This window comes from Neodiprion virginianus, chromosome 7, assembly GCF_021901495.1.
Source record: "Neodiprion virginianus isolate iyNeoVirg1 chromosome 7, iyNeoVirg1.1, whole genome shotgun sequence".
Taxonomy (NCBI): domain Eukaryota; kingdom Metazoa; phylum Arthropoda; class Insecta; order Hymenoptera; family Diprionidae; genus Neodiprion; species Neodiprion virginianus.
Genome location: NC_060883.1, coordinates 13,982,318 through 14,054,406, shown reverse-complemented (window position 1 = coordinate 14,054,406; position 72,089 = coordinate 13,982,318). Strand labels below are relative to the sequence as shown.

The 72,089-nt window shown below is 38.4% G+C and overlaps 2 protein-coding genes across 6 annotated transcripts; one reads left to right on the top strand and one right to left on the bottom strand.

Moving 5' to 3' along the window:
• Positions 1-22,752: 22,752 nt before the first annotated feature.
• On the top strand, positions 22,753-23,408 carry LOC124309442 (protein ANTAGONIST OF LIKE HETEROCHROMATIN PROTEIN 1-like). Its single transcript, XM_046773106.1, has 2 exons — positions 22,753-23,184; positions 23,355-23,408. Exons 1-2 carry the CDS (start codon positions 22,753-22,755, stop codon positions 23,406-23,408), a joined length of 486 nt encoding a protein of 161 aa, XP_046629062.1.
• Positions 23,409-40,101: 16,693 nt separating this feature from the next.
• LOC124308841 (uncharacterized) lies at positions 40,102-44,734 on the bottom strand. Of its 5 annotated transcripts, none has more exons than XM_046771980.1 (5): positions 44,667-44,734; positions 44,377-44,503; positions 43,893-44,019; positions 43,605-43,786; positions 40,102-40,266 (listed from the first exon to the last, which is right to left on the bottom strand). In XM_046771980.1, the coding sequence occupies exons 2-5, from the start codon at positions 44,395-44,397 to the stop codon at positions 40,249-40,251; spliced, it is 348 nt and encodes a 115-aa protein (XP_046627936.1). In that variant the 5' UTR covers positions 44,398-44,503; positions 44,667-44,734; the 3' UTR covers positions 40,102-40,248. The 5 variants fall into 5 exon arrangements, with proteins under 5 accessions (XP_046627936.1, XP_046627939.1, XP_046627935.1 ...); XM_046771983.1 differs by lacking the exon at positions 40,102-40,266 and adding an exon at positions 41,599-41,884; XM_046771979.1 differs by lacking the exon at positions 40,102-40,266 and adding an exon at positions 41,599-41,700.
• Between the last annotated feature and the right edge of the window lie 27,355 nt (positions 44,735-72,089).

The window sequence follows — 72,089 nt, the reverse complement described above, 5'->3', positions numbered from 1 at the left end:
CTATAATCCACAAGATTTCTAACTAAATTCACAACTAATTGAATGTACTGATACCGAGTTCCGCCAAAAATTTCTATGTCGAGTTGTATTGCTTGTGTTCTCTTGCTGTACTACAGAAGTGCCTGAAAATAAATATATTTTCTTATATAGATGAATAGTTCTTTAATCATTTAACTCAAGTTATTTAATTACAAGAATGTCAATCAATTCAAATAATTGTAATTGAAACAATTTATACATATAATATGTCATCATACCTCCACTGTCTTCAGATGAAAACAAAGTTGGCACCGCATTTAAGTACTAAACCTCGACCTGACGATCGGAAACATTTTTCATCGAAATGATCACCACACAACCAACTCTTCCCAGTTGGAAGAAAATCTGTCAACTTCATTGCAGCTACCCACTTCTTCAGCAATTTTGGATTGTCCAAGGGAAATCTGTTATAGAATGATTGACAGGTTGGAATACAAATCTGACAAGATGAATATTAAACTTATACATTTTTATCATGTATTTGCACAATTCCTCACTTGCGGAATGATCGTTTTTCATCATGTCCTTCCACTGCGTGACAGTAAACACAAACCGATTTGTATTCTCCAAATAATGTTGGAATACTTCCGATGCGAAGACATCTATTATTTGTACCTTATTGAAAGCATTTTCCTTCGAAATGATCTGAGCATAATAAGGAATGATTTTTTGGTACAAACTTTGACCCTAGTCCCATGTTCTGCAGTCAAGATTGCAACATATCTTTATCTTTCAAGAGAAACCTTTATAAGAAATACATATGATATTGATTTAAACAAATAAATAATAAACGAAATACAAGAAAGGAATTATATAACCCATGAGACATGAACGTAAGTATATATATGGCTTGTATACTTACTTATGATATGTTCTAGAGTCATTCCCTTTTTTGGAACCACAAAAAGCACACGCCGATACCATTTTTGATTTTAGGATAAATTCTGATTATTTAAACAACAAAATGATCCTCATTACAAGCCATAACAACAACATTAGACGCCAACAGTAGATGACGCCATATTAGCATATTTTACTGTATCAAAGATGGCGGTTTGGTTTTCAAATCGTCACAAGTCGTCCTATTTAATGCACTATCTTACCAGTGTAACCCACCGACGCCGCGACGTGCAATTACCATAAGAAAGCACACATGCTCGTATCATAGCCTCTAAGATTCATATCGATTTAGATTTAGTTACTATTTTGGTGTGTAATGGTCTCGCACCGACAATCGTTCATGTATCATTTTCATTTCTTTACTTTATATCTTCAATTTCAACTCACACATAGACCATATGGGTCTACAATCGAAATTCACGGAGCTCAGGTTCACGAACTCTCACTGACCAAACGTAAAGAACGTGAGAAAAGACAAGACGAGCAGTTCACAACGTATCATTCTTAGAATTCAAATATGCATTCTTACTATTAATTATCTTGTCAATATTGCACCAATTGGCCTCTTCAAGACCAATATCTTCCAGATCTCCCACTATTGAAGATCGTTTTCGAACCAGACACTTCTGGTTTGCAACCGAAATCACTTCAGCCATCGAAAGAAACAGAACCAATTTAGACTTCAGACCATTGCACACCTCGGAATCAAAAACGTCATAGATCATTCTGTCATAGAGCACTCATATTCAGAAGCTTCGAACTTTAGTACAACTAACCAAGTGAATAACACTAAAATCCTATATCTCGAAAATCAGTCAACGAATATATTACTGTTAATAAATGTGTATTTTAAATTAAAGTGTATGTAGAGCGAATTATTTCAATCACGCATAGTGACAGCTGGCACGAGCCACAACAAAATTCGAAACCAAGACAGGCTGCACGAGAAACTGTATCAAAATCTAAATACCACGAGGTTTGTAAATCAACTTAAGGCTGAAAATCACGCAGTGAAGAAAGGATTTCTTGTGATTTTCTCACCAGAACGTAACAGATCTAATAACGAGAAAAAAAAATCAAAAATAGTAATCGTCGAGAAATTTTCGATTTTGTCCAAAAATCTAAAAAAAGAAAAAAAAAACTATAAAAATAGATTTGAATAATTTTTTTGTATTTTTTTTCGATAAGTATATTTAAAAACGAAAATTTCTAAACAAAAACGTTCCAATAAGTCAAACTTTGAAAAAGTTATAGCTACTTAACCCTTAATTGGCACTCTTCCGCGCTCGAACGTAATTGGCACAGTGGGTCTGCTGGACCCGAGCGTGTTTAAACGTACATTCCTCAGCCTGTATTAGATATTTTTACTTGAAAATTTTTTCCGTACTACTTTTTGATATCCTTTTTAAGATGTCATTGGTTTTGTAACGATTAACTACTTTTAAATATGTTAAAAAAAATCTTGAAAAAAAAAAAAGAAAAAAATGGGTTTTTTCACTTAAAAATTCATAAGTCATGTAAATTTTAATATTAAGAGCTAAAAATTTAGGGTAATACTCTTGAGATACTAGGCTTTAAGAAAAAAATTAGTATTGTAGCCGAACTTTAGAAAAAGGTATTTATTTGGAACATTGAATATCGATTTTTTTAGGTATTCATTAAGTACACAATTTCCAATGTTTGAAGCTAATTTATTTAATTTTATTCAATTATTTATAAAAAAATACACACAAAGTAACTTATGAATATATAAAATTGAACTTAACAAAAAGTTAGGCACGAAATTCATTCATCAAATTTACATTTGCGGCACAAAGGCGATCGGTGATCGTTGCACATGGCCACATGGCAAACGGCACAAGCGAGGCTAGTTTTGCGATCTTTTTTTTCTGAGCAAGTAGTGTATATATGCCGGTTCTAATCCAAAGATGGCGGCGCTCCCCCCTAGCTCCCCCCTAGCTCCCCCCTAGCCCCCCCCCCCCCCCCGACTCACGGCGCACGCTCTCCCAGCCCCCCCCCCCCCCCCCCCGCGGTCATTTTTGGCGGCTATTTTCATAGGATTTGACACACACACACACACACACACTTACACACAAAAAAATAATTCCTGTCGAGACTTGTTTGACGCCGGAAAGCCGCACATAAATCAGATAGGGTAAATACCCGCCAGATCTATTGAAAAAATTCCAGGAAATGACCCCTGTAGGAAGGTTTAAAATGACGTTTTCAATGCTTTTAACAATTTTTTTATTGAAATCAATTACATTTAGTTTTCTTATTGTATTCTCAATTATCTTATTCTAAATTTTAACGAGTAAAATTATACATATTATTTTCAATATCCATATTAATTAAACATATTGTTATTCCAAAATTAACTTGTACCAATTTTTAACAGTACCACTGATCGGATTATATTCAACAATGCGATCATGCCAGATCACGCAGTAGGCAGAAGTGTGTGGTGGAAACGTAGTGCTACAGTCAAATTCCAATCGAATGTCCACAGGTCCAGTTTTTAATGTTTCGTTCAGCTTGGAGCAATCGATGACGATAAGGGGAGCTTGGTTTATAAATTCACGCCTCGATAGCAAAGGCTCGGCTTCTTTGTTATAGTAGCTCATTTGAAACCGAACATACATATCATAGAGAATGGCGGGGGATGTGCAGGCTCGGACTTGCTCGCTATCAAGAGTCGTAAAACCCCAAAACTGTGTGTACACATACCATCCGGTGAAGAGCGGGCAAGATAAGATTTTTCTTACACCAAACACTGTTCGCTACCTGCTTTTCGTTGACCGATTTTTCACACCACATGGCCCACGCTGCTTAAAGACTCATAAAACTCAAAAACTACATTAGGCGGCGGTGGGTTCGTGGAGAGGGGGAGGGGGTGAAAACCTGTTCCAACACGCTTTAAGGCAAGATGCAGCTGCGGAACTGGGTGACTTCAAACTGGCAGATAAACCGCAAAAATTTAGGGATGGTGGGAGGGGGACTGTGGACCCCGTCGCCTCTGACGTCATTTTTTACATGAATTTCATCTTCTCTGCAGAGTCGGGAGGGTGATGAAGAGCGGGCAAGATAAGATTTTTCTGATACCAAACACTGTTCGCCACTCGCTTTTTCGTTGACCGATTTTTCCCAACACATGGCCCCACGCTGCTTAACGACTCATAAAACCCAAAAATTTAGGAATGGCGGGTCGGATAAAGGGCGGACCCAGTCGTCTCTGACGTCATTTTTCCCTCCGAGATGCGCAGAACGCAGTGCGCGCCGCATCTCTGACGTCATTTTACCCTCCGATATGCGCAGAACGCAGTGCGCATCGTTCCCAAATTCTTGCGATCTATCGGCCTATATACATATAAGCTCAACGCATCCGATGCAGACTAGTCAGTCTTACACGATACGTGCAAGTCAATAAAGTTATACAAAGTTCAGCTTATATCAACGTCATGGCAGTCGAAGCGTATATGGGACTTGCGGAGCAGATGGAGAGGACGTACAATTTGCTGAGAGAGCAACCACCCGGAGAAGAGAATGACGCCATCATCAATCATTGGACTGATATTGGAATTGCGAATATCCAAGTTCTGCGCGATATTTCCATGCAACGAGGAACAACCGTTGGTGCGAAAATACGGATCCAACATACGATCGCACTCCTGCAATCTTGGGTGACGAAGATCAAGCAGTTGCAGCAGCGCACAGTGGTGACGGGTGGAAATATCGGTACTCCTGCGGGTGTACAATGGGACGACGTGGATAGCGCTTTTGCCAGCCGAATCAGAACGGGGGTTGTCACAAATCTCCGTCATAAAAATTTGGACGCCTTTCTGGACGATGTGCAGCGCGTCGTCACCGAGAAGTTGGAGCTGATACTGCGCGAGGAGGGAAATGTGAAGGTTAACATCATATTATCGTGCAAATTCGAAAATGCCAAGCACGAAGAGATCTCCACTGAAGTTAAGAGTTTCAACACCTCCAACGTGGCGATTCTCCTCCCATCAAGCGATATAAATGGTTGGTTTATACGTGCACGGGATGATCTGCAGTCAAAGGTGGAAGATTTCGAGCAACGCGATTCCGGCTGGAGTATGATTGAGATCCTTAACCTCACTGTAAATATCAATCGCTATCAGCCTCTCGCCGCAGGGGCTTCAACATTCGTCGAGCTGCCCCAAGACATTCAACGGAAGAGAGCGGTGGTGAACGTGAGGAACGAGGACGAAAGATGTCTTCTCTGGTCCGTCATAGCAGCCCTCCACCCGGTCAACACCCACACTGAAAGGACTAGCCGTTATCATCGATATATTTCCGAGTTGGACTGTACAGGTATCAAATTCCCTGCTACTCTACATGATGTGAAAAAGCTTGAGAGATTAAATAATTTGCGCATCAATGTATATGGAATAGAATCTCAAACTTTTTCGCATCATGCAAAATCAAATAAAAGCGTCATCGTGCCAATTTATTTGAGTAAAAATTTGCATAGCGTAAACACTGACATGATCCATCTTCTAATGGTTGAGAGTAATCCGGAAGACGATATGACTGGCGAGTTTCCACCGAGATTCCATTTTGCTTGGATTAAAGATCTTTCCCGATTGGTGAGCAAACAATTGTCCGTTCATGAACACAAAATGTTTTTATGTGACAGATGTTTGTGCCACTTTAGCGTGAAACACGCCTACGACAATCATCGGCAAGATTGTATTATGCTAAATAAAGTACGCATGGAATTTCCCAAGTGTAAAGATTTAGTATTTTCCAACTTTCAAAACAAAGGCACCGTTCCGTTTGTCGTATACGCCGATCTCGAATGTATATTAATCCCTGAACCTGTAGATGAATTTGAAACTCGTAAGACTTGTGAAATTCAAAAGCATATCCCGCACAGTGTAGCGTACTATGTACATTGCGCGTACGATGAGACTTTATCGGAGTTCCACGGTAAACGCGGTGTCGATTGCATAGATTGGTTTATGAAACAGCTTAAAGATTTATCAATTCAAGTAGAGTCACGCATCAAAAACATAATTCCGATGAAGTCTCTTACCCAAGTGCAACGCGATCGTCACATGCGCGCAAAGAATTGTTATATTTGTGAAAAACCGTTTACGCCTGAGGAGAAAAAGTGTTACGATCACTGTCACTTCACGGGTAAATATCGTGGTCCTGCTCATAATCGGTGTAATTTGAATTTCAGAGAGTCGCACACAATTCCAATAGTTTTCCACAATTTGTCCGGTTACGATTCTCATTTTTTAATAAAATCCCTCGCGTCAACTTTTCCCGGTAAAATTACACTGCTACCCATAAATAAGGAAAAATATATATCCTTCACGAAACGCGTCGATGGAACAATGATGCACTTGAGATTCATCGATTCGTTCCGATTTATGGCTAGCAGCATCGATAAACTTTCCAAATATTTGACCGATACCGATAAACGCATAACACGTAAATTTTATAATAACCCGACTCAGTTCAGTTTGATGACCCGCAAAGGCGTTTTTCCCTATGAATACGTCGATTGTTGGGGGAAACTCGATGAACCGCGATTACCTGCAAAGAAGCATTTCTACTCGCACCTCTGCGATGCAAATATTTCAGACACCGATTACGAGCACGCGAAAACTGTTTGGAGGGAATTCCATTTAGAGTCATTGGGGGGCTACTCAGATTTATATTTAAAGACCGATGTTCTTTTGCTTGCCGATATTTTCGAAAATTTCCGCGCTAGCTGCTTCAAAACATACAATTTAGATCCGTTGCACTACTACACTGCACCGGGGCTTGCTTTTGACGCGATGCTTAAGCATACTAATGTAAATTTGCAACTTTTAGACAACCCTGAAATGGTGTTATTTATTGAAAGAGCCATTCGAGGCGGCGTAGCGCAATGTTCTAATCGACACGCTCGGGCCAATAATAGATTCATGGGAACAGATTTTGATCCAAACAAAGCGGAATCGTATCTCATGTATTTTGACGTGAATAACCTGTACGGTGCAGCTATGAGCGTGCATTTACCAATCGGTTCGTTCGAGTGGGAATATCAGCACATCGATATAACGAACCATCCGGACGATTCGCCGATCGGTTACTTTCTGGAGGTAGATTTGGACTACCCTGTAGAACTCCACGAGGATCACAAAGACTTACCTCTTTGTCCCGAACATTTTACTCCTCCAGGTAGTAAAAATGCCAAACTCGCGACCACCCTTCACCCCAAAACAAAGTATATATTGCACTATAGAAATTTGAAACAGTGTTTGAGTTTAGGATTGAAATTAACGAAAGTGCATAGAATTTTGAAGTTTGCGCAATCTCCATGGCTCGAGCCTTACATCACGCTCAATACAGACATGCGTAAGCAATCTAGGAATGAATTTGAGAAAAACTTTTACAAACTCATGAATAACGCTGTGTTCGGCAAGACTATGGAGAATGTGCGAAATCATAAAGATGTTAAATTGGTTACAAAATGGGAGGGAAAAGGTGGTGCGAGAACGCTTATTGCTCGAGCAAACTTTCACAGCTGCACCGTATTTGACAGTGATATGGTTATCATTGAAATGAATCGTGTCAAAGTTCACTTCACCAAACCTATTTACGTCGGCGCATCAATTCTAGATCTGTCAAAAATCTTTCTCTACGATTTCCACTATAATTATATTAAAACCAACTTTTCGAATAAACAGGCTAAATTGATGTATACCGACACAGACAGCCTTATTTATCAATTCAATGTGCCTAATATCTACGATATCATCAAACGTGATGTAGATACAATGTTTGACACCTCTGACTATCCGCCCGACAATGTGTATGGTATTCCCCTTAAAAACAAAAAACAACTAGGGCTAATGAAGGATGAAAATAATGGTAAAATTATGACAGAGTTTGTGGGACTGCGAGCAAAGCTGTACACATTTACTACGATGGGCGAGGATGGGGAAAAATATGACAGTGGCGTAAAAGTGAGTAAGCGTGCCAAGGGTGTAAGAAATTCATCGATAAATAGCATCACGTTTGATGATTATAAGCGCTGTCTGACGGCTTACCGAGAGTTGACTCTTCCACAGTGTTTAATACGCAGCAAAAAACACGAAGTAAGCACGATCGTACAAAAAAAATTGGCTCTGAGTTGGCAGGATGACAAGCGGCAATTGATACCTGGACAGACCGACACCGTACCTTGGGGGTTTGTCCCAGCCCCCCAATAGCTATAGGATAAACTTTAAACATAGAATTGATGTAAATATTTGATGTTTGACGCCTCGAACGATCCACCATCGGGCGGAAACGTTTCATGATCAATACGATATTTAATGGATTTGAAGTTTCAAAATGCGAATTCATATACTCAACAATTGTTTATTTATTTATTATTGATATATCAAGCAATTATTCATATTTATTCGTTTACCACGAGAAAAGTTTTCAGAAAATGAAAAAAAAATTTCAGGAAACGAAAAAACTTTTCAGAAAACGAAAAAAAGTTTTCAGAAAATGAAAAAAAGTTTTTCAAAAAATAAAACGTGTAATAATCGTATGGCAAAATTGCATATTATCATTATTATTATCACTATTATTATCATTATTATTATTATTATTATTTTCGTAGTACATGCGCGCACAAAGGAGATAAAATGTGGAAATATTTGTATATTCAAAATCTTTTATTGTAATTCGGAAAATACATACAAATTATGTTACATGTCTGTTTTATTTATCCAACTATTGTGCGAATTATCAAAACCCGACCACTTCACATAGAACAGATTCCCCCATTTGCGTAACACTTTCTCCACAAGGTAGCCGTCGGGATATTTCACTTTGGTGAGCTCTTCCTCGTAGAAGCCCCCCTCGATGGGATGATCTTGATAATCGGTAAGTTTGTAGGTGGGTGGATTGGTATTTTTCACCTCACTCACGATGAATATTTATGTCGTCCAATTGCGTGTATAGCCTTTTTCGAATACATTCTTGTACTTGCTGATTCGAACTCGATCGCCTACACTGAATTTCCGCGCTCGATCACTTCGTTTGATTTGCCGAGGCTTGTACACGCTACGATACAGCTGTTTTTCATTCTCCGTGCTAACATCCTGTAAGTTTTATTCGAATCGTGCGATGTTTGGTGTTGTTGTAGGACTTCATTAAATCATCCAAAATATTAATCCACTTGTGAAATCCTAGGAGAGTAAACCACATCCACATTTTATTTTTTCAATGTTCGACTAAAAACGTTCGCATATCGACGCCTTTATGTTGCTGAGTGTCAAATACATGTTGATATTGTGCTGCATCATGAGGGCTTTCAATTTGCTGTTGTGAAATTCTTTGCATTGATCAACGTATAGATGTGCAGGTATACGGCTCTGGGTTAGTACAGATTTCATAGCAGCAGCCGCATCTTTCTCCCCACCACGGATGAGGATGAAACAAAAATGTGACAACGGTGTTAAAGTGGGTAAGCGTGTCAAGGATGCGAAAACTGCAACGATAAATAACATCACGTTTAATGATTATAAGAACCGTCTGAGGGGCTTACCAAGAGTTGATCAACCCCACAGTGCTTAATACATAGTAAAAAAATGCGAGGTTAGCTCCAATGTACTGAAAAATTGATCATGAGTTGACAAGACGGTAATATGCAACCGATACCTGGGCAAACAGGCACCAGAACTTGGAGGGTGTGCTGCAACCCCGCAATAAACTAGCCGTAGGCTGGAACTGTGGGCATAGAACCGTTGTAAATATATGCGTTTGACATCCATGGCGATAGTTCATGAAGCAGAGACGTTTCGCCGGCAATACGATATTGAGCAGATCGAAGTTTTAAAATTCGAATACCGTGTAAATTCATGTATTCATCAATTATTTATTTATTCATTATTAATATATTGAACAATTATTCATATTTATTCGTTTACCACGAGAAAAATTTTCAGAAAATGGAAAAAAGTTTCCAGAAAACGAAAAAAAGTTTTCAGAAAATGAAAAAAAGTTTCCAGAAAACGAAAAAAAGTTTTCCGAAAACTTTTTTCCCATTTGATTAACACGTAAAAAAAGTTTTCAGAAAATGAAAAAAAGTTTCCAGAAAACGAAAAAAAGTTTTCAGAAAATGAAAAAAAGTTTTCCGAAAACTTTTTTCCCATTTGATTAACACGTAAAAAAAGTTTTCAGAAAATGAAAAAAAGTTTCCAGAAAACGAAGAAAAATTTCAGAAAACGAAGAAAAATTTCAGAAAATGAAAAAAAGTTCATCAAAAAATAAAATGAGCATTAATCGTATCGAAAAATTATAGATTATCATTATTATTATTATCATCATCATTATTATCATCATTTGAAGGCCTTTGATCACGGCAGGCGATGGTGGAGGTGCCCCCCTGCTACCAGGGTCCGGCACTATCGACGTCGAGGCCGCCTGCAGCCCCTCTCTTCCGCAGTCTAGGAGGACCGCGATCCTCGCCCCTTCCAAGGTCGTCGCAAGAGCCGTCATTGCTCGCGTAGTAATGACCCCTGGATTTAGAGTTCGCATGATTGAGCTACGCATACGACGTCCTGGCGCGGAGCTTCGGGGCGGCACAGCCAAAATATTAGTCCACTTGTGAAATGCTAGGACACAGCCGCCCCTGATGCTCCGCGCCAGGACGTCGTATGCGTAGCTCAATCATGCGAACTCTAAATCCAGGGGTCATTACTACGCGAGCAATGACGGCTCTTGCGACGACCTTGGAAGGGGCGAGGATCGCGGTCCTCCTAGACTGCGGAAGAGAGGGGCTGCAGGCGGCCTCGACGTCGATAGTGCCGGACCCTGGTAGCAGGGGGGCACCTCCACCATCGCCTGCCGTGATCAAAGGCCTTCAAATGATGATAATAATGATGATGATAATAATAATAATGATAATCTATAATTTTTCGATACGATTAATGCTCATTTTATTTTTTGATGAACTTTTTTTCATTTTCTGAAATTTTTCTTCGTTTTCTGAAATTTTTCTTCGTTTTCTGGAAACTTTTTTTCATTTTCTGAAAACTTTTTTTACGTGTTAATCAAATGGGAAAAAAGTTTTCGGAAAACTTTTTTTCATTTTCTGAAAACTTTTTTTCGTTTTCTGGAAACTTTTTTTCATTTTCTGAAAACTTTTTTTACGTGTTAATCAAATGGGAAAAAAGTTTTCGGAAAACTTTTTTTCGTTTTCTGGAAACTTTTTTTCATTTTCTGAAAACTTTTTTTCGTTTTCTGGAAACTTTTTTCCATTTTCTGAAAATTTTTCTCGTGGTAAACGAATAAATATGAATAATTGTTCAATATATTAATAATGAATAAATAAATAATTGATGAATACATGAATTTACACGGTATTCGAATTTTAAAACTTCGATCTGCTCAATATCGTATTGCCGGCGAAACGTCTCTGCTTCATGAACTATCGCCATGGATGTCAAACGCATATATTTACAACGGTTCTATGCCCACAGTTCCAGCCTACGGCTAGTTTATTGCGGGGTTGCAGCACACCCTCCAAGTTCTGGTGCCTGTTTGCCCAGGTATCGGTTGCATATTACCGTCTTGTCAACTCATGATCAATTTTTCAGTACATTGGAGCTAACCTCGCATTTTTTTACTATGTATTAAGCACTGTGGGGTTGATCAACTCTTGGTAAGCCCCTCAGACGGTTCTTATAATCATTAAACGTGATGTTATTTATCGTTGCAGTTTTCGCATCCTTGACACGCTTACCCACTTTAACACCGTTGTCACATTTTTGTTTCATCCTCATCCGTGGTGGGGAGAAAGATGCGGCTGCTGCTATGAAATCTGTACTAACCCAGAGCCGTATACCTGCACATCTATACGTTGATCAATGCAAAGAATTTCACAACAGCAAATTGAAAGCCCTCATGATGCAGCACAATATCAACATGTATTTGACACTCAGCAACATAAAGGCGTCGATATGCGAACGTTTTTAGTCGAACATTGAAAAAATAAAATGTGGATGTGGTTTACTCTCCTAGGATTTCACAAGTGGATTAATATTTTGGATGATTTAATGAAGTCCTACAACAACACCAAACATCGCACGATTCGAATAAAACTTACAGGATGTTAGCACGGAGAATGAAAAACAGCTGTATCGTAGCGTGTACAAGCCTCGGCAAATCAAACGAAGTGATCGAGCGCGGAAATTCAGTGTAGGCGATCGAGTTCGAATCAGCAAGTACAAGAATGTATTCGAAAAAGGCTATACACGCAATTGGACGACATAAATATTCATCGTGAGTGAGGTGAAAAATACCAATCCACCCACCTACAAACTTACCGATTATCAAGATCATCCCATCGAGGGGGGCTTCTACGAGGAAGAGCTCACCAAAGTGAAATATCCCGACGGCTACCTTGTGGAGAAAGTGTTACGCAAATGGGGGAATCTGTTCTATGTGAAGTGGTCGGGTTTTGATAATTCGCACAATAGTTGGATAAATAAAACAGACATGTAACATAATTTGTATGTATTTTCCGAATTACAATAAAAGATTTTGAATATACAAATATTTCCACATTTTATCTCCTTTGTGCGCGCATGTACTACGAAAATAATAATAATAATAATAATGATAATAATAGTGATAATAATAATGATAATATGCAATTTTGCCATACGATTATTACACGTTTTATTTTTTGAAAAACTTTTTTTCATTTTCTGAAAACTTTTTTTCGTTTTCTGAAAAGTTTTTTCGTTTCCTGAAATTTTTTTTTCATTTTCTGAAAACTTTTCTCGTGGTAAACGAATAAATATGAATAATTGCTTGATATATCAATAATAAATAAATAAACAATTGTTGAGTATATGAATTCGCATTTTGAAACTTCAAATCCATTAAATATCGTATTGATCATGAAACGTTTCCGCCCGATGGTGGATCGTTCGAGGCGTCAAACATCAAATATTTACATCAATTCTATGTTTAAAGTTTATCCTATAGCTATTGGGGGGCTGGGACAAACCCCCAAGGTACGGTGTCGGTCTGTCCAGGTATCAATTGCCGCTTGTCATCCTGCCAACTCAGAGCCAATTTTTTTTGTACGATCGTGCTTACTTCGTGTTTTTTGCTGCGTATTAAACACTGTGGAAGAGTCAACTCTCGGTAAGCCGTCAGACAGCGCTTATAATCATCAAACGTGATGCTATTTATCGATGAATTTCTTACACCCTTGGCACGCTTACTCACTTTTACGCCACTGTCATATTTTTCCCCATCCTCGCCCATCGTAGTAAATGTGTACAGCTTTGCTCGCAGTCCCACAAACTCTGTCATAATTTTACCATTATTTTCATCCTTCATTAGCCCTAGTTGTTTTTTGTTTTTAAGGGGAATACCATACACATTGTCGGGCGGATAGTCAGAGGTGTCAAACATTGTATCTACATCACGTTTGATGATATCGTAGATATTAGGCACATTGAATTGATAAATAAGGCTGTCTGTGTCGGTATACATCAATTTAGCCTGTTTATTCGAAAAGTTGGTTTTAATATAATTATAGTGGAAATCGTAGAGAAAGATTTTTGACAGATCTAGAATTGATGCGCCGACGTAAATAGGTTTGGTGAAGTGAACTTTGACACGATTCATTTCAATGATAACCATATCACTGTCAAATACGGTGCAGCTGTGAAAGTTTGCTCGAGCAATAAGCGTTCTCGCACCACCTTTTCCCTCCCATTTTGTAACCAATTTAACATCTTTATGATTTCGCACATTCTCCATAGTCTTGCCGAACACAGCGTTATTCATGAGTTTGTAAAAGTTTTTCTCAAATTCATTCCTAGATTGCTTACGCATGTCTGTATTGAGCGTGATGTAAGGCTCGAGCCATGGAGATTGCGCAAACTTCAAAATTCTATGCACTTTCGTTAATTTCAATCCTAAACTCAAACACTGTTTCAAATTTCTATAGTGCAATATATACTTTGTTTTGGGGTGAAGGGTGGTCGCGAGTTTGGCATTTTTACTACCTGGAGGAGTAAAATGTTCGGGACAAAGAGGTAAGTCTTTGTGATCCTCGTGGAGTTCTACAGGGTAGTCCAAATCTACCTCCAGAAAGTAACCGATCGGCGAATCGTCCGGATGGTTCGTTATATCGATGTGCTGATATTCCCACTCGAACGAACCGATTGGTAAATGCACGCTCATAGCTGCACCGTACAGGTTATTCACGTCAAAATACATGAGATACGATTCCGCTTTGTTTGGATCAAAATCTGTTCCCATGAATCTATTATTGGCCCGAGCGTGTCGATTAGAACATTGCGCTACGCCGCCTCGAATGGCTCTTTCAATAAATAACACCATTTCAGGGTTGTCTAAAAGTTGCAAATTTACATTAGTATGCTTAAGCATCGCGTCAAAAGCAAGCCCCGGTGCAGTGTAGTAGTGCAACGGATCTAAATTGTATGTTTTGAAGCAGCTAGCGCGGAAATTTTCGAAAATATCGGCAAGCAAAAGAACATCGGTCTTTAAATATAAATCTGAGTAGCCCCCCAATGACTCTAAATGGAATTCCCTCCAAACAGTTTTCGCGTGCTCGTAATCGGTGTCTGAAATATTTGCATCGCAGAGGTGCGAGTAGAAATGCTTCTTTGCAGGTAATCGCGGTTCATCGAGTTTCCCCCAACAATCGACGTATTCATAGGGAAAAACGCCTTTGCGGGTCATCAAACTGAACTGAGTCGGGTTATTATAAAATTTACGTGTTATGCGTTTATCGGTATCGGTCAAATATTTGGAAAGTTTATCGATGCTGCTAGCCATAAATCGGAACGAATCGATGAATCTCAAGTGCATCATTGTTCCATCGACGCGTTTCGTGAAGGATATATATTTTTCCTTATTTATGGGTAGCAGTGTAATTTTACCGGGAAAAGTTGACGCGAGGGATTTTATTAAAAAATGAGAATCGTAACCGGACAAATTGTGGAAAACTATTGGAATTGTGTGCGACTCTCTGAAATTCAAATTACACCGATTATGAGCAGGACCACGATATTTACCCGTGAAGTGACAGTGATCGTAACACTTTTTCTCCTCAGGCGTAAACGGTTTTTCACAAATATAACAATTCTTTGCGCGCATGTGACGATCGCGTTGCACTTGGGTAAGAGACTTCATCGGAATTATGTTTTTGATGCGTGACTCTACTTGAATTGATAAATCTTTAAGCTGTTTCATAAACCAATCTATGCAATCGACACCGCGTTTACCGTGGAACTCCGATAAAGTCTCATCGTACGCGCAATGTACATAGTACGCTACACTGTGCGGGATATGCTTTTGAATTTCACAAGTCTTACGAGTTTCAAATTCATCTACAGGTTCAGGGATTAATATACATTCGAGATCGGCGTATACGACAAACGGAACGGTGCCTTTGTTTTGAAAGTTGGAAAATACTAAATCTTTACACTTGGGAAATTCCATGCGTACTTTATTTAGCATAATACAATCTTGCCGATGATTGTCGTAGGCGTGTTTCACGCTAAAGTGGCACAAACATCTGTCACATAAAAACATTTTGTGTTCATGAACGGACAATTGTTTGCTCACCAATCGGGAAAGATCTTTAATCCAAGCAAAATGGAATCTCGGTGGAAACTCGCCAGTCATATCGTCTTCCGGATTACTCTCAACCATTAGAAGATGGATCATGTCAGTGTTTACGCTATGCAAATTTTTACTCAAATAAATTGGCACGATGACGCTTTTATTTGATTTTGCATGATGCGAAAAAGTTTGAGATTCTATTCCATATACATTGATGCGCAAATTATTTAATCTCTCAAGCTTTTTCACATCATGTAGAGTAGCAGGGAATTTGATACCTGTACAGTCCAACTCGGAAATATATCGATGATAACGGCTAGTCCTTTCAGTGTGGGTGTTGACCGGGTGGAGGGCTGCTATGACGGACCAGAGAAGACATCTTTCGTCCTCGTTCCTCACGTTCACCACCGCTCTCTTCCGTTGAATGTCTTGGGGCAGCTCGACGAATGTTGAAGCCCCTGCGGCGAGAGGCTGATAGCGATTGATATTTACAGTGAGGTTAAGGATCTCAATCATACTCCAGCCGGAATCGCGTTGCTCGAAATCTTCCACCTTTGACTGCAGATCATCCCGTGCACGTATAAACCAACCATTTATATCGCTTGATGGGAGGAGAATCGCCACGTTGGAGGTGTTGAAACTCTTAACTTCAGTGGAGATCTCTTCGTGCTTGGCATTTTCGAATTTGCACGATAATATGATGTTAACCTTCACATTTCCCTCCTCGCGCAGTATCAGCTCCAACTTCTCGGTGACGACGCGCTGCACATCGTCCAGAAAGGCGTCCAAATTTTTATGACGGAGATTTGTGACAACCCCCGTTCTGATTCGGCTGGCAAAAGCGCTATCCACGTCGTCCCATTGTACACCCGCAGGAGTACCGATATTTCCACCCGTCACCACTGTGCGCTGCTGCAACTGCTTGATCTTCGTCACCCAAGATTGCAGGAGTGCGATCGTATGTTGGATCCGTATTTTCGCACCAACGGTTGTTCCTCGTTGCATGGAAATATCGCGCAGAACTTGGATATTCGCAATTCCAATATCAGTCCAATGATTGATGATGGCGTCATTCTCTTCTCCGGGTGGTTGCTCTCTCAGCAAATTGTACGTCCTCTCCATCTGCTCCGCAAGTCCCATATACGCTTCGACTGCCATGACGTTGATATAAGCTGAACTTTGTATAACTTTATTGACTTGCACGTATCGTGTAAGACTGACTAGTCTGCATCGGATGCGTTGAGCTTATATGTATATAGGCCGATAGATCGCAAGAATTTGGGAACGATGCGCACTGCGTTCTGCGCATATCGGAGGGTAAAATGACGTCAGAGATGCGGCGCGCACTGCGTTCTGCGCATCTCGGAGGGAAAAATGACGTCAGAGACGACTGGGTCCGCCCTTTATCCGACCCGCCATTCCTAAATTTTTGGGTTTTATGAGTCGTTAAGCAGCGTGGGGCCATGTGTTGGGAAAAATCGGTCAACGAAAAAGCGAGTGGCGAACAGTGTTTGGTATCAGAAAAATCTTATCTTGCCCGCTCTTCATCACCCTCCCGACTCTGCAGAGAAGATGAAATTCATGTAAAAAATGACGTCAGAGGCGACGGGGTCCACAGTCCCCCTCCCACCATCCCTAAATTTTTGCGGTTTATCTGCCAGTTTGAAGTCACCCAGTTCCGCAGCTGCATCTTGCCTTAAAGCGTGTTGGAACAGGTTTTCACCCCCTCCCCCTCTCCACGAACCCACCGCCGCCTAATGTAGTTTTTGAGTTTTATGAGTCTTTAAGCAGCGTGGGCCATGTGGTGTGAAAAATCGGTCAACGAAAAGCAGGTAGCGAACAGTGTTTGGTGTAAGAAAAATCTTATCTTGCCCGCTCTTCACCGGATGGTATGTGTACACACAGTTTTGGGGTTTTACGACTCTTGATAGCGAGCAAGTCCGAGCCTGCACATCCCCCGCCATTCTCTATGATATGTATGTTCGGTTTCAAATGAGCTACTATAACAAAGAAGCCGAGCCTTTGCTATCGAGGCGTGAATTTATAAACCAAGCTCCCCTTATCGTCATCGATTGCTCCAAGCTGAACGAAACATTAAAAACTGGACCTGTGGACATTCGATTGGAATTTGACTGTAGCACTACGTTTCCACCACACACTTCTGCCTACTGCGTGATCTGGCATGATCGCATTGTTGAATATAATCCGATCAGTGGTACTGTTAAAAATTGGTACAAGTTAATTTTGGAATAACAATATGTTTAATTAATATGGATATTGAAAATAATATGTATAATTTTACTCGTTAAAATTTAGAATAAGATAATTGAGAATACAATAAGAAAACTAAATGTAATTGATTTCAATAAAAAAATTGTTAAAAGCATTGAAAACGTCATTTTAAACCTTCCTACAGGGGTCATTTCCTGGAATTTTTTCAATAGATCTGGCGGGTATTTACCCTATCTGATTTATGTGCGGCTTTCCGGCGTCAAACAAGTCTCGACAGGAATTATTTTTTTGTGTGTAAGTGTGTGTGTGTGTGTGTGTGTCAAATCCTATGAAAATAGCCGCCAAAAATGACCGCGGGGGGGGGGGGGGGGGCTGGGAGAGCGTGCGCCGTGAGTCGGGGGGGGGGGGGGGCTAGGGGGGAGCTAGGGGGGAGCTAGGGGGGAGCGCCGCCATCTTTGGATTAGAACCGGCATATATACACTACTTGAGCAGAAACCGCATCTTCTCTTTTTTTCTCTACAATTTCGATTGTGGTCTTCCACGAGATTTGCGTTGGCGATTTTGTAATCTTTCAGCAAGAGGTGTAGAATCGAGCGCATCTTCCTCTTCTTCTCTCAAACGCATTTGCTTTGTTGGAGGTGCATTTTCTAATTCCTCCTCGAGTTCATCTTCTTCTTCTGCATCCGTAGAATCAGTATCTCCTTCATGCTCGTAATCAGAACCATCACAACTTTCAGTTTCACTGTTCACCACCAATATTATCTTCGTCATACTGTGTTTCTACTAATTCGTCTCGCAAGAAACGTTGCCGTAAATTGTACGGCATCCATATGAAAAAAATGTAAGTCATAACATCAAAAAAAAATTATTTCATCAAATATGATACACTTACCTTATAGATTGATGAAAAAAACTGAAATACAGTATAAAAAAATTTTTGTAAAAAACCGTTTTTCACGCGTTAATGGCACACTGGGTCTGCTGGACCCGGGATTTTCGAGAGGTCAACTTTGAGCGACTGCTGAACTCACACTGACGCTTGCCACGCTGTACTAACCGACTTAAGTTACAGTTAGTGATGTCAATTAACGGTAGATATCGACACTTGGTTCATTTTTCGAAATTTAGTACAATTAAATCGAGCTCGAAAAATCGCTCGGGTCCACTGGACCCACGGTGCCAATTAAGGGTTAAAATAAGCCATATTTTTCAAAAATTCATAACTTTTTAGGTTTGGTAAAAAAATTTGAAAAAATTTTGAGAAACGTTTTTCATAAGGTAGAAAAGGATAAAAAAGTTTCAGCCAAATCGAAAGGAGCCGGGTTCAAAAGTGGTCGATTTGGTGTGGAATGCCCCAGATGTAAAAATAAATTTTCTAACGCATGAAGCATGGGCATGATTGCCAAACCTTTGTAAAGTTTATTAATTCTTGTTTATTCTTAAAACTTGACAAAACAAACCACTTGCTTTCTTGCTAACTAATAAATTAATCAAAACTGAAATCTTGGCTTAGGGAACAGAACCAGCTTCATTGCTTGACTCTAAACAAAGCAGCATCGGATAGTGTACAGTGTCTGCGAGAACTAGCATTTCTTCAGGACGCGACGAGGTGATAGGCAGTCGGGCCGGTAACCAGTTTATCAATTCCCGAAAACCGACCCGCTGCCGCCACCTCGCCGAAAGCTGCGAGCGGCCGTAGTGCTCTAAACGGCCGCCTGGCACACTCAACGCGCTCGCTGCCCGAGCTACCGATACGCTCGACCAGCCCATATAAACCCCGGACCGACCACCCAGCTATCAGTTTCTCTCCTGCTTCTGCTCGAGCTTAAAACTACTCGATCACGGTGTCGCCATTATCTCGTAGCTTGTAACTGCGTGTTGATGATACTAGCAATATACAAAGTATCCCAGCTCCAAGTGACCAAGCTGGTAGTGGTTATAGAAGAGGTCAAGCCGACAAGGAAACAGCCTAAGGTGTTCCCGCCCGATTTCGTCCATTTGAGGATATGTTATTCTTCATTGAAATCAAAGCGACACATGTTTTTTTTTATCGGCGGATAAACGGTTGGAAGGGGTAAGATCAACCCGCAAAATTGGGCATCCTTAGTGGCTGTTTCCACAGTTAAGTATACTTTCCAGTTGAGATATTTGAACGAAACGAATTGGAGAATTATTCCTATGACAAACAATGGAAAATGCATTTTGGCTGGTTACGACGGGGTTGAATAGACGAAAATTATCAGGGTTTAAAGTTGAAAAATTTTTTATAACTAGAAAACTCATGTTTGGATTTTAATGAAATTAACTGCATTTGATGAAACAGCAGAAAAAAGTAGGAGGTGATACATTTTTTGCGTTTTTCGAAGTAACGTCACTTAGGGGGTGAATCACCTTAATACACGTGGAGCCGAATTCCCATTAGAATCGCACTATTTTGCTTCAATTTGTCTTATTTAACATTGCAAAGCTTTTTTTAAGCAACAATTTAGGAGCTGCTTCTTCGTTTCAATAAACTTCGGTTGCATTCATAACAAAAACCACCCCCGCAAATTGCTGAACGGTTTCTGGCGGAGTTTCTTTCACGATCGTGAAACCTTCCGGAGCCAGATATTTTATTGTTAGTAGTTTGTGAGGTTACTGGAATTGATTCTGAGATTACAATTTTGGAATCAACATGGCTAATGCTGTCAATATTTAGGACTTTGTTTATTATTTTTTTCCAAAAGATTGAAAAAAAAACGAAAAATTAACGTGGAATGGTTTGCATACCATTGAAGAAATAAAAGTTATCTTGTGACACAGAAGCACCAAAACAATTACAATCTATTTCGGCGAGGTTCTAATTTTATCTGCCAGTTGCGACGACGTATCATGCGAGACATACGATAAAAGTGCATGAGTTTTTCTGGTTGACTGGCGCGTAAAAAACATGCAGGTGAAAAAATTTGAATAGCTTGTCCCCACCGCTTTCCGGCTGTTTAAAACTCGGCTGCACGTGTATAAGGGTAGTTCACCCCCTAAGTGACGTTACTTTGAAAAACGCAAAAACATGTATTCCTTACTTTTTTCTCCTGTTGCAAATGCAATTAATTTCAATAAAATCAAAACAATAGTTTCTTAGTTATAAAATTCTTTCAACTTTTAACCCCTATAATTTTAGACTATTCATCCCCGTCGTAACCGGCCAAAATGCATTTTCCATTATTCGTCATACGAATTATTCTCCGATTGGTTTCATTCAAATATCTCAACTGGAAGTATGCGAAACTATGGAAAAACCACCGAGGATGCCCAATTTTGCGGATTGATTTCACCCCTTTGAACCGTTTATCCGCTGATAAAAAAAATACGTGTCGCTTAGATTTCGATGAAGAATAACGTATCTTTAAATGGACGAAATCGGGCTGGGACACCTGGGCAGTTTCCTTGTTAGTAAATTAACCCAAAGAACATGTGGTCTTCGAATTCGCGTTCGCGAGATACAACCGGTTAAAAAAGTCCCACCACGCGCCGGCATGTTGGCAACCGAGCACACAACAGGCAGTGGTTAGGGATCTTGTTGATCACTTGAACACACATTAAATTTACGTTAAACATAGCATCGAAGATGCGTGATGGAAATGGACAACGATTTCAACTGTAGGAATTCCCTACAAAAGTGTTTTTAATATCAAATTTTATTCCAGAAACCAGTCGTTACAGAACATGCTCGAAGTTACGACCTCTGACCTGAATGCAGAGTCGAGCTTGCCGAAGCAGAAACTGACACATTGAAGCAAAGATGTCTCCTGTTTGCTGAAGCTCATACACCGCCACTTGAATTCTTGCTATAAGATATTTTTCTGTATCGACTCGTGTTTCATACACAAGGCTTTTTAAATATCCCCCGATACCAAAATCTAACGGATTCAAGTCCGGTGACCTAGGAGACCAAAGAAACGGTCCAGCCCGAACAATCTTCGAATTCGGAAAAGCATTGTTGAGATAATTTCGAATATTAATTACGAAATGCGGGGGAGCCCCGTCATGCTCCAGCCACACTTGGCGCCTGATACTAAGTGCAACGTTCTCCAATAATTCTGGTAGAATTTTTTGCAGAAATGTTAGGCAGATTCGGCCATTCAAGCGTGGCGGTAGTAAATAAACTCCAATTAGTTGGTTGTCAAGAATATCTGCCCCCACGTTCACTTTCAATTTTACCTGATGTGCATGGCTGAACGTAGCATGAGGGTTCACTAGAGCCCAGACATGACTGTTACGTGAATTAAACATCCCCTCTTGCGTGAATGAGGACTCATCAGAAAACATAACTTTGTTGAGGAATTCTGGGTTATTCGCATCGCGTTCCAACAACCACCGATAGAAATCGACCCGAGTAGGATAAGGCTGCCATTCCATGGTCCGGAATTTGTCCCGTCTCCACGAACCCGGAATTCAGTGACTTTTCAAGCCCCAATCAGAGGCGTTCCGGCTCCACTGATTTACGGGATGCATTTTTCCTACTGTCCCATGATACGGAAATGACACGCACGGAACGATCGCCGGCAAATTGCGATCATTCCTTTTAGCGCTGAATTTGAAATGCGCTACTGTGATTGGGTCTCGGCACTTCCGGGCCTGTGCATTCCATGTCATGGGACACCCGATGCTGACAGAGACGGAATCGTATTACTCACACAAGCATATGTATTGTTTACATGCTTACGTTACGCGCTTAACCTCTTTTTGGTAAATGAATTGTAATATTGTTGAGAAGAAATGGATGCTGAAACCGTTTTATTATCCATCGCGGCTGTGTGGATGAAATGGAAGGCAGCACCGCCGAGACAGAGAGAAGTGCTGCGCCGCAAGTTGTTACGATTTATGTGCATTTACGATGTTTTGGAGTCAGAAAACGATCGTGTGATAAAACGTAAATTTTGGATTCCCCCGATATTTACTACAGAGATGCGATGTCAACAGGGTGCAAGTGACAACTTGATAAACGAAATGGAGTTCGTTGACAACGACAAATACGTAAATTATTTTCGAATGACACCCAGACTTTTCAATCAATTACTCGCTTTGATAGAACCTGGCCTGACGAAACAGACCGTGGTTCGTGACCCGATTCCTGCTAAAACTCGACTACAAGTTGTTCTACGGTACCTAGCATCAGGCGATAGCTTGACATCGATCTCCTACGCTTTTCGAATTGGACACAATACAGTCGCTAAAATTGTAGCAGAAGCATGCAACGAGATATGGAGGAGTTTCAAAGATTCAGTATTTTTGACGGTGAATACAAACAATTGGAAATCTGTAGCTGACAGCTTTGAGGAAAAGTGGAACTTTCCTAATTGCATAGGAGCTATTGACGGCAAGCATTTAGTATTGCAGGTAATGTATTTACTGCCAGATACAGTCATTGGCACAGATATTTGTTACCTTTGTAGGCAAGCTGTCACGTGGCACTTGCTCGCACTTGTTAGGTGACAACTAGCTGTGCGCATAACAATATTTGAACTCAATTGCTCTAGAAACGTTTGTGTCTTATTTTATTAATATAGGCACCGGTGAACAATGGCTCAACATTCTATAATTACAAGGGCACTCATAGTTAGTGTTGCTGGCATGCAGCGATGCACATTATCGCTTCACATTTGTAGACATAGGAGCTGAGGGACGTCGAAGCGATGGTGGGAATTTCGGACCAGCAATATTGGCTAACGGTTCGAAGAAGGTTCATTACAACTTCTTTCGCCCCAATCTGTTGGTGGTAACGATAGACCAAATTTGCCTTTTGTATTACTTGGTGATGAAGGCTTTGCACTGTCCAAGTATATGATGAGACCATATCCTCGTAGCTCTGCACTGAATAGAACGAAAAAGATATTCAATTATAGGCTGAGTATAGGGAGAAGAGTTATAGAAAGTGCATTCGGAATCATGGCAGCAAAGTCGCGAATTTATCGTAGGCCGATTATTGCATCCATACCCAATGCGATAAAGATTGTGCAAGCAGCATGGTGTTTGCACAATTACGTATTATCACACGAAGCTGAAATGCCCGCTACACAGAGATTTTACTTGACACTTACTACCGAAGAACGCAGTGCAGGTTCTTATGCCTTTCGTGACATTGACAATGCTAGATCGGCGTCATACAGTGTGCAGGCTACAAAGATCAGAGCGGAGTATGCGAGATTTTTCGAAGGTGAAGGTGCAGTGCCTTGGCAATGGGAAAAAGTAATGAGGAACGACTTTTAATCCTATACCTCAGGTTGACCACCAAAAGTTGGGAAGTCGTAAACTTACGAAACATTTTCAAGAATTGAAAATGTTTATTTTTTTAACTGTTTTTTTTTTATCCATCGGTTTCTGATTGGTGAATTGTAAATATCTGCCTGAGGGGTCAATCCCATGGTTTAATAAATTGGAGTTATCATTATTTTTAAAATTTTAATTTTTTTAACTTAGCGTCGAGACGCTGCCGCGTCTCTTGATTAGCATTTTTAAATTTAGCGTTGGACCGTTATGTATCTCACACGAAATACAGCCTTGTAATCAACCTGCATGGGTCAAATTGTTACTACTGATAAAAAAGTCAATTCCGTTTCATAGTACTTAAAATAAAATGGTTAGATAAAAATGGGATGCAAATTTTTTACAATTGAAGAAATGACAACACTACTTCACTTTACTATAGAAGTAAACGTACGTTAGCAAAATGAAAAAAAAAAATTTTTAATTTTGAAAACAATACAAAGGGTAATGAGCCCACGATGAAACTAGTTGCAAAAATCGTTAAATTATTCAAAGTTTTTTTGAGAATTTTCTTAAAAGAATTAATTATATCCGAATTTTCATAAACAGTGATTTCTGGTTTTCAACTAAAAAAAAAAATTACAAGACGACTATCGTTTTTTTTTTAATACCTTGGAAAAGTACGGCAAACAACCAATTTTTTTTAAAGAAAGCTCATTTTGGTCCAATTTTCGGCGAGTTATGGACCATTAAAAAAATAAAAATAAAACGAATTTTGAAAAAAATCATATCTCATTAGCGGATGGAAAAAAAATTCTGAAAAAATACAGAGGTTCGTTCAAAAAGTACAATAACTGAAAAAAGGTAATGTTCAGAAGTGCCGTGGTAATGGTCCATGTGTATTATTATTTTTGATGTATTTGATTACGATTTCATGAAACCTGTATTACTGTGTTTTGGCATAGACGAAAAAGACGGAAACATACAAAATTACGCTCACATTTATGAAAAAATAATCTGGAAAATTGTTGGTCAAGTGAAAAAAATACAGAAAAAGTAGATAATAATCGCTCGGTCTGTTTGTATTGCCTCAGATGCTTATAAAAGTAATATAAAGATTTCCTTAAACTTAGGTAAGAAGGATAACATTCTGCATATATGAATAACTGTAAACTTATCCTATTTCATAAAGATATCGAGGTAGTCGTGGCATGAGATATTTGGCTCGAACGTAAAATCAAAACTTTTTATATTAAAAAATAAGGCACGGTAGTGTATATAAAAAATAAGCGGATTATTTGAATACAGTTTATAAATAAATAGTAAATAATTCTGCCAGAATCCCATCTCAGCCTTGCAAATCGAGCCTCTCTTCGGCTTCCATAAGCATTGTGAGAAATTTAATTTCCAAAGCCGTTCTCTCGCAGTATGGAAGTCTTCGTAGCCCTTCACCTAACCGAACCAATATGCCATCTGCTGCATCTGGTTGCGCTACAGGCTGCTGCAACACATCTATTAACGCTGAGCGTAGATGAGAGTTACTTTCACTCATCTTTCGCTCTGAAACCGGTAAAATACACATTTAGGTAAGATAACAAGGTATAAAGAAAAACAGCAGTTGTTATTATGAATTATATATGAACTCTTTTGGCCTGGTGTTGGAGTTCTTGGAGGTGACGCTTGTGGCATCAGTAAGTCGCGATCACAATTGGTCGAGAATGTGGATGACCCTGATGAGGGACCAGGAAGAACTGTGCTGCAATGGATATCCTGGATAGGCGAAAAGCTCGAGCAGCCGCTATCATCAGGCGATTGAGGCATAGCATTGTTACTCATAGTTCTGCAAAGTGAAACATTCTATTATTATATGACGCCAACACGAGATTTTTTATTTTTAATGTACACTGCCGGCCAAAAGTATGGGTACACCAGTCGAAATTTCTTGCCGCACTAAAAGTTAGATAGCGGACTCAAAAATGAAGATAATAAAATTTTCCAAAGAGTGTTTTAAAGAGGGCAAATTAGCCTTTATTTTGCTTTTTTATAAAATTCTCTACGATTATTTTTGGCTTCAGTACGTACTTTCGAACATGGCGGTTTTTCGGCTATTTTTTATGATACCTGATAAATACACATACAGCTGAGGGTAAAATTTTTCCTCGGTTCTGTTTGTGGTAAAAAAAAGGATATCAAAACTAACATTTTCATTTTTTAGGAAGTTTCGTACGATTTTTTTTCGCCACAGTATGTAAAAACAATTTATACTAGTTTTATCTTTATTGAACATATGAGGCCCTATTTTCACACACAGTCACATACAATTACACACCGTCACATACAGATATATACACTAGGGTGATTCAGAAAAAAAAAATTTTTTTTTTTTTTTTTCCAAACAGGTTCAAAAGTTTCATTTAGGTATACAAAGACACCAGTTAAAATTTTAGATTTTAATAATAATATTTAGGGGTGGCTCATCGCACTTTTCGATTTTCCATAAGAATAACATAGGAAAAATGTTGTTTGCTTCTTATAGTTTTTATAACTAGCTAAAGAAGTGTTGTAAAAAAAATCTAAAGACATATGTTTGTAGGAAATTGAATGCTCTACAAAAAAGGTCTCTTGTCAAAATTTCGTAAAACAAACTGTGTCAAAGTTACAGCCTGTCAAAAGTTGAGTTACTTATAATTTGACCTTTTTTGAATGTTATAGCGTAACTACCGGTCTTATAAAAAATTGTACATGAGTTTTTTTTGTGAAGCATACACTCGACTTTAAATAGATGATAAATGATAATTCATTTTTGCAACAATGAAAAAAAACTATCTATAATGTATATATGTATATATATCAGGGTGATTCAGAAAAAAAAAATTTTAAATAACTGATAATTAATTTTTGCAACAACGAAAAAAACCGTACACTTTAAAAAAATTTTTAGCAGAAATCTGCTCTAAAATTGTTTTTCTCGTTTTATTATTTTTTTTTTTTTATTAATGGTAAAAGATAGTTTTTTTTTCATTGTTGCAAAAATGAATTATCATTTATCATCTATTTAAAGTCGAGTGTATGCTTCACAAAAAAAACTCATGTACAATTTTTTATAAGACCGGTAGTTACGCTATAACATTCAAAAAAGGTCAAATTATAAGTAACTCAACTTTTGACAGGCTGTAACTTTGACACAGTTTGTTTTACGAAATTTTGACAAGAGACCTTTTTTGTAGAGCATTCAATTTCCTACAAACATATGTCTTTAGATTTTTTTTACAACGCTTCTTTAGCTAGTTATAAAAACTATAAGAAGCAAACAACATTTTTCCTATGTTATTCTTATGGAAAATCGAAAAGTGCGATGAGCCACCCCTAAATATTATTATTAAAATCTAAAATTTCAACTGGTGTCTTTGTATACCTAAATGAAACTTTTGAACCTGTTTGGAAAAAAAAAAAAAAAATTTTTTTTTTTCTGAATCACCCTAATATACACACACTCATCCCAATTTATACAGCATTCTCGGATTTATCTTGGAGTTCGGTGAGACTTTTAAATAAACAATACTTCAAATTTTAACTTATCTAGGACGCTCGTTTTTCTCCCACGTTGGCTCCTGCCCTGGGACTGGAATCCGGGATCGAAGTCGATGATTTCAATAGATTCTCCACGTTAAATCTAGTTTGAAGTATTGGCCAGTTTCCGTTGAGTCGCCTACCGGGAGATGAGCGGATGACCGGTCCCTTCGACGTCCCAGAGCAAAGAGACCGAGCAAGCGAAAGCGAACTCGGTAGTGTGATTCGAGGGGAGGAAATGAGAGATCGAGGATCGGTGGATTCTTCGATTATAGGATTCGATTCTGACCGCGGACAAATTCAAAATTTTGGATTTATCACCTTACAATTCCCCTCCTGTAATGCGACGCATCTCGGAGGAGGTGTGCTGCATGACACCCGGATGAATGGCTTAACCTGTCCGTTTAAAGCGATGTTGATTCTCGATCGGAAATTCATTGGTCGAACAACGACCTTAGATCGATCCGACACCCTTTGTAGTAGTGCGATGACAATTTATGATGTGACGACTCGAGAGACCGATGATTCTTGACCATAAAGCGCGAACCGCTCCAGTGCTTCGAAGATCGTTGATGCCTTTTAATTCTGGACATGAGATTCGTCCAAGGTCAGGTAGCCCAGTGGAGGAGTTCGGTCTAGAAACACGATATCCTCGGTCGTCCGACGACACACAACCTATGGCAGAGCTTTCTTTCGTCCTGTACAACAATATTCAATTACTCACAACATGTCTTAGCAAAGCATACAGCCCGAGGAAAAAAAAAAAAAAAAAAAAAAATACAAATAAATATTTTCGACCTCTGATACAAATCGCACACATTCCGCAGTACGGCATACCACACATCAAAAATATACAAGCAGATATTTCATCTCGAATCAGGACACGGTCACCACTCACACACATTCTAATTCAAAAACGATCTTGTCATACGACCTCAATGACCGCGTTAAGTTTTAAAAGGGTCAAGGAGACCTATCTCCTCTTGTCATTCCAGAATCTGTTTGATCATATAGCTTTCCGTCGTCACATTCATAGCAATGATATTTCTACCACGATATTTACAATACTTTAACTTAAATTAATTTTAAATTAACTACAGTTGTATTTACTTTCAACGCAATATTTTCGGAGATTACGTCGATTATATGTGCCTATTTCTTTCTGTTCATTATTTGGATCGACGAGTACAAAAGCATTTTCGCCAATACGACGTCCAATTTTGTACGGACCCTCGAATAGATGGAAAAACTTTTTTATTACTTTATCAAACGCATTCGACAAATGTCTGACTCTAAGTAAAACCAAATCTCCCACCGATAATTGAACCTTCGTTATGTTATGTTGCCCGTTTTTGCGATATTCAAAATTTTTCTTCAAATTTTCTCGCGCCAGCGTTATTAAATATTCATGAGACGGATCGTGACTTTGTGGAAATTGAATGATTTTATGAATTTCATCTTTTATCGGCTTGCCAAAATGCAATTCTTGAGGTGTCATACCGGTACTTTGGTGCACAGTAACGTTCAAAAATTCTTGAATTTGTGGAACCATTTCGGCCCATTTCGTATGTTTCTTAGCACATAAAGTTCTAAACAAACGGCCTAGCTCTCTCATAACCCGTTCCGTTGGATTCGACTGAGGATGCCTGATCGAGCTGAAAAGAGTTTTAATTCCCAGTTTTTGGAGTTCCGTTTTCCACACCTCAGACATGAATTGACTACCGTGATCGGATAATATTCGCTCAGGCTTTCCGATTTTTGGAATATAATACTCCGTTATTTTTTTCAAACACGTGCGCGTAGTTGCTTTTTTCATTGGAAACAGACTGACTAATTTTGAAAATGCATCTAACATAACAAAAATATATTGCACTCCTCCTCGTCCTGTTGGCAAAGGACCATAGAAATCCACCGTAACGAGTTCGTTTGGCTTTGTTGTTGCCACCCAATTATATTCCCCTTCCATTGATATTGTTAAATATTTGACGCGCTGGCACAAATCGCAACACATAATGAATTTTTTAACCTGTGACGCCATTCCACGCCAATAATAAAATTGTTTCAGATATCCAATCGTTTTATACACCCCAGGATGCGCTAATTTCGTATGAATAGCGTCAATTAAAAGTCGTTGCATATTTTCCGGAATAACTATTCTCCAATTTTCTCTGTTCTTATTTCTGTGGAACAAAATGCCAGAGTGTATGACAAATCCTGATTCTTCCCCTCCTATCTCGTCCATTGCATCAATTTTGCCCTTAATGTATGGATCTTTAAGCTGCCATTCGCCCAACGTTTTGAAACTCCGTTTCAAATTCGCATCATATTTCAACATGGCAATTGAAATCAATGATGTCTCCTCTGTATCTCTTATAGGCAAAAAGTATTGGTCCATTGACGAGATTACGATTTTTTCTTGCATTTGTTCCACGAATTTACCCTCGGGGTTTCTACTAAAGAAATCTGCTACCGTATTGTCGCTGCCACGACAGTAAGACACTGTAAACGAGTATTGCTGCAGAAGAAGGTTCCATCGTATAATACGAGCATTTTGAAATGTTGACGATCTTAAAAATGTCAAACTCTTATGATCCGTAACGATCTCAAAATTTACTCCAATAAGATAAACCCTAAATTTTTCAACCGCATAAACTATGGCTAAAAGCTCTTTTTCAGTGGTTGTATAATTAATTTCACACCGCGATAAACATCGACTCACCACAGCAATAATGTTATGTTGTTCGTTTTCATCTATCTGGTACAGTATTCCAGCTATTCCTCGATCACTCGCATCCGTTTGAACTTTAAATGGTGTTAATGGGATCACATGTTTGAGCGTAATGCATTCGCTAAAATCCTTTTTCATTTTTTGGAACGCATCTGAGTGTTTATGCGACCATTCCCACGCTTTGTCTTTGGTTAATAATTCTCTAAGAGGGTCTACCGATTTACTGTGTCTTATGTTGAATTGCCTATAATAATTACACACGCCTAAAAACTGTTGTAATTGCTTTTTATTTTTAGGTTCGTCAAATTTCAAAATTGATTCTAATTTCTGAGGTTCAGGCTCAATACCTTTCGAAGAAACCATAAATCCAAGAAAAGGGACGCTCTCTTGGAAAAATAGACACTTCGATAATCGAAGTGTAAAATTATAATCAAGTAAACGCTTACATATCCCCTCCATTACTCGGATGTGTTCTTCGAAGGTTTTCGTCCCAATCAGAATATCATCTATATAACATGACACATACTTGTCAAAATCATTTTTCAACGCAAAACTCAGGGCACGGATAAACCCGCTTCCGGCTGTTTTTAATCCAAAAGGGATTCGACAAAATTGGTATGTGTGAGAATCAAATAAAAAGGCAGTATAAGGTCTCGAATCTTTGTGTAATGGAACTTGCCAATATCCGTGTGTGAGATCCATCTTAGAGAACCATTGACAACCATGGTATTTCTGTAACAATTCGTTAATTAACGGCGGCGATTCGTGATCATCTTCTATAGCTTTGTTAAGAAATCTTGCATCCAAACATACTCTGACTGTCCCATCCACCTTCTTAACTATTCGGAGAGGATTGCAAAACTGGCTAATTCCACGTTCAATAATTCCTTCCGAGATCATTTCTTTTATCGCACGAGCTGTTGGTTCTCGGACTTGCAATGGTATTGGATACGAGTGTCGGATACTTGGATTATTCGTTGTCAATTTTAGTTGGTGTTCGTAACCCCTAGCGCATCCTGCTTTATCCGAGAATAGCGTTTGCGATTTTATTAATACGTTATAAAAATTATTCTTTTGTTCATCACTAAGGGATTTGGCATTTTCCACGATATTCACGAATTCATTTAAATTACTTGTCTGTTCCACAGCTGTACTTCGATTATGATTTTCTTCATTTTTCATCGTTTCTAAAACACATATATTTGCCGATAAATTTTCTTCGAGTGTATTTTCACGGTTTTTAATTTGTACTCTAATATCGCACAACTTCGAGCTTTCATCCGCGCTGGTTTTACTCGCGCCAACGTTTTCGTTATTTAGATCGCTTTCATCAATGATCTCGTCATTTTTGTCAACTACAACTTGATTGCAGTTCAGTCCATTCTCAACCGAAATCTCGTGAGATTTTATCACATAAACATAGATCGTATCATCTTTCCGGGAACAAACAAGTTTTTCAGGCGCACAAGCGTCAAATATAATCGATGACTTTGATAAACGACGGTCGCGGACTTCTATAAACCCTTGTTTATAATTTAATATGACTTGATTTTTCAAAAGCCAATCATTGCCTAATATTACATCCGACGTCAAATACGGAACGACCAGAAACGTACCCGATATGGTCATATCTTCAACGCGTATTTCCAAAAAAATTTGACGCCTTATCGTCGTGGCTTTTTTCCCAATCGCGGTAGAAACAACTAAATTGGTCACAGGTAATTCTTTTAAAGCAAATTTTCCTTTCAAAACATTATAAAACAGCTCGGAAATAACAGTCACTTGGCTACCCGTATCAAGAAGCGCTACTTGACCTTGACCACCTATCGTTATTTTCAAATGAGGGCATTGAGATAACGTCAATTCTTCCTCCTTAATATCTAGGCCCTCGTTTCCTTCGATTCCTACCCGTAATTCTTCCAAAAAATCGAAGCCCCGTCGATGCGATGGAGGACCCGAAGGCATCGCATCACCTGTTAGTTTAAATGGTTGTTTGAATTTCGCATTGCCGTTTCTCCATTAGACGACGGCCTTGGAGGTGGGAAACGAGTGTCCGGCATATTAAGATTCCCAAATGAATTCGGAATATTATTTTCGTGTCTCGGGTGTTTATTTTGATATGGCCCCGGGTCATTTCCGCGGCGATTATTTCTATAAGACCTGTCGTAATTTCTTCCTCGTATTTCCATCCGTCTAATTTTCGTGTTCGAATATTTGTTTTGATTTTTTTCTGGGTCGTTTCGATCGTATTTATTTTCCCGTTCGCGTCGTATACTATCTAAATTCGCTAACGTTTGTCCTATTATTTTCGAATCGTGATAATTTACCGTTGCCAGCGTTTCCCTTACCCAATTCGGATATTGTTGGATAATTTGATAATTTATTTCGTACTCTGTTAACTGGGGAATAAAATATTTGGATTCTTTTAATTGACGATAAAAGTACGTTTGTAACGACTCTGTTCGTGAATCATAACGTCTATCCATCCAATTTTTCTTAAATCGCACTCTCACCGGCACCGAATAAAACTCCTCAAGAAAACGCTCTTTAAATATCTCATAACTTTCCACATCGCCTTGTAAATCCTTCCATAAGCTTGCTCTTCCCTCTAACGAATGTTCAACTATCAATAACTTCTGACCTGGCTTTACATTTTTTGCGGTAAAAAACCTTTCCAACATTTCTAAAAATTCTATCGGATTCGATTCATACTCGTCTTTAAATTTAGGTAATTTCAAGTCCAAATTAAGGTTTTGTACATTACTTATGATCGACGAAATCTCCTCGGTATTGACATTACGCTGGCCTTGATTGTTGATCAGGTGTTGACTATGTTGTCGTTGAGCCTCGAGAGATCGTCGCTCTTCTTCTATCTCTTGCCGAAGACGATTCAAGGACTCTCTTTCTAGCTCCAAATCGCGCGTTCGCGACGATTGCGGATCGGGTACAATTTCGTCGCGCGTTATTGCTGGCATTTTCTTTTGATTTGTACGCCTCGATTCTGTAAACGTGTAATTTTTAAATTTTTGTTTCGAATTTCGCCCTGATCTTGTCACGTAAATCTGTTCATTCTCATTTGCCATGCATTTGTAATAAATGTCATCAAAGTATATGTAGATTTAAACAAGGTACCAAATTTTATAATCTCAATAAAGTATGCGAAAATAATCTCACAATCTAATTTTTTTTTTTTTTTTTTTTTTTTTTTTTTTTTTTTTTTTTTTTTTTTTCAAGTTTGTGAGTTCACGATATCACTTCTTAGACAACTACAATATAAAATTTTAAATTTATTTTATTCCTTGATATCGTGCCACTTAGTTGGGCGCCATCTTGTAAAAACAATTTATACTAGTTTTATCTTTATTGAACATATGAGGCCCTATTTTCACACACAGTCACATACAATTACACACCGTCACATACAGATATATACACACACTCATCCCAATTTATACAGCATTCTCGGATTTATCTTGGAGTTCGGTGAGACTTTTAAATAAACAATACTTCAAATTTTAACTTATCTAGGACGCTCGTTTTTCTCCCACGTTGGCTCCTGCCCTGGGACTGGAATCCGGGATCGAAGTCGATGATTTCAATAGATTCTCCACGTTAAATCTAGTTTGAAGTATTGGCCAGTTTCCGTTGAGTCGCCTACCGGGAGATGAGCGGATGACCGGTCCCTTCGACGTCCCAGAGCAAAGAGACCGAGCAAGCGAAAGCGAACTCGGTAGTGTGATTCGAGGGGAGGAAATGAGAGATCGAGGATCGGTGGATTCTTCGATTATAGGATTCGATTCTGACCGCGGACAAATTCAAAATTTTGGATTTATCACCTTACAAGTATTGCATTTTTAGCTAAAAAAGGCGCGTTTTAGACAAAAAGGCGTAATACAATAACTATGGGGTTCTACAGAAAATGTCAGGAGGATAAAAAGTTGCGTTGGTTTATACCGGAGTAGTGAGAATTTTTTCAAAATTTTTTTCTAAATTTTTTTTCTTTCAATTTCTTGTCAGGACTCTGATGAATAGAGGCTCCATTTGGGAATTATGGGATCTAGAATAATATACCAAGAAATAAAATTTGTTTATTTTTTCATTTTCAATGAACTACAATTTTTTGCGGATTTTTGAAAAATTATTTTAACAATTTTATCAGATTTTTTAATAATATTATTTTAACAACTTGTTCGGTTGCAACTCGGAGAATCATCGTCAATTGAGTTATTGTGTCTTGAGAACTATCAGATTTAATGCAAAATATTAAAAATGAATCACTGTAAACGTTTAAACTTGCTTTCTAGCACAAAAAAAAAAAAAAATAATCAATCACGTCTCTTACCTCATCTATACCAGTTTAACGTGTAAAATTGACTGAAGATAAAGAACTTCGAATTAAAAAACGAGACATAATTATTACTTTACGTAAACAAGGCATGTCATATCGAATTATCGTGAAAAAAAGAATTCATCGATAAGTATGGTCTGGCCGGCGTAAAGGCAATTTTTTTTGAACGAAAAACTCGTATAGATGACGTAAGAGACGTGATTGACTATTTTTTTTTTGCGTTAAAAAGAAAGTTCAAAAGTTTTTATTTTTCATTTCTTAATATTTTGTATTAAATCCGATAGTTCTTGAGACACAACTTAACTGACAATTTAACTGACGTCAATCAATGATCCTTTTTCCTGAGAATAGTACAGCGAACGTGTTACGAGAGGCAGCACTAGTAGTAGGGACAAACATAAAATATTTACATTTAACGCAGTGTTATCAGTGTTCCCAACCGTAACATAATTATAGTACATGTCACATGATTTCACTGCTGGCACTATGTAACATTAGACCCGTCCTATAACCCGTAAACGTACTATAATTTCACTTTCACTGCATCACATGTGAATTTTTCCTCGTTTCTTTCGGATGTTTAGCTTTAATATTTTTTTTTTCGCCTCGATTCCCCATATTTTCCGTTCGACCCGCGGTTCGACCATCGGTGCGTTTCACTAAAGGACCACTAGGCGGTGAATGCGAGCGTACGTTCAGCGCGGTAAATTTGATCAAGACGAAAACTCGTAACAAGTTGATAACCCCGACGGTTAATGGGTTACTTCTAGCTGGCCAAAGAGTGAAAAAAAAATTATGTCACATTTGAACCTCTGGCCGACGAATACAAACGAATGAACAAAAACACCCTTTATCCGCGGTCGATTCCAAAAGCCACTGCAACGGCAAGCAATACGAACGTCGACGAATCAGAACTATCCGAAGATGATTTTAGAATGCCAGAATAATATAAAGTATTTTCGTTGAAAAAAAGACGTTATTTTAATAAAAAGTTGAATTTGAGTGTTTACAGTGCTTTTTGTTTCTTTTCAATCAATGAGTTTTACGTTTTTCAGGTTTTTCGAAAAGTACTAGAATTTTCTTATGCGTACGATAATGCTACGGCCCTGGCCACATAATTCTGATCGACGGGGTTGGGAACGCTGCAGTGTTATTTACGTGATATAAATTGATGATTAAAAAATATAAATGAAACACAAAAATTTTTTTTTTCAACAATTACAATGCCAACAAAGCATTGCAGTTTTGCGAAGTGTACGTCGGATAACCGCTATCCGGAGGAAAACGTGTTTTTTATACCATTCATAAAACCTCATATTGATGGGGTTAGATGTAATAAATGGATACATGCATGGAGGACAGTGGATTTAACAGTAGAAAAAATAAATAAATATTCATGTGTGTGCTCTAAACATTTTATTGGTGGAAAAGGTCCTACTGAGGAAAATCCAGATCCTGTTTCTGCAACGATTAGTGAAGTAAGTAATAATAAATTTTTTTTTAACTAATTAAGTTAGCGATTGGAGTAAAAAAAATTGGTATTGAAATATTAATTATTACAGACGTAGTAGACATGAAAAAATTTAACTTAGGTAAAAAAAAGTTGAAAAATACTATTTATAAAAAATACACATACTGATTTAGTAATTTTCTACATGTGAATTTTTTTATTTTAAAGTTTTAGCCATTTTATAGACTGATTTGCTACTGGAGAAAATTAATTAATGTCTGCTAGAGTCAAAGTCATAAATAATTGACAAATTTATTACTAAAGTTATGAGTGAATAAATAATTTTATTACCTGTTTAAAAAATTTTTCTTAGTAATAAACTTATATTTTTTATAGATCCCAAAAGCACGAAGCAAACGTCCTTCAACATCAACGATCGACTCTTTGTGCAGTCCGCTCCAAAAATCGAAAAATGGGTGCGTGTACTTATGTACGCGCGTGAGAAGTTATACTTCTTTGGCATCATTAAAAAATACACAACATGTCAAAATCTTCTGTCACACAATGATAAAGAAAAGAAGTATGTAATAAAAAACAATAAAACAAATAACGGATGTCTTACATTATATTTAAATAATCTATTAAATTTTTGTCACGAACTTTTTATTAAATGTTCTATTAAATTTATTGCTTTATTTTGTAAATATTAAAAAACCAATAATAAATATTCAACATTGATAATTTAATAATATTTAGTATTAATTATATTAAATAATGATATTTTAATTTATATCAATAAATAATACATACGAATAACTAACCTCAATTATATTGGAGCACTTGAAAAAGTATTTTAGCACAATTTTTTCACTAATATTCACAAATTTTTCGAGACTTAATGAATTCGGTTGAGTGGGCAACTTCATCCTGATAATTTTGTGTTACAGTATTAAATAATGATATTTTAATTTATATCAATAAATAATACATACGGATAACTAACCTCAATTATATTGGAGCACTTGAAAAAGTATTTTAGCACAATTTTTTCACTAATATTCACAAATTTTTCGAGACTTAGTGAATTCGGTTGAGTGGGCAACTTCATCCTGTTAATTTTGTGTTACAGTGATGCGCGCGCATCTTGAAATTGAATTCGGTTGAGTGGGCAACTTCATCCTGTTAATTTTGTGTTACAATTTTGTGTTACAGTGATGCGCGCGCATCTTGAAATTTCACTCTCATCAGTTTTTCATAACACGCCTAAAGAAGTATAACTTCAAAAAAGGGAAAGATGTTAACTCAGAGTTTTCAAATCCAATTCAGCAAAACGATACTCAAGATATTCCATTAGATAACTATTCAACTCCTCAATTCACTGAATTACCACTAAGTAACGAAGAGCACATCAATGAATCTGTAGCTCATGCAGAATGTCAAACTTGTATGGAAGTTGAAAGTATTTTTGTAATAAAATTATAAAAAGAGATTGAAACACTTACGAAAAAGTTAAGCACATCTACTGTTAATTATGAATCATGCATGAATGATCGTAAAAGGTTTAAGTTTTATACAGGCTTAATGCCAGAAGATTTTGATATTCTGTGGAATTTCTTAGGTCCGCCAACTGAATCATCACTGATGATCTAGCATTCACGATCTGATACTAATAAACACATAACGATAAAACAATTTAAAGCATTATCGTTGAAAAATCAATTATTGAAGTTATACTTCTTTAGGCGCGTTATGAAAAACTGATGAGAGTGAAATTTCAAGATGCGCGCGCATCACTGTAACACAAAATTGTAACACAAAATTAACAGGATGAAGTTGCCCACTCAACCGAATTCATTAAGTCTCGAAACAAGATGCGCGCGCATCACTGTAACACAAAATTAACAGGATGAAGTTGCCCACTCAACCGGATTCATTAAGTCTCGAAAAATTTGTGAATATTAGTGAAAAAATCGTGCTAAAATACTTTTTCAAGTGCTCCAATATAATTGAGGTTAGTTATCCGTATGTATTATTTATTGATATAAATTAAAATATCATTTTTTAATACTGTAACACAAAATTAACAGGATGAAGTTGCCCACTCAACCGAATTCATCAAGTCTCGAAAAATTTGTGAATATTAGTGAAAAAATTGTGCTAAAATACTTTTTCAAGTGCTCCAATATAATTGAGGTTAGTTATTCGTATGTATTATTTATTGATATAAATTAAAATATCATTATTTAATATAATTAATACTAAATATTATTAAATTATCAATGTTGAATATTTATTATTGGTTTTTTAATATTTACAAAATAAAGAAATAAATTTAATAGAACATTTAATAAAAAGTTCGTGACAAAAATTTAATAGATTATTTAAATATAATGTAAGACATCCGTTATTTGTTTTATTGTTTTTTAATGATGCCAAAGAAGTATAACTTCTCACGCGCGTACATAAGTACACCCACCCATTTTTTTTTTTTTAACTCTTTTGAGATTACGATGTGGTTTTTTATTATATGATTTGAGTTGCCGGTTTGGTGTCAGTATGGGATATATTTCTAAAATAACAACAACCTGGATACAACTAATGTATTGTAAATTTAAACAACTAAATAATTTTCCATCAGCTAAAGATATCAATAAAAACTTACCTCAAGCCTTTAACAAATTTAAAAATGTGCGAGTAATTATTGATTGCTTTGAATGGAACATGGAAAAACCAAAAAATTTTAGTCAACAAGGAAATACATATTCGAGTTACAAATCTCATAACACAGTGAAGTTTTTGATTGGAATCATACCTACTGGAGGGTGTTGCTTTCTTTCAGAAGGTTTCGAAGGACGCATAACTGATAGAAGTATCACCGAGATAAGTGGATTTCTTGAATATTCGGAGAAAGGTAACTTAATATTAGCAGATCGTGGTTTTAACATAGAAGATTTATGTAATAAGTATAAATGCACAGTATTAACGCCACCGTTTCTGAAATCAAGAAAAAAATTTACAAAAAATGAAGTCAAAAGAGCAAGAGAAATTGCTTCGGCTCGAATACACGTGGAACGATTCATTGGTCGAATGAAACAGTTTAGAATAATGCAAAGAATTATGCCCAAAACTTTATTGCCTATTGTATCACAAATTGTGTTTGTAATTGCAATGCTAGTAAATTTTCAAGAGCCACTTGTTACTTAAATATTTCAATAAAATTTATGAAAATAATTATAACACTATTACTATTTTGTTATATCTGATTAGTTCAGTAAGTAGAGTATTATTAGTCATAAGATTTAAAATATTTTTTAACAAAAAACAATCATAAAACATTTATAGTAATAACATACACATATCTCATGCTATCATTAAAAATAAGTTAACTGTAGTTTTACTGCACTCATATGTCCATCACAAGTAGTGGTAACTTTCGTGGTAGTCTCATCTCAAAAAATTCCATAGCTAAGACATTATGGACTTTGCATAATTTAGTTGTTAGAGCATTTATAAAATTTTCATCTCGAGAAATCTTCTCGACCACAAAACCATTCTTAGGCGTCCACACAATAAAGTCATAATATTGTAATTCCAAAATAGCTAATGTCAGCTGAATTTGGTAGTAATAAGCATGATTTCTTTTCAAAGTAATTTGCTCATTTTTAACCGTATAGCACAGATTACTTTAATCTTTGATTTCAGCTAAATTAAGAGGTGAGTAATTTTTTAATTTGTAAGGACACTTTACTTCAATACAGTAGAGCAGTTCATTGTTTTCCACAATTAAGCCATCTGGGCTACAACCAAGTCCTGGGAACCGATTATTAACAATCAATCCTGGTTTTTTAATCTGAGTCCTATTAATAGACGTAAGGTAATCTTGGATTGCAGTTGATTCATTTTCTCGACCGTAAGCAATCGCAGGCAAGTGACTAATATCTTTTGTTTCTTGCCATAACTTTGTATTTATTAAATTTGTTAAATCTTTGCTTGTATAAAATGACTTACAATCTGATGCAGTAATTCGGTATCTTCGTGCATTGAGCCATGCCGGACTATTTTGTTCTACCTGAAGCTCAAATGGACCAAGCGTTGATGAGCTTAAATTAGTTTGAAACTCTGCAATTTTCAATTTTAATATTAACTTTTGATCACAGTCCAAATCATAATCATCATACTGTATTTGCAGTAAGTCGATCCACATTGGTTTTTCATTTTTGTGTTGTAAGCGTTGAATAAAATCAGTTGTCATTATATCAGCACTCACAGAACTGCTTAGGTTCGACTGCACACTAAAATCAATTACTTTTTTTCTATTAGCTTCATTACAATTTTTTTTTTTTTACACTCTTTACTTGAATTTTTCGTTGATTCAACTTTTTTATACTCAGCAGTGATGATATTTGATGGATTATTTCCTGTTTTGCGACCTTGATTCCATTCTTTTATTTTAGAAGTACAAGTTAGCGGTTCAAAACCATGTTGAAGCGTATATTCTTCTAGTTTAAAAAGTAATCCTACAATATGTGAGCAATTTAAAGATTCAGACGCTGGACATTGACATGCAGCATTTATTACGTTTCCATCGTCATCAAGACCTATTACCACATCGTAAATCGTAGTTTTAAAGGATGATTGGAAATTTGCCCTTAGATAATAAATATTGTTACAACTATTATCTTGTAAATCTTTTATACAATCACTAATATAGTACAATCTACCTCTTTGAATGGTTTTAGAGTTACCAGAGACAGGCATTAAATCGTCGTCCATTTCTTGATCATCGTCATCGCTTTCCTGTGAATTTTTACCTTCTGTAATGTACTCATGTATAATACCGTAACAAAATGAACGAGGAACCTGTTTAGATGGAAATGTTTGCCAATTATCATTAGGATAGAAAGTAGTATGGATGGGTAATGTTGTAGAAGAATCTGATGTCACTGTTGATCCAGATGTAGATGCCAATGAGACTGTTAAAGATGCTTGCAAGCGTTGTTTCTTCTTCACTAACCATATTCCTTTGTCGATACCTTCAAAAATAACTCCTTCTCTTCCGTTATTTATACAATCGTTGACCCTAATGCGTACCAATAAAAGATTATTAAATTATTAAATTCTAACTAACTGATAAACTCATCACTGTGAGTCATCATTTATATATGTTTTCAAAATTATTAAAAAAAAAAATTAAATGAATAAAAAATGAATAGTTAATTTTTTCACTATTAATTACCATTGACTAGAATGACATATAACCTCTATCTGTTACTAAATCATATTCATTTATTTAATTTTTTTTCATTACCATCTATATTTCATTTATATTTCACTCTGAAATAAATCTGAAATTTATTATTACTTTCAATTTCTCTTATTACAGTTTGAATCTCCCGCTATTTTTTCACTACAGTCTGTATACAAACCTGTCAATTAATTCGTTTTCTTTTCCGGTAACTTTTAAATTACGGCACGCAAGCCAACGTTTTAGTGTTACTACATTGTTGTCTTTTACGGTTGCAAATTTTAGTTTTGCTCCAGGAACGTCGTCTTCTGTTAAAAACATTTTTTTTTAGTGCATTTTACTGTGTTTATATGGGGGTTAGACAGTGTTTGTCCCTACCGAACTACTAGCGCTGCTAGTGAGTAATTTTTCGTACTTCAAGAAAAAGGCTCATTGACGACGATTCTCCGAGTTCCAGCCGAAAAAAATTTTAACACAAGATTTCAAAAAATTCTGAAACAATTGTAGTTAAGATTTTAAGAATGAAAAAGTAAACAAATTTTCTTTCTTGGTATATTATCTTAGACCCCATAATTCCCAAATGGAGCTCCTCCACTCTTCAGTCCCGACAGAAAATTGTAAAAATATGAAAAAAAAAAATGGGTGCGTGTACTTAGGGGCCGTACTTAAATTACGTAACGGAATTTGAAGAACTTTTCAACCCCTACCCCCCCTGTGTATCAGATCATAACAAAATGTCAACCCCCCCTCCCCCCGTCCCAAATTGTACGTAATTTTTCGGAATTAAATAACGAAATAGCATAAAATTTTATTAAAATCATTTGTATTTTTCATTATTCTTTTATTTATTAATTATTAATTAATTATTAAATTCAGTTTGAATTTTTTTATTAATCATCAAAAAATTTTACATTCAATTCAAAAAATTACGTACAAGCATCAAAAGACCCCCGCCCCCGTATCGTAACAAAGTGTAACAATCGAGTCTGACCCCTCCCCTCCCTTACGTTTGTTACGTAATTTAAGTATGGCCCCTTATGTACGCGCGTGAGAAGTTATACTTCTTTGGCATCATTAAAAAACAATAAAACAAATAACGGATGTCTTACATTATATTTAAATAATCTATTAAATTTTTGTCACGAACTTTTTATTAAATGTTCTATTAAATTTATTTCTTTATTTTGTAAATATTAAAAAACCAATAATAAATATTCAACATTGATAATTTAATAATATTTAGTATTAATTATATTAAATAATGATATTTTAATTTATATCAATAAATAATACATACGAATAACTAACCTCAATTATATTGGAGCACTTGAAAAAGTATTTTAGCACAATTTTTTCACTAATATTCACAAATTTTTCGAGACTTGATGAATTCGGTTGAGTGGGCAACTTAAATAATACATACGGATAACTAACCTCAATTATATTGGAGCACTTGAAAAAGTATTTTAGCACAATTTTTTCGAGACTTAATGAATTCGGTTGAGTGGGCAACTTCATCCTGTTAATTTTGTGTTACAGTGATGCGCGCGCATCTTGAAATTGAATTCGGTTGAGTGGGCAACTTCATCCTGATAATTTTGTGTTACAATTTTGTGTTACAGTGATGCGCGCGCATCTTGAAATTTCACTCTCATCAGTTTTTCATAACGCGCCTAAAGAAGTATAACTTCAATAAAACAAAAAATCTGAAAAATTCTAACTACTCCGGTCTGAACTTACGCAACTTTTTACTCTCTTGACATTTCCTGTGAAACTCCATAGTTATTGTATTACGCTTTTTTTTGTCTAAAACATGCATTTTTTAACTGAAAATGCAATACTGGAGCGAAAAAAATCGTACGAAACTTTCTAAAAAACGAAAATGTAGGTTTTGATATCCTTTTCAATTTTAGTGTAGCTAGAACCGAGGAAAAAGTTTCCCTTAGCTGTAGGTGTCATTTTCGGCAGCTGAAAAATGGCCATTTTCAAAAATATGTATTGAGATAAAAAATAATTGGAGAATTTTATAAAAAAAAGAAAAATGAAAGTTAATTTCTCCTCTTTAAAACGCCGCTTGGAAAATTTGATTATCTTCATTTTTGAGTCCGCTATCTAATTTTTCAGTGCGACAAGAAATTTCAACTGGTGTACCCAAAATTTTGGTTGACAGTGTATATGTCCCATCATATTTCTGATAAGAAAATAAACGTACTATGTATTCGGTAACGAGTCGCCCACAAACTTCATTATATAGGTCATAATGTCGGAATGACGGTTTTTTTAATGCGCCAGCTGCAGACCCGCTAGGTGTGTATGTCTGCTGCTTCGTTTTTTCCTTCATTTCACAATCTCGTACATATTGCCATCTTTTTTTCGCATCATCTGTAGTTATGCCTGTAACATTTGATAGAATATGGACTTATTGACTACTTGAAGATAGCCAACTAGCTAGCCTAACCTAACTAGCTTTGATCGTCAGAACATTACTATTCGCACCAACCTCCCAAGGTGTTGCTGATTTGAAAAGACTCTTTTGGAAACAGCTTCAATGAGAAACTCGTCGCACAGTACATTCTCATCATCGACCTCTTCGGTACTTGGAGATTCCGTAACGCCTGGTCTTGGTACTACAAAAATTGCGTGATGTGATTAGAAGAATAAAATAGTATGAAATCTTTCTTGCTCAGGCATATTTTCCCTGTATCAATGAGATACATAAGTACTTGGTTCGATAAATAATAAAATAAACCATATGTTTAAAAAAACTACTGGTCGCACGTGGCCGTGTACAGTTTTTGTATTATGGGCCCCTTACCGAGCTTTTCACAATTCTATAGGTTTCATGAAAACGCTTAACCAAATCTTAGCCAAACTCTCACCCTTAGTCTATAGCTTTAAAGGTTCAGTTAAATCAATAATTCATTGTGACTCGATTGAAAAAAAAAATTTATTCGTTGGCGGAGAAGACTTGCAGCTAAACTTACCCAAAGTAACAATATTTTCATCAACTTTCAGGCACTCTACGTGCTCGTCATAATGCTCCAAGCATTTGTGTTGTAGGATATTTGGACAACCTTGTATTAGCCAGCTACAGTATCCACATTTCACAGGCTGCAAATAAGAGATTATGATATGAATATTTTCGAATTATAGGTTAGAAATTCGGTGATATTAGGTCAAACGTGACGAAAAGTTGAATTATTTCCACTTCAACAACAACCAGAACGAACAATTAAATAAATGAATTTTGTATTCTGAAGAATTTTATACTTACAGGACCTGACGAATTCATTTTTGTCTTTTGTTATGCACCCACACACACGCAGATAAAGAGATTTGTTTGACAGTTCGCAAATACTGGTAGTGCACACGGAACGGAATGTCCGGAACGCCTCTGATTGGAGCTTGAAAAGTAACCGGATTCCGGGTTCGTGGTGTAACATCCGACCGGAACGTCCGTATGTTTTATCGACTATTATTACTGCATGTTACTTTTATCAACTAACCAAACTCGAAGTACGAGAATCTTGTAACCATGAGGAATTAAATCAACTGTCTAACTATTTGGAATATCCCTAGATGGAAATGACTATGAAATTCACTAACCAAGGCTTAAAAACCATGTTACGAGATCTTCGCACTACAGAAAGCTATAATATTATTATACGTTACTATATATCACTATCATATTAACACCATAATTAACTAACACGATTATATCCAATTATTATATAGCACTCGACAATGCCATTTGTGCTTTCGGAGCTAAGAGCTATACTATAAGCAACTTACGCTATACCATATAGCCTGGAGTATAGAAGACTGTGAAACCATAGATAAATGTATAACCAATATAATGTAAAGATAGCACTGCTGCAATAAGCCATAAAACCAGAGACTGCAAAACCGTCAAAACCGTGAATACTAATTATCCAGCATGAACTATACCTTCCTTCGTAACGCCGTATTGTAGGCAACACGCGCAACGTTTTGAAGGCAATGCAGATCTCCAATGTGGAGCCATACAGAGCTTCACCTAGAGAATACATTAGGAAACTTACCGACGAAACGACCAAAGGTAAATCAACTCGCACTAAACTCAAAGATGCATACGTGGCAATGTCCAATGACAGGCAACCAACAAGTATAAAGAAAACGTTCTAGAAGCTTCCAAGCCGATTTATATCAATATAAAAATTAACAATTACAGAAGAGAATTATATACAAAAAGCACACATGTAAACCTGCTTTAAAGCTATGAATTATCAAATTATTAAATACCCTAAATCTGTTAAGATAGTTATAACACAAATACCTAAGAATATTCGCAGCAGCGCGATTCTAATGATGTTAAGCAAATAGCAACTATGTTTCATAAACAATCGCTATTGTACTCCAGGTGAATAACGACAGTAATCGATTATAATACATATGTAATTCTATATAGATACACGCTATAAAACTAACAAACGACGGGTAACCAATATGACATATGGACTTTGTAACGAGCAAGATAGTAAAAATATTAGGAAGTAAACAGAAAGAAGTTGAGTAGCCGAGGGGCCAAGGGGGGGCTTGCGCCTCAACAAAGAAGCTCACGCAAGTTGGAAAATTACAGAACAAAGTCCCCGCACCTACACCACCGCACCAGTGCAGCGTTATACTATATGTAAAAACTTACAATATAGTAATAGCAGTAGTACAGCAAGGCCGGTTCTGAGTACAAACACCTTCCTTACCGACCGAGCCGCTCCGCGCAGCCCAGACTCAAACCCTTTTCCGCGATGACGTCACAGTCTGCCGTACCAAAGGTCAAAACCGTGCAACCTTACCGACAGTTGTATCGATCGAGGGTCAAAATCGTGCTGTTTTACCGACAATCTTACCGACCCCGTGCAACCTTACCGACAGTTGTATCGATCGAGGGTCAAAATCGTGCTGTTTTACCGACAATCTTACCGACCGAAGGTCTGTAGTGCTCGCCTGCCAACGGTAGAGGGCGCAGCGGGGGCAAGAACTTTCTTACCGTTCCGCATTCTTCTCCCACGATAGGACTGCTGATGTGTAACATGAACCACTCCGAATTCCTTTCCCACGGTAGGACTGCTGACGTGTAACATCAACCACCTCACATTCCTTTCCCACCTTATCAACCACGTGACATTCCAAAATTAATGGTTCCGAGAATCGTGTTTCACTTATTCGGATGTCGGTTTGATATCAACCACCTCACATTCCTTTCCCACCTTATCAACCACGTGACATTCCAAAATTAATGGTTCCGAGAATTGTTTTTCACTTACTCGGATGTCGGTTTGATATCAACCACGTGACATTTTTTGGCTTGTAACTGCCGTGTGAACTCTACGATGAGTATTTGGACGGGTTCAGACCGGAGTGCAAGGTCGGCCGATAGCCGCGGTACATTCAGAGCCATGGATCTGTGGTGTCGGGTGACTATCGCTCTAGGAATGCCAAAAGGTGCGCGCGCATCCGTACGGCTGCCCTATGAAAAGGACGCTCATCACTGCAAACGATCATTACGTCACAAGCTGTCAAGTATACGTGAGGAAAGAGCTCAAGATGGAATCCGCGAAGTGTTTGAGATTGATCGATATTATGGAATCGGCGTTCAAGATTTTATCGGAAAAATCGTCGCCGGCAGAAATTGCAAAATGGATTCGACTCGGAACCCAAAATATCAGGCTTTTGAATAAAATCTTACGCAACAACGCCTCAACGATCGGGGAGAAGACAAGAATTTTGACTACTATTGGAATTCTGAAATCGTTGACAGTCAAATTGGAACAATTTCAAAAAGTGGGTGACGGATTACGAAGCCGACGAAGAAGCGATCGAGTACGGTGGGAAGATTTGGAATCAGCTTTCGAGAGTAGAATTCGAACTGGATCCATCGTCAATTTGAAGCATAAAGATGTGGAGAGATTTCTAGAAGACGCAAAGGTACTAGCTGTGACGAGGCTGAAAAACGCTCTGAAGAAAGACAGGAGCTTGAAAGCCAACGTTATCCTGGCTTGTAAATTTGAACTTAGAAAAGTTGATCGCACGGTGGAAGAGATCAAATTTTTTAATACAAGAAATGAAATCATCCTCCAGACAACGGATATCAACGAATGGTTCATCGAAAACGCGACGGAGCGTTTGTTGAAAAAGGTGGAAAATTTCCTGGAAAAGGATTCAGGCTGGTCGCTGACCGAAATAATCAATTTGACTGTGAATATCAACAAGTACGTGCCACTACGAGGCGGTGTCTTCACATACACACCACTACCCAAAGATATTCAAGATAAGAAGGCTGCCGTCAACATCCGTAACAGCGACTCGTATTGCTTCCTCTGGTCGGTCACCGCAGCTCTGTTCCCAGCCGACAACAACAATCCCAGTAATATTACTTCGTATCCACATTTCAGCTCAGTGCTACAATACGACGGTTTGCATTTTCCAATGTCTCTAGACAAAAACACCAGTTCAAAATTTGAGAAGCTTAACGGTCTTTCAATTAACGTTTACGGTATAGACCAAGGTGATCGGAAAAAAAGTGAAATAGTACCGATTCACCTGAGTCAGAATGAGTCTGACAAACCTATGATTCATCTTTTGGCGATAGAAACTGAAACCACTGACGATGACGATGATGATGATATGGAATATTGTGAAAAAAATAGAATCTTTCATTTTACTTGTATTCGAAATCTGTCTTGATTAATAAGTTCTCAAATTTTCAAACGCTCACATCAGACGTGGTTGTGCGATAGGTGTCTGTCTCATTTCAATTTCGAAAGATGTTTGTTGAAGCACCGAGCTGATTGCATGAATTTAAACAAAACCAAAGTTATTCCACCTACAGATGAGGAAAAAATACTGAAATTCAAAAATTTCAAGCACAAAGAAACCGTTCCATTCTGCATTTACGCGGATCTCGAATGTTTACTGGAACCTACGCTCAAAAAGATGGGTACAAGAATAATTTATCAGAAGCATCTTCCGTATAGTATAGCTTACTATCTTCATTGCGCGTTTGACGATTCGCTTTCAAAATTCAAAATTAATCGTGGAGAGACTTGCGTTCAATGGTTTGTGAACGAGTTAGCGAAATTGGCACATTCGTTAGAGGGATACTACAAGACTGTTGTACCGATGGAACCACTAAATTTCAATCAAATCAACGAATTTCACTAAACGACAGTGTGTCACATTTGTGAAAAACCGTTTACACTCGCAGATGTGAAACATCGTGATCACTGCCATTTCACTGGAAAGTACCGTGGTGCTGCTCACCGAGGTTGCAATCTAAATTACCAAAATTCGCACATTATCCCAGTGATATTCCACAATCTGTCGGGTTACGATTCACATTTCCTGATCAAAGCACTGGCTACATCGTTCGAGGGCACAACTGAGCTTCTACCCGTAAACAAAGAAAAGTACATTTCATTTACAAAATACGTCGAGGGGACAGATATAAAGTTTAGATTCGTAGATTCGTACCGCTTCATGCCCAGTAGTCTTGAGAAATTAGCAACGTATCTCGGTGATGATCAGAAATCAATCACAAGAAAATTTTATCATAGCTCAGATAAATTTCAGTTATTGACCAGAAAAGGAGTGTTCCCGTACGAATACATAGACAGTTGGGAGAAGCTCGAGGACACACGGTTACCATCCGAACAACAATTTTACTCAAAATTAAATGATCGGGATATATCAGACGACGACTATGCACATGCATGTAAAGTTTGGCAAACTTTTAACGTTCAAACTTTGGGAGAGTATTCGGACTTGTATTTACAGACGGACATGTTTTTACTGGCCGACGTTTTTCAAAACTTTTGACAGAGCTGTTGGACGACGTACAAACTGGACCCGTTACATTACTACACAGCGCCCGGTCTGTCGTTTGATGCAATGTTAAAATGTACAGGCATCGAACTCGAGCTTCTCACCGACATAGACATGGTTATGTTTATCGAAAAGGGTATTCGTGGTGGTGTGTCACAGTGTTCGAACAGATACGCAAAGGCCAACAATAGATATATGGGAGAGGAATTCGATCCTGAGGTCGAAGAATCTTATCTCATGTACTTTGACGTTAATAATTTGTACGGTGCTGCTATGAGCTTTGCTCTGCCATACAGTTCCTTCGAATGGTTATCAGACTTCGGACAATGCGACGTTCTTACCATCTCGGACGACGCGGAGTTTGGTTACATACTGGGGGTTGATTTGGAATATCCGGAGGAACTGCATGAAATTCATAAGGATTTACCACTGTGTCCGGAGCACTACATACCTCCGATCTCGAATAGTAAGCAACCGAAATTGACACCCACGCTATTTTCCAAGAAAAACTACGTTGTTCACTACCGCGTTTTGAAACAATGCTTACAATTAGGCTTAAAATTACTCAAAATTCATAGAGTTCTCAAATTCAGGCAAACCCGGTGGTTCAAAAAATATATAGATTTAAATACCGATTTGCGAAAAAAATCTGACAACGAATTTGAGAAAAATTTTTACAAGCTAATGAACAACGCAGTTTTTGGCAAAACTATGGAAAATGTTAGGAAGTATAGAGATGTCAGGCTGATCACGAAATGGGATGGAAGATACGGTGCTAGAGCTACCATAGCCAAACCCAATTTTCACAGCTGCACCGTTTTCGACAAAGATATAATTATCATTGAAATGAGTGAGACGAAAGTCAAGTTGAATAAACCATTGTACGCAGGTTTCTCCATCATGGATCTGGCTAAAACATATATCTACGATTTTCGTTACAATTACATTAAGCAGAAATTCGGCAACCGAGCAAAATTAATGTACACGGATACCGACAGTTTGATTTACAATTTTACCGTCCCCGACATATACGAACACATTAAGGAGGACTTGCACAAATTCGATACTTCTGATTATCCGCTCGACAACGTTTACGGAATACCTCGAGCAAACAAAAAAGTTCTCGGCTTGATGAAAGACGAGAATAACGGGAAAATCATGCTCGAATTTGTAGGATTAAGAGCTAAGTTGTACGCATTCCGAGTCTTGGGAGATGAAAAAGACAACAAACGTGCCAAAGGTGTTAGAGGATCAGCGTTGGAAAAATTACCTTCAACGATTATTTGGACTGTGCGTTGAAACGTGAAAATCTATCCTCAAATCAGCATTTGATATTGAGTCGAAAGCACGAGGTATACACCGTAGAACAGCAGAAAGTAGCACTGAGCTGGAATGACGACAAGCGGATCGTGTTTCAAAATACAACCGACACGCTTCCGTGGGGCTACAAGCCTACACCTTAGCTTTGTAATTTATAACTGTACCATGTCTGTCGATTGTCTGAAAAAAATAAAGACGCATACTTGTTGTGTGTCGGATATAAAATAAAGAGGGACATACGTTTTTACAAAAAATTCATTTATTCGTTTATCCAACTGTTGTGTGTATTGTCAAAACCTAACCATTTAACGTATATTTTTCTTCCGCGCTTCTTGAGCACCTTCTCCACCAGATAGATATCCGGATGCTTAACCTTGAGGAGCTCTTGTTCGTAGAAACCACCAGCGATGGGTTGATCTCGGTAGTCTTTGAGCTTGTACGTCACAGGATGAGTATTTTACACTCGACTCATCGTGAATATTTCAGTCGTCCAATTGGGAGTGTAACCTTTCTCGGAGACATTTTTGAATTTGCTGATTCGAACTTTGTCGCCGGATTTAAACTTTGCGGATACGGTAGGTATCGCTCGAAGCCCTCCGTACGCCTGACGTAATAACAGCCTCTCGTTTGCAACGGTGACATCCGACGGTTTCATTCTTATGGTTCGGTGTTTGACGTTGTTGTAAGCCGAAACCAAATCGGATAAGATATCGAGCCACTTGTAGCTTCCTTGCATGCTGAACCGTGTCCACATTTTACCTTTCAGCGTGCGATTGAAAAGTTCACAGATCGAAGCCTTCAGATTACTGTACGTGGAGTAAAGTTTGATTCCGTAGCGTGTCATAAGCGATTCGAATTTCGAGTTGTAAAATTCCGTTCCTCTGTCGACGTGTAAATTTTTCGGTACCCGTCCTTGGACAAGCACAGATTCTATTGCCTTCGTAACATCATCTCCAGACTTGCTCTTTATCGGTATAGCCCACGCATACTTTGAAAAGATATCAATGACTGTAAGCATGTACTTGTAACCTTTGTTTTGTCCAGCGTACGACGTCATATCGACAAGATCCGCCTGCCAGGTCTCGTCGATGCCGCGCACGTCTACACGTCGACGCGGGTAATTCCGGCGTGCAGGCTTATGCAGTTCCGTCACCAGTTGTTGCTTTTTCTCGTTCATATTCCAACGCTATTAGTCTGGTGTCCAATTTGGAAATGATTTCCGCGTTTCGAATCGACAAGTCTCTGTCTGTTTTGAAGTCTGTGTAGAAGGTATCCAAGGCTTTCTTCGCGGTGATCTCCAAAGCTTTGATCATTTGATCGAGGTTGTCGATTTGTTTTTGCAGCACGCTGAATTTTCGTCTCAAGGTTTTTAAAGTTACAGCATTGTTCGGCTCTGCGGGATCTGCGACGTTGCACAGTCTCTTGTTCCGTATATCGTAATGCCCGTCCGCTGTCATTTGAAACCCGACACCCGGAGGACCGCGAGTGCTCGCGGTCGTGTTTTTATTCAGCTGACGTCCAAACACGTCGACGCTCATCTCGGTAATGAATGCAAAAATGACGGGAGCTGCTTGATAAATGATTCCTGCTTCGCGTAGCTCTTCGATAATGGAGATTATTTCGTTATTGTGACTCGGATTTCCCGCTGCCTGAGATGCCAGGAGTAAACGAAGACGCTCCACCAACTCGTTTGGATCATCCCAGAAGACGTATTCCGTTTCAACACCTTGTCGAGTGATCATAGCTTGCGGAAGTAGACCTTTACCCTTTCGGCGAGGTGATGAAGAATAATCCATTAATTCGGCAATGACATTTCTAAATTTGTAACTGTTATCGTTTCGAACAGCCCCATCGGATGAGTAATACTTCTTATGCGCGTTCGTTGCGAGGATTATGTTTTTAAAATTTTCCCGATCTCCGGCGCTCACAGTAGAACCGTCAGGCTTCTTTTTGAACAAAAGTTCCAGCAAACCCTTCGTTTTCGGGTAACGCGTGTCGCCAATACGAACGTAGTCACTCTCAAAAGATATCAACGAATCGCCAATCATTAGTCCGTTTGAGAGGTTGCGTACACCGTACACGTTGTCCAATTCGCCTTTTGTCTTCGCATCTCTCATCAGTGCAAAATACTCGTCCTCGACCGGTGTTTCTACGACTGTTTCATCCCCCGCCGAAGCAAAGAAATCGTCCATTTCCGAGAAAGTTTTATTTTTCGTTTCATTTTTCATCTCCTTTATTTCTTCTTTAATTTCTTCCACCTCTTGTTTGACAGGTTTGGTATCTTTTGTAACATTCACCAGTTCTTGCAACGGAGTCACTACTGGTTTGAAAACGTCACTCAATTTCTGAGTCGTAGATTCCCTGCCCGACTTGAGCAATCTGTGTTTTCGACGGATCGCAGCACTTGCTTGAGCGATCTGATGTAGGACACCTTTTTGCTTGGAAATCTCGGAGCTCTGCATGTTGACGCAACTGAATCTGCAACGCTACTGCGTCTCTCGCTCGAAAACGGTAGATTTTATTCCTTTTCCAGGCTAACAAAAGAATCGAATCCCCTCCTGTATCGTCCTTCGTTGAGCTCACTGTCTTTGTCGATCACCAGAAACCCGTACTTCTCACCGTTCCAGCATGCAGAGCACACACTTTTAAACTCTGTGTAAGACATATCGGTGTTCACATGGTCGTTGTATACGTGTCTTAGGTTCATATCGTCTTGTTTGAATAACACGAGTAAGTTTACGTTGTCGCGCACGAGATGTTTGGGAATACGCGCGTACGTCTGACAGAGATAGAAACAGTCAACGTCGTGATGTCTACCCACGCAAAAGTAGGCTCTAATATTGTCCTGCTTCTCGCACGCTACATCGTCAAATATGATTATTGAGTTGGGCCGTGCTTCTTCCGGTGGAATCACTTGCTCACGCTCGGTAAACGCAAAATACTCCGTACTCTCAACATGGTCCAGCAATTGCTTCAACAATTGGTATTTGGGTTGGTTGAGAGATTTCGAGTAGATGTAGATATTTTCAAATCTGAGTCCATTGGGATGGGTTATAAGTGTGAGCAACGCATTAGTTTTACCACAATTCGACGGTCCACAAAATATCGCACGTACACTGTTCGGGAGTAATTCACCGTGCCGTTTGTGCTTTTTGACATTTTGCTCCGAAAGTTTGTCAAAATTCATCACGAGAAGCTTGGTAGGTTGTTTCTCAAACCGCATCTCGGACATGACCGATCGGATTTGCTTTAAATACCCCGTTTTAAAGCACTTTTCTTCAGTCAACGCACGAACATGATCGCGTACAGAGGTAAACGAAGCAGCAGCAGGCGGCAACATCGTGGCAAGGGTCTGGTGAATAGAATCATCAACAAACTTCCGATCGAGTTGCATGTTCCCGGTTACCAATACTGCGGTCCTGGTACGAAGTTGACGAAAAGACTCGCGAGAGGCGATTCCGGTATCAATCCTCTCGATGCAGCGTGTAAGGAACACGATATAGCGTATTCGAAAAATCGTGAGAACCTTGAGGTTAGAAACGAGGCTGATAGGGTGTTGGCTGAGAAAGCTTGGAAACGGGTTCTCGCAAAGGACGCAAATTTGGGTGAGAAGGCAGCCGCTTGGGCAGTAGCTAATACAATGAAAGTAAAATCAAAACTCGGAATGGGAATGCGAAAGTCAAAAAATGTGACCTTGAGAAAAATTGTAAATGCTGCAAAACGTTCTATGGTTCCAAGCAACGATGCAAAAGTAGCTATCGAATCTGCGCTGAAGGGAGCTGAGAACGTCGTTAAAAAAGCGGGTGGTAAATATAAAGTGCGAACACCTCGCGTCCTACCGGTACCTTCGAAAGTCGGTGGTTTTCTACCGTTTCTGATTCCTATTTTTGCCGGTCTCAGCGCTACGGGTGCATTAGCCGGTGGTGCGGCAGGTAAAGCAAAAGCTGTGAACGATGCGAGCGCGGCTAAACGAGAATTGGAGGAAAGCAAACGACACAACAAAACTATGGAAGCTATCGCGTTGGGCAAAGGGCTTCATATGAAACCGTACAAAACAGGTCTTGGTCTCCATCTTTCAAAAAACTAGATGCGATGCTACCACGTCGAGCGTTGACTGATTGGGACTTGTTGAAATATGCAAAAATCTTGAGGGTTCCGCATTTCCGCGGTGTTTTCATGCGAAACGAAATGCCCGAAAACGGTCCACGAAAAAACGAGTCAGCTATAATCAACCTTGACGACAAAGACGGTCCGGGAACACACTGGGTTGCATACAAGAAACGCGACAATAATATCGATTACTTTGACAGTTTCGGCAACCTTCAACCACCCTCAGACCTCAAGAAATACCTCGGCGTTGGTAGCGTCAAATACAATCATGAGAGGTACCAGGATTATGATACATTTGAATGCGGACACTTGTGTCTGAAATTTCTAAGTGGTGAGCTATATAAACATGGTGCGTGATTCGTCAAAGTCAGTCTACCACTCGCAGTCATGGATGATTCGTTAACGTTAACGATTTCGGGAACCTCTTCGATACTCGAGGCACAATATTTCCCACCGATCGAACTTGCTCGTGATAAAAGTTATGCTCTTGGCTTGGTAGAATTGTTAACCTTTGATTCGATTCCCAACGTTGATGTCGGTCACAATAAAATTTACGTAGCTGACAAAGTGATCACCATACCTACCGGCAGCTACGAGATCGAGGACATAGAGAAGTATCTTCAAAACGTGCTAAGAAATACAGATATCAGGCTCGCCATCAAACCCAACAATAATACATTACGCAGCGAAATCACATGCAACCACACGATTAACTTTGAGCCGAATGATTCCATTGCTTAACTTTTGGGATTTACACCACGTGTATTGGAGGTTGATAAAACTCACGAATCAGACGTGCCTGTAACTATACTCAAGGTCAACGCGTTGCGAGTCGAGTGTAGCATTACAACGGGCGCCTACGTCAATGGACACAAAGTACACACTATTCACGAGTTTTTCCCGACCGTCCCACCAGGATATAAGATCGTGGAAGTACCGTCGTACGTCATTTACCTTCCGATCACCGTCAAGACCATAGATCACGTTCAGCTCCGGTTAGTGGATCAAGACGGAGACCTGATTAATTTTCGTGGAGAAGTTATTACTGTGAGACTACACATCAAATCGCAATAAACGATGGGAATTGTATATAACAGACTGTCAAAGAGTAGGTATATCAGTAAGTCGACATGCCCTGATCAAGTCAGTCGTCGATCGATTCCCGAACCGCCAACACCTCGAAACGTGGAGTTCCTGATAGCTCTGGGTCTGAAACTGACACCTTTTGGAACAGGAATTTCCGACAAATAAAAATCCGATTTTGCTTTTTTATCATCTGCTACGTGCCATGGAGGAGGAAATCTTGAGCATTCAAACACCAGTCGTCTTTGACGAATCCGTTGCGCATTACGAGATTCACGCTCACAAACCTTACGCCTCGTCAACTTTCAACAACAGCGATGAAATTTGAATCACCGTTCAGCATCAGGACTTATGCATATTACCCAGCAAAAGTTCGGTACATATCCACGGACGACTCCTCAAACCTGATGGTACAGCTACTGTGAACACACAGCTCGTAAACAACGCCATCTGTCATCTGTTTGAAGAAATTCGCTACGAAATTAACGCAGTTGAGGTTGATAGAAGCAAGAACGTTGGCTTGACAAATCTCATGAAGGGTTACGCTTCCCTGCACCCTGGTCAGACTTGGCTGATGGAGAACGCTGGATGGCTCGATGTAGAAGAGAAGAAAAAATTAACCGATGCCGATGGTAACTTTGACGTACTGATATCGCTCAGCGTGATATTGGGTTTCGCCGAAGACTACCGCAAGATCGTTGTCAACGCTAAACATGAGTTAATTTTGACGAGATCAAAAACTGACGACAACGCAATCATGCAGACTCAGGAGGAGGAATTCAAAATCACGATCAATGCAGTGGAATGGCTAATACCGTATTTGAAACTCGCGGATCAGAAAAAAGTTGACCTACTAAATTTCATTCAGAGAGATCCGCCTGTTTCGATGAGCTTCCGCAGTTGGGAATTGTACGAATATCCCTTACTTCCCACAACATTGAAACACGTTTGGACTGTGAAAACTTCCACTCAGCTTGAAAAACCTCGGTACGTCATTTTGAGTTTCCAAACAAGTAGAAAGAACAAGACCGGCAAGAACGCAAGTCATTTCGATCATTGCAATATCACGGACGTCAAGCTATTTTTAAACTCTCAATCTTATCCGTACGGTAACCTGAACCTCAACATGAGTCGTAATCTCTACGCGCTCCTGTACGAGATGTACGCAAACTTCCAAGCTACCTACTACGACAAGAACCCCGAGCCGTTGCTGACAAAGAGTGAATTCCTTCGAGACGTCCCCTTATTCGTTATCGACTGTTCGAAACAAAACGAATCTTTGAAGTACGGACCTGTCGACATCCGTCTTGAATTTGAAGCTAAAGCCAACTTTCCCGCTGAAACATCGGCGTACTGCTTGATCGTTCACGATCGTATTGTCGAATACAACCCGCTCAGTGGTGGGGTGAAAAAGTTGGTATAAAAGCTGATCCGTTCCCACCATCTCGCACAGTTCAAAGATGGAGCTCATCGTTGACATACAAGGCTTTCGTAGACCTTTCAACAACACCTTCACATTAAAAGAATTGGCTATAATTTCAATCTACTCGGAAGCATCTCCATCAGTGTTTTTCTTCAAGCCACCTCACAAATGGAATTTACTGGACGTCATATACAAAAGCCAAAATGCTTGGCTAGAACGCGATTTTCACGGCTTACGTTGGAGCTGTGGAACCATACCTTTTGAGGAAGTTGAGCGGACCATTCAAGACAGGCTGTGCAAAGCTCAAACCGTGTACGTAAAAGGAGAAGAAAAACGAGATTGGTTGCTCAAAATCGTTTCGAAAGTTCAAATCATCGATATGTTGGACTCTGACTGCCCGTCGCTTGAAACCCTTCAAAAAACTTCAGCTGTGTCTCTGAGATGCGACCTTCACACAATACCCAACGCAATCTGTGCAGCACGAAACGTTTGCATACTTCAGAATTGGCTACAAAATCATCGTACTGTCCGGATGGCGAGGCTGTACGATTTGTGTTACTGCGCAGAAGCGTCTACAAGAACGGTCCCGCATTCCTGGCGAATATATCACCCTGGTCATGATACTGTTGAATAGAATTATTGTACTATTTTTGTGAAGTAATTGTCAACCGTACTCTAAAAATTGTACTCAATAAAACTGTTTTTTTAAAGAATATTCATGAAATCATTTTATACTTTCACCTTAGCTCTTAAGAGAGAATTTTTTCCAATACGAAGCTTATGTAAGATTCGACCTTGCTCTCCATCCTTGATCGAGCTATACTCAAACCGAGTCATTTTTTGCATTCCTAGAGCGATAGTAACTCAACACCGCAGATCCTTGGCTCTGTACCGCGGCTATCGGCCGACCTTGCACTCCGGTCTGAACCCGTCCAAATACTCATCGTAGAGTTCACATTACATGACGCAGCTCGAAACCCTCCATCGTTGCTTAGTGGTGTTCGGAGTAGCATTTTCTTAGGTTTTGAGACTTAAATCTAGATACAATTACAAGGTACGTAGGATTAAAGGTATACAAGATGGATAAATGAAAAAATATTCATAATTTAAATCTTTTTTTTTTGTTTATTGAACGTAAAACTTACACAGAACATTGGATATTCGAATATTATACGTATACAAATTCAAGTTGACCGTACGGTCCGCCAAGATAGCGTAAATGAAACCGAATCCCCTTACTGGCTGTCGTCACCTTCTGGAACAAATCTTCATTTTCGTGGAGGGCCTTGGTCAGTCGGTTGGGCAGAAAAATCGTGAAAGCGTCATCCAAGTCCAGAACGATTTTGTCTCCAAATTTCATTTTAACCCGACGAACGCCACTGACCCGGTATTCGAAGTAGACTTCGAGGTCCGAGAGCTTTTTCAACGGCAGAAATGTCTCCTGGCGAGCGACTTCGTTCAATTTTGAAAAGTCCATGATCGTTACGGTCCAGTTGTAGGCGCTCGAAATCTCTTGTGAGTTGATTGAGGTCGGATCTGATTTTCAGCAGATGTTTTACTTCTCCAATATTCTTGAGGAGCAGTTCTAGTCGTTTCTTCAACTCACGTTGTTCCAGAGCACTTCTCATTTGCAAGAAGAACAGCTTCAGACTGGCGATGAAGTTTTCACTTTTCGCTTATATAACGTTCCCCCACCACATAATTTGATGGAGGGTAAGGAATGTCACGGGGCTGATATCAAAGTTTGTGTATGCGCGCGCACCTTTTGGCATTCCAAGAGCGATATTAACCCGACACCGCAGATCCATGGCTTTGAATGTACCGCGACTATCGGTCGACCTTGGATATCAAACCGACATCCGAGTAAGTGAAAAACAATTCTCGGAACCATTAATTTTGGAATGTCACGTGGTTGATAAGGTGGGAAAGGAATGTGAGGTGGTTGATATCAAACCGACATCCGAATAAGTGAAACACGATTCTCGGAACCATTAATTTTGGAATGTCACGTGGTTGATAAGGTGGGAAAGGAATGTGAGGTGGTTGATGTTACACGTCAGCAGTCCTACCGTGGGAAAGGAATTCGGAGTGGTTCATGTTACACATCAGCAGTCCTATCGTGGGAGAAGAATGCGGGACGGTAAAAAAGTTCTCGCCCCCGCTGCGCCCTCTACCGTTGGCAGGCGAGCACTACAGACCTTCGGTCGGTAAGATTGTCGGTAAAACAGCACGATTTTGACCCTCGATCGATACAACTGTCGGTAAGGTTGCACGGGGTCGGTAAGATTGTCGGTAAAACAGCACGATTTTGACCCTCGATCGATACAACTGTCGGTAAGGTTGCACGGTTTTGACCTTAGGTACGGCAGACCGTGACGTCATCGCGGAAAAGGGTTTGAGTCTGGGCTGAGCGGAGCGGCTTGGTCGGTAAAGAAGGTGTTTGTACTCAGAACCGGCCTTGCTGTACTACTAATAGCTAATGAACTAAGATAACAGGCGTGCATGCGGCGAGGATGTCGTGTCCTAATTAGAATTCCTAGAAAAAGGGGGAGGTGCGCAAAGGTGACAAAAAATCTAAAGAGGGGGATTGTTCTGCGCAACGATCGACCCCTATAAAAACGGCGACCGATCACCAGATCGTCCTCTTGGTTTCTACCACCAGATTCGTCATCTTGTTCCGGTACAGTCTCGCGGTAAAATCCTTTTGCCTTTTACATTTAAACTTTTCATACAACGTTACTCTGCCCAAAAGTCCAGCGAGCTTTCAGCTCCATTTTGTCATATTAATTTTAGATCTTACACTAAGTGACTCCGTTTTTGTGACTTGAAATATCGAACTTATAAAATAAATCCAAGTTAATCAAAGTATCCAAACATATTAGAATCAGTTATTCCGTTAAATCCTCTCACCAATCTACGCTGCAAGTCATCATATCCAGAGTATTCTCAAGAGGTAAGCCAGTTAATTAAATCTTCTATCCAACAATTACTCCTTCCTCGGTTCGTTCGATTAGAGCGACAGAATGCCCGTTGTCTGGTGTATTTCAATACTTTATCGGTAATTGGTGACCCATACTACTGATGTGAGTCTAACTGTAGCTGTGTGAATGATTCCGGTGTCTTACATCTGGAAATTTCCACCAGGTACCGTTCCGACGTCACAAGGCTGCCGTTCCATGGTCCGGAATTTGTTCCGTCTCCACTGTGACGTCGGAACGGTACCTGGTGGAAATTTCCAGATGTTAGACACCGGAATCATTCACACAGGTACAGTTAGACTCACATCAATAGTATGGGTCTCTCTTTCAAAAGAAACAAAAATTTCTTCATTTATATTTTTATAGAAAAAACAATTTAGCGAGCAGGTAAACAATTATGTACTATCAAACATATTGAGCGTGGCAAACGTGTCAAACGTGTCAAACCGAATTCAAAGAATTTTTTTTTCTTATCACTCACGATAATCTTATCTCTTGACCACCTGCTTTTATACAATTATAAATTACGCGTATGCACAAATTTAATTATTGCTGGAATATATGTAGTTATAATTAAAAGTTGGCCAATTCATTCGTCCATTCGTTGAAATTGTGTGTGTGGAAATCTGTTTAATATATTGAACTTTTTTTCAATTATTTTTCAAGCAATACATTATTTGTTAACCATACAGTTAAAGAACGCATTTATGTGGCTATTATTCGCGCTCGATCTTTGGAGTTTTTTCACAAATTCTTGACAACAGACAGACAATGCTGTTTCACTCGCTCTCGTTCATTATCACACCCGCTTTTTCGTCTCTACACGCCCTCCCAATGTTTCATTTGGCATATGCATCTTATTTTCATCTATCATTGAATCGCCATTTTTTTCTCTGCACCTCTATATTCTAGGTATCATGGTATTTAACATAATCCATGGCAACTCACCATCATATTTGAAAGAGTTATCTTCTCTCCAAAATCAAACGAACCATACTTCCCGACAGCAAAAAACTCATTATTTCCACTTACCTCTACCCCGCACGTCTACCTATCGCGATTCATTTTTTCTTTCTGCCATGCATTTTTGGCACTCTCTCCCTGCTGAAGTAGCAACTTCTCCCTCACTATCAGTACTAAAGGTTCGACTGCACAACTATCTCTTTGCTATAGATAGGGTTACGGTTTAGCTATTTTTAATCAAAATTTTAACGTTTTGGCTATTTTAATTTTAATTTTAACTATCATCACATTGTATCTATCCACAATCCTTTGACCTTTATTTAACTTTATTTTAATTGCGTTCTTATTTTTATTTTTATTTTTATTTTTATTTTCGGCACATTATTTCATACTCTTTGTTTCGTGTCCTATTGTAGATGTCTATTACTATTAAGTAATTTTATTACCATTATATCAACTTTATTACTATTGTTAAATATTTTTTATATTTCTTTTTTATACTTATACCAACTATTGTTATTTTAATATCCTTGAAAAACTTATTTCTGATTTACACTGAATAATTTTATGTAATTTCATAATTCGCCTCATGGTACTACCAAGGCATAATAAAGGTTCAATCAATTAATCAATCAATCTCCCTCTCTCTCTCTCTTATGCTTTTTCCTTCATAGATCAAAGAAGCTGATGAATACGGTACAATAATTGTACTTAACGAACAAATGCGTAAGAAAATTCGTACGTGACATGCCGAACAGATCATGATTTTGTTGCCGCAGAACGGAATGACCTGTTGGCAGAGAAACAAAATAAGGAAGAAAATAATGAAAACGGGTTATTCGTTTTTCGTTACTCGTAATTGAATATTCCAATACGTTTGATAATAGCGATACGGGTAACGCGCGGTATGCGACGACAGAGAGACGGGCCAAGCCTCGAGCGCGAGAGCTGCGATTGGACTCGTGCATATATTCGGTGACTCGTTACAGCGCCGTATTCGGTCGTTACACAAGTTTTCTCACAAGCTTTTCGAATTTTTCAGCTTTTGGCTAAGCTTGTATTAGAATAAAAAATTGGAAAAAATTTCTGTCCATACTTTGTTATATATGGTTGTTTTTTTAATTTTTAGAAGTTTGAGAAAAAAAATATAACAAAGTTAAAAATTTGTTTATAACCAATTGATAAGTTAATAAACAATGGAATTGTTATCAGAAATTTTTTTTTTACAAATAAATTAATATCTTGTATTAATAAAAAAACGATAATATCATGATTCAGAAAAAAAAATTTTTTTCAACAGTATTATTCGGATCTTTTAGTTTTTGTTCAAGTACAAAAATTATTATAAACAAAGTATGAATATTTTATCAACTTTTATGGCGTGATCTTGTTGAGCATGTATATCAGAAAGGCTCCACGAAACGAAATATTTTCACGGCAATTATATAAACATTTTTTTTCATTTATAATGAAGTCGGAAGTTCGAGAAAATTTTGTTACTCAACAATCGTTCAACTTGTTGAAAAATTAACTTTAAGTAAAATTTCCAACGGGGATAAATTTTTTGAAGTATTCAAAATACACCATAATTTTTTCAAATGTTTAAAAAAATATTCAATACCTTAAAAAAATTAATCAATGTGTCGTACTCGCTTCCGAGGCCGCGCGCGTAACCTAAAAATGAAGCGCGGAGACCTATTTTCAGCGTTAAATTAAAATTATAAATAATGGAGATACAGTTCCGGGAGCCCGAAGTTTTTTATTGGAAATTTTCTCCTCTTTAAGCATCTTTTTTTGAAATTTCTGTAATATGAATAGTCTATGAAATATTTGTGAAAAACTAAATGCCTTTTTTTTATCTTTAATTGTTTATAACTTTTGCAATTTTTTATGTGCTAATACACTCTCTTGGCACATTTTTCTAGGCGTCATTACGAATCCAATGAGCTATCGTACATAATTTTAAGAGCAGTATCTCTATTTCAGACCATTTTGAACTTGTGGACTGAACTACATGATAGATTGAATTCTGGTTGATACGGCGATGCGTGTGTCCACGACTGTCCACGACTCGTCCTAAACTGTCCTCCATAATTTTTACCATCACAAAATTCTCTGCATGCACAAGCAAAAAACACTCTTGATCGTGTCTCGCTTGTTGTCTCGTCTTGTTACGTCTTCGATTATATATATTTATCAACCGTATTTAATTATTTATAAAACTACGTAGTTGTAATATAAACTGTTGTAAGAAAAAACATTGTAATAGTGAATCTGTCTCGAAAAACACCTTTCATCCTGTTTTCACCCGAACCGTGATAATATATCTTTGTAACATATATATTATTAATAATAAATTATTGTTAACAGGCAATTGTGATTGAATTCATGAAGTTATCTGATGTATTGGTTAAAGATTTTTCGAATATTTTTTAAGTGTTAATTTTAAATAAAAAATGGTCCCCGGGCGCGTCAGTGATGTGTGTTCATATAAAGGCTGCAAAAATCGACGTGATGTTACAAAACTCTTTAGGTTTCCAACGATTGACATTCATCGCCGTGAAAAATGGATCCAGCATTGCGGTATGTATTATGACGTGGTATTTCGTACCCCGTCACATGGTTTAATCATCGCACTTCCCTACGTACGAATATCGCTAAAATAACGAAAGCACGTCTGAGACCAATACTCCAAAACGAACGACTAGTTATCTTTAAGTGAAACTCTCTTTATTAAGCTGATTTTATTCTATTTTCTAATTTTGTAACGCTCTACGAGACTTCCGCTTCAAGATACCAGGACACTGTCTGACAGGGGTCACGTACCAGCTCAACACCGACCACCACCGACTACAGACGAACGAATACCGCTGAAACCACTCCTGATGGATACCTATCTAAGTTGTGAACAGGGTCGTGCGTGATGCACAAACAGTACCTCCAACTATTTAAGACTTATCGGCCAGGAGCCGAACCACGAATCAATGCTTCCACCGCTCGGATGCATCGCCAGACGGCGTACAGGGCTGTGCGTCAAAAACACAACAAAGCCTCCCGTCGACGATACTCATCAGCCTGGAGCTGAACCGACCATGACATCTACTAAGTCGTTGTCTATCAAATAGAGGACGGTTTTCTCTTAATGAACCGTCCTATCGAAGGGCTGTGGCGTGGAATAGGTTAGACTATGCTGACCACGTGGATCTGGTGGATATAGTGTGGGGATCCGGGTCGAGGGCCATCACCACCAGATCGTTCCGGCATGAGGGCTTCGATGAGCGAGGGCCGGGATGCAGCGCCAACGAAACAGCTACAACGGGGAGTACCAGTAAAGCAAGGAGTGAAGTACAATCGGTCGCAAGTCCAAGAAATCGGTGACGCAATATTATCGCACACCTCAGTATCGCAACACATGAGCGGTACGACCTCCCCTCTCACCAACGATGCAGCACAGCTGAGGGTAAACATCTCCGACCACCTTCCGACGTCCCGATACCTCAATACCTGTCAGCGAGGAAGAAGAAAAACAAACGGCGAGGGATTATCGCCGCCTACCTGTGGACCAGACCTACGCGACCTGCTGGCCCAATTAGAACAACGCACATTTGAGGAAGAATCACGTGACAGCAGCACGACGAAAATCAGGATCATAACTCGTCTCGACACTCTACGTTCAGTTCTCGATTAATAAAGACGTGCTCTCGTAGTATCCAATATTATTACCGCTATCAACAGGTTCCGTTTATCGCTTTCTTACCGCATCTTCGGTGCCGGTTATATCTTCTTTTCACGTAAGTGAGGTTCCTTCTATTTTGTGAAGCCACGAAATTACTTGCAATATATCGTATCTTTCTCTCTTTCTCTCTCTCTATCTTGCAGTTGGTCTGCGTGAGCCACCTGGGCTCGTACCTTATTCTCTACTATTTCTTATCTTGTCCCTTTCTATTTCTTATTGCAAGTAACTTCGCGACTGGTCGACTCTTATTTACGCATTGTTAGTGATTATTGCTTTATTTTGTTATCTTTCTCTTCTAGAATACCTAAATATCTAATATCGCTGTAAAGCAGCGTGTTCTGTTAAATGATCAAATCTTATCTTAGCTATTGAGCATTACTATTTCGTTATATTTCTTCTGATTAATTCATAACTGTTTCTTTACCTATTATCTTTGATTAATTTATCTTAGTGAGTGTACCGCGTGAGCGATCTTACATGGCCGCGCGATCCCGCTCGTCGTTCTTTTGACTTTGTAGTATTGCGCCGTATCGAATAACATCTTTTTCATTATTTTCTTCGCTAATACCGCTGATCGTAGTTGTCCGTAGTCTCTTTGGTTTGTCGTATTGTTTAGAGAGAAGGCAAAAAGATATGGATCATCGACGTGGGATCCGCGAATTAGTCATGAGAACGAGTGTGAATGAAACGAAAGTGATGTTGAGATGGAGAGAGATAATGAATACCGATAAACGAGACTTTTATTGGTTTCGATGAGGCGATACAAACCGTATCGCAAGAGAACGTTACAGAGAGTGATGATTTTACAGAGCGAGAGAACACATAGATTATACACATACATGATTTCGAGATAGTAGACAATACATGAGATACAGCTGATGGGTTTTGAGTTGCGACACGGGCAAGCGGCGAGATTTGACGCAGAGACGGCAAGTAAACATTGCACGCGAGTGTGCGTACATGTGCGAGGACGATTTTGAGTGTCGCGAGACACACATTTAACTATTCGATACCTTGCCGAAACACGTATGTTGCGTATCAATTCTCTTGAGTATTAATTGTCTTAATCCCGAAATTATCTTTTACCGTACCGAATATTATCTTTCTTTCTTCTCGCACGTATCGCAAACTAGAGACTACGTATTATCTCTTAGTTTCTATATTTGATAATAATTCTCTACTTGACCTGTTTTCTTGAATTTACCTCGTAATTAATAATTCCCTGCCTCTGTTATACCTCTGATGATTCTGGTAATGTGATAACTATTACAATTTTTGTATTTCGCATGTTTCTTATAATCGCTTCTCATATTTTATGGTTTGCTTGATCAATGCATAATTTAAGTACCGTATATCTTTTTCTGTTCTGCTTATTCATTATAAAACCGTGTTAATTATTACCTCGAATCATAGTATCTCGAGCCGACGCATATCTCTCGTTTATTCTGAAAACGTTCTGTTATTTGTTAAATCTCTCGCTTAAGTTTTCTCTGGCTGTAAATTAATTATCTCACCTATCTTAATTGTATCTCAATTTCTTCAGTTGTTTGCTTGTTATTAAGATTTATCGTTTCTTAGCTAACATATTCGATACTATTTCTGCTTCACCTGTTTCTTATTTTAGACATTGGAGTCAACCCCTCCCCTCTACCATTATCTTGTCTATACTGAGCAAGCTGTGCAAAACCGTCGTAGAACCTGATCTTGTCTTTATCTATATCTTTTTCTCTAATTATCTATTTTCTGACGCATGTGCGCCTGGCGCCCAACAATCATATCTTTCTCTTTTATTATCTCTCAATATCTAATTATTCAGATTAGTAACTGCGCCGTAGGGTAACCAATCATCTCACTTATTCATTAACCCTTACAAAAATTGGTTACAGTATATAACAGAAAGAATTTGCATTACAAAAGGTTCCAAGAAATTTGGAATTTTTCAAATGAGAAACTTAATTTTTGTTAACAAATAAAAATATTGCAAAAAAATTATTAAAAGAACTGAATGGGAAAAACTGTGTTTTGATGTAGAAACAATTTATTCAATTCTTCGGTACCCATGAACCTTTAAATTATACGTTTCGTCCTAATGAGAAAAACGCTATTTTCTTTTTAAGGAGGGTGGTGACCTTAATCAAAATGTACAGAAATTGATAAAATTTGGTGATGAAGTTCTTCAACATCAAGTGCCAAAGCACAATTATTTTCAAAATTTTCTTCCCCCTAGTTATCGAGTAATTGCCGTTTTTTTTTCAAATGAATATACACTACCGTTCATAAGTATGGAAACACTCGCCCCAGAATGTTCTCATTGTACTCATGATGCTCATTGTATTTCTACGAAAATGTATACCGATGAGGAGTGGGGAGGGCCTTCCAGCACTTTCATAGTATAGAAAAAAAATATAGAAAACAAATCGTCTTGTTTACGTTTGCTTCGAAAGAATGGCGTTCGAAATATCGTCGTTCTGTTTACATTTGTTTCGATCGTCGTTTTGTTTACATTTGTTTCGATCGTCGTTTTGTTTACATTTGTTTCGATCGTCCTTCTGTTTACATTTGGTTCGAACGAACCAATTATGGGGAAATTATCTTTTATAATTATTTTTCAAATTTTCCTCATTTTTGAAATATTTTGACAAAAAATAACAAAATATAAACTTAAAAATGTGAATTTTGGATATGCTTTTGAGGACAGGTTTAACATTAGACTTGCAAAGTTTCAAAGACACTAGGCAAAAAAGTCATATACATATAGGGCCATTCTAAATATTTTAAAAAGAAATTTCAAAATCGGTACAAAATTTTGAAAAAATTCATAAGCGTTCAGAACGTTCAACAAATTTAATTCGTATAAAAAAAACAAGGGGTCACTGTTAAATTGTTAAATAATTAATTGTTTAAACAATTAGTTAGTAACTTTCGAGTGATATTAATGTTGGTTATTATATTTCATATTATGCCAATTGTTGCTGAATTTTTTCAGATTTTTATTGAATCCCAAAGTACAATAATTCTGATCTAATAAAATTTTCGTCCGGAAAGTGTCCCGAATACATCCTTAAGGCCTTACATATACCGTGGGGCCTCGATTTTCGAACGTTTTTTTTTTACGAAGCAAGGGGAAATCTTTTTTTTCTCCTACATTGTTCATTAACTGTTTAATTCTATTAAAAAAAAATTTAATTTTTATTTTTTATCTTTTAAGATCATTATATTTAGTTTATAAGGTCGGGTGGCCAATGAAGATGGTCGACATCCTTACGCCTACAATATTGATCCAATCTGAAAATGAACTTATAAACTAAATATAATGATGTTGAAAAATGAAAAATAAAAATCAAAATTTTTTTTAATAGAATTAAATAGTTAATAAACAATGTAGGAAAAGAAAATAAAAGATTTCCCCTTCCTTTATAAAAAAAAATGTTCGAAAATCGAGGCCCCACCGTATATGTAAAGCCTTAACTTTTATTCTGTACATCTGTAAATTATGATTTGTTTATTTCTGAAGTTTCTGTACAACTTTCATTAAGATCAGCAGTGCTTACTTTTCTATGTTTTTACAGGCAACTCTGATTTATTGAAAAGGAGTTTAACATCGCTCGTCAAGTCTGGCGTTTGTGCATCATATTTCACGGAGGATGATTTTGTGACGCCTGATCATTTAAAAAGCACAGCTGTTTCTGTCGATCATAACACGTCGGCCCTGAATAACTCTTCGGAAATCATGCAACACGATCAGTCTGGAGTAAATGATTTCGCGGTTGAATTGCATTCATTTGCCGAAGAACCCATGGAACACGATCAACCTCGCATAACTGAAGCTGCGATGGATAATCTCCTGAAGAGGGTAAAGTTGCTGGAAAAGGAAAATCATGACCTTCGGAAAGAATTGCGCGCCTTAAAAAAGAAGTTCATAAATATTAACGAACGTGAGAATCGAGTAAAGACAAAAGCTCACACGTTCACTAGGAAAAGTACACGTGAAATAGTTTTGTCACTTTCAGACTTATCGGCAGGTGCAAAAGCGATGGTATGTTTGCAACTGCATACTGAAAATGCGCCCTTCTCGGAGGAAGAGAAAAATTTGGCAAAATTTGGCAAAACTATTGCACTATTACTCTCCAGTTGGCATGAGTCGACTTCGACAAGCAGAATGCAACTTTCCCAGCTCATGTACAATGAAACGTTGGGCTATGGATTACGACATCAAACCTGGGTTTACTGAGTTGATTTTCAAGGCCCTGGGGGAGAAACTGTTGAATTTACCTCCCGAGCAGCGACTTCTTTCTTTGATTTTCGACGAAACGAAAATAAAGAGTATGGAGGAGTACTCTGAAACAATTGATCAAGTCGAAGGATTAGTCGATCTTGGCCCTCTTGGACGACGAGATCAACGAGCGACAGACATTTTGGTATTTTCAATTGAAAGTATCAACGCTCAAAAACCGTACCGCCAACCGATAGCCTACGTGTTGTCGCACTCGGCGGTACCTGCAACACATCTGCGTGAGTTGGTCACGATATGTTTGGAAAAACTTGCTGCCGTTGGAGCTGATGTCCGCATGACATGCTGCGATAAGGTGGGCCAAATCTAAAGCTGTACAGTACCGAGCTTAAGGTGACACCCGAGCAGCCATATTTCACGCACAAGGGCAGGCTGTATTATGCAGTAAGCGACTTTCCACATTTGATTAAAAGGCTTGCGGCGTTCTTCAGAGAGGGCAAAGATGACTTCAAGAAATTTTATCAAAATGGTGAAGTTATCGTGGCTTGGAGTGATTTTGTCAACACGTGGAGAATCGATTGTGCCACGGAAGCTGGGTCAAACCTGTTGTCTCACATCACTAAAAGACACATGAAGCCGAAGACTTTCGAATCGATGAATGTGAAACGAGTATTTCAGTTGTTCAGCAACCGTTTCTCGTGCGCAATAGAAACGGCGGGAACGAGCGGCCAACTGAAAAGCTTTATCAAATTTTGCGAAGAAGATAAATGATGTCATTGATGCGTGCAACTCGTACAGCTTGAAAATCACTGTCGGGAAAAAACGAGTTTTATCGGATAGGAATCCCGATATTGCAAAGTTGCTTCAAGAATTCATCAATGAGTGCGAATCGCGGAGTACTATCCCGAATGGCAAAAAGCAACTGCCATTTATGCGAGGCCTTCGGCAAACGGTGACAGCCTTACTCTCACTCTACAATTCTCTCAAATACGAATTTCGCGGATTCGAACTTGCAACGGGATTATGCAATCAAGACTTGGGTGTACAAATTTTGTCCTAGTTGCGGCAACGTGGGGGATTTAATGCAAATCCAACAGCTCGGAAGGCACGTATCTCGATGAAGCATATAATATCCAGCAAAGACATCTATGCTCCAGAGAAAGGTAATTTGCAATGTCCTGAAGCTCCTCAACTTCTCCATACTCCGTTGATTGAGACACAAGAGTCTGAGGTCGATATTGTCGATTTTATAACGCCGGAACAAGATTCTGAAATTGTGACAGATATCGAGCAGATGGAAGAGGATATTCGAAGCGTTACCCAGGATGCTCAATTCGACCTCAACACGTTTAAGGGCTACGACCAGAACGCTTTGGCATATTTTAGTGGCTTTGTGGCGTTCCGCACAATCGCTAAGTTCAATTGCACCCAGTGTCGCGATGTTTTTATAAAGACGCCCATGGAGCAAATCACCGGTGACGAATTCTATCTGGCAGCGAGAGAGTATGAGAATCCGAACGAAGATGAACCATTAATTACAAAACTGACGCGACCACAAGATATTCTGAAAAAAGTCGTCTTCGTGCAACTCCAGCATTTTCATAATACGATTGGAGACTACTGGAGCCAAGGGGATGTTCTCCAAAAAACGATGCACGGTTGCCTGCTTATGACGGATCGAAAAGTGCCGCAATGGTTTGATTCCGAGCACCCGTGTCGGGAAAATCGCATGCATGCACTGAAATATCTTCTGAAAGTGAGAATGTACGCACTCGCCAGATTCAGAAATCAACAAGCCCTCGACGATAAACGACACAAGCTTAGCCAAAAGCTGAAAAATTCGAAAAGCTTGTGAGAAAACTTGTGTAACGACCGAATACGGCGCTGTAACGAGTCACCGAATATATGCACGAGTCCAATCGCAGCTCTCGCGCTCGAGGCTTGGCCCGTCTCTCTGTCGTCGCATACCGCGCGTTACCCGTATCGCTATTATCAAACGTATTGGAATATTCAATTACGAGTAACGAAAAACGAATAACCCGTTTTCATTATTTTCTTCCTTATTTTGTTTCTCTGCCAACAGGTCATTCCGTTCTGCGGCAACAAAATCATGATCTGTTCGGCATGTCACGTACGAATTTTCTTACGCATTTGTTCGTTAAGTACAATTATTGTACCGTATTCATCAGCTTCTTTGATCTATGAAGGAAAAAGCATAAGAGAGAGAGAGAGGGAGATTGATTGATTAATTGATTGAACCTTTATTATGCCTTGGTAGTACCATGAGGCGAATTATGAAATTACATAAAATTATTCAGTGTAAATCAGAAATAAGTTTTTCAAGGATATTAAAATAACAATAGTTGGTATAAGTATAAAAAAGAAATATAAAAAATATTTAACAATAGTAATAAAGTTGATATAATGGTAATAAAATTACTTAATAGTAATAGACATCTACAATAGGACACGAAACAAAGAGTATGAAATAATGTGCCGAAAATAAAAATAAAAATAAAAATAAAAATAAGAACGCAATTAAAATAAAGTTAAATAAAGGTCAAAGGATTGTGGATAGATACAATGTGATGATAGTTAAAATTAAAATTAAAATAGCCAAAACGTTAAAATTTTGATTAAAAATAGCTAAACCGTAACCCTATCTATAGCAAAGAGATAGTTGTGCAGTCGAACCTTTAGTACTGATAGTGAGGGAGAAGTTGCTACTTCAGCAGGGAGAGAGTGCCAAAAATGCATGGCAGAAAGAAAAAATGAATCGCGATAGGTAGACGTGCGGGGTAGAGGTAAGTGGAAATAATGAGTTTTTTGCTGTCGGGAAGTATGGTTCGTTTGATTTTGGAGAGAAGATAACTCTTTCAAATATGATGGTGAGTTGCCATGGATTATGTTAAATACCATGATACCTAGAATATAGAGGTGCAGAGAAAAAAATGGCGATTCAATGATAGATGAAAATAAGATGCATATGCCAA

What these genes read in the sequence shown, in the direction of transcription:
- LOC124309442 (XM_046773106.1), top strand. Translation starts at nt 22,753, where the DNA reads ATGCGATGTCAACAGGGTGCAAGTGACAACTTGATAAACGAAATGGAG. An exon ending in GCAAGCATTTAGTATTGCAG is followed by an intron (nt 23,185 to 23,354) that starts GTAATGTATTTA and finishes TTATTAATATAG; the next exon opens with GCACCGGTGAACAATGGCTC.
- LOC124308841 (XM_046771978.1), bottom strand. Translation starts at nt 44,397, where the DNA reads ATGAAAATATTGTTACTTTGG. An exon ending in TGAAAATATTGTTACTTTGG is followed by an intron (nt 44,020 to 44,376) that starts GTAAGTTTAGCT and finishes CAATTTTTGTAG; the next exon opens with TACCAAGACCAGGCGTTACG. An exon ending in GACTCGTTACCGAATACATA is followed by an intron (nt 43,361 to 43,604) that starts GTACGTTTATTT and finishes GCCATTTTTCAG; the next exon opens with CTGCCGAAAATGACACCTAC.